General features: G+C 39.0%; 4 protein-coding genes and 2 pseudogenes across 4 annotated transcripts; 4 read left to right on the top strand and 2 right to left on the bottom strand.

The window, feature by feature from the left end:
* The first annotated feature begins 8,968 nt into the window (after window positions 1–8,968).
* On the top strand, window positions 8,969–10,015 carry LOC133254448 (trace amine-associated receptor 7a-like; annotated as a pseudogene).
* A 5,147-nt stretch (window positions 10,016–15,162) lies between these two features.
* Window positions 15,163–16,708, top strand: LOC133254447 (trace amine-associated receptor 6-like). The gene has a single exon (XM_061428695.1). It carries the CDS (start codon window positions 15,232–15,234, stop codon window positions 16,267–16,269), a length of 1,038 nt encoding a protein of 345 aa, XP_061284679.1. The 5' UTR covers window positions 15,163–15,231; the 3' UTR covers window positions 16,270–16,708.
* A 6,987-nt stretch (window positions 16,709–23,695) lies between these two features.
* LOC133254365 (trace amine-associated receptor 7a-like) lies at window positions 23,696–24,754 on the top strand. The gene has a single exon (XM_061428646.1). The coding sequence runs from the start codon at window positions 23,723–23,725 to the stop codon at window positions 24,752–24,754; it is 1,032 nt and encodes a 343-aa protein (XP_061284630.1). The 5' UTR covers window positions 23,696–23,722.
* Window positions 24,755–36,681: 11,927 nt separating this feature from the next.
* LOC133254364 (trace amine-associated receptor 6-like) lies at window positions 36,682–38,141 on the top strand. Its single transcript, XM_061428645.1, has 2 exons — window positions 36,682–36,766; window positions 36,977–38,141. The coding sequence occupies exons 1-2, from the start codon at window positions 36,682–36,684 to the stop codon at window positions 38,074–38,076; spliced, it is 1,185 nt and encodes a 394-aa protein (XP_061284629.1). The 3' UTR covers window positions 38,077–38,141.
* Window positions 38,142–39,248: 1,107 nt separating this feature from the next.
* LOC133254363 (trace amine-associated receptor 7a-like) lies at window positions 39,249–54,269 on the bottom strand. Its single transcript, XM_061428644.1, has 5 exons — window positions 53,204–54,269; window positions 45,507–45,663; window positions 42,286–42,412; window positions 41,707–41,816; window positions 39,249–39,332 (listed from the first exon to the last, which is right to left on the bottom strand). The coding sequence occupies exons 1-5, from the start codon at window positions 54,229–54,231 to the stop codon at window positions 39,249–39,251; spliced, it is 1,506 nt and encodes a 501-aa protein (XP_061284628.1). The 5' UTR covers window positions 54,232–54,269.
* A 6,490-nt stretch (window positions 54,270–60,759) lies between these two features.
* On the bottom strand, window positions 60,760–61,695 carry LOC133254446 (trace amine-associated receptor 8-like; annotated as a pseudogene).
* Between the last annotated feature and the right edge of the window lie 7,801 nt (window positions 61,696–69,496).

The raw sequence follows: 69,496 nt of genomic DNA, 5'->3' as shown, positions 1-69,496 counted from the left end.
TTGGGTAGTATACTCATTTTCACTATATTGATTCTTCCAATCCATGAACATGGTATATTTCTCCATCTATTAGTGTCCTCTTTGATTTCTTTCACCAGTGTTTTATAGTTTTCTATATATAGGTCTTTAGTTTCTTTAGGTAGATATATTCCTAAGTATTTTATTCTTTTCGTTGCAATGGTGAATGGAATTGTTTCCTTAATTTCTCTTTCTGTTTTCTCATTATTAGTTAATAGGAATGCAAGGGATTTCTGTGTGTTGATTTTATATCCTGCAACTTTACTATAGTCATTGATTAGTTCTAGTATTTTTCTGGTGGAGTCTTTAGGGTTTTCTATGTAGAGGATCATGTCATCTGCAAATAGTGAGAGTTTTACTTCTTCTTTTCCAATTTGGATTCCTTTTATTTCTTTTTCTGCTCTGATTGCTGTGGCCAAAACTTCCAAAACTATGTTGAATAGTAATGGTGAAAGTGGGCACCCTTGTCTTGTTCCTGACTTTACAGGAAATGCTTTCAATTTTTCACCATTGAGGATAATGTTTGCTGTGGGTTTGTCATATATAGCTTTTATTATGTTGAGGTATGTTCCTTCTATTCCTGCTTTCTGGAGAGTTTTTATCATAAATGGATGTTGAATTTTGTCAAAGGCTTTCTCTGCATCTATTGAGATAATCATATGGTTTTTGTTTTTCAATTTGTTAATGTGGTGTATTACATTGATTGATTTGCGGATATTGAAGAATCCTTGCATCCCTGGGATAAAGCCCACTTGGTCATGGTGTATGATCTTTTTAATGTGTTGTTGAATTCTGATTGCTAGAATTTTGTTTAGGATTTTTGCATCTATGTTCATCAGTGATATTGGCCTATAGTTTTCTTTTTTTGTGGGATCTTTGTCAGGTTTTGGTATTAGGGTGATGGTGGCCTCATAGAATGAGTTTGGAAGCTTACCTTCCTCTGCAATTTTCTGGAAGAGTTTGAGCAGGATAGGTGTTAGCTCTTCTCTAAATTTTTGGTAGAATTCAGCTGTGAAGCCGTCTGGACCTGGGCTTTTGTTTGCTGGAAGATTTTTGATTACAGTTTCAATTTCCGTGCTTGTGATGGGTCTGTTAAGGTTTTCTATTTCTTCCTGGTCGAGTTTTGGAAAGTTGTACTTTTCTAAGAATTTGTCCATTTCTTCCTCGTTGTCCATTTTATTGGCATATAATTGTTGATAATAGTCTCTTATGATCCTTTGTATTTCTGTGTTGTCTGTTGTGATCTCTCCATTTTTGTTTCTAATTTTATTGATTTGATTTTTCTCCCTTTGTTTCTTGATGAGTCTGGCTAATGGTTTATCAATTTTATTTATCCTTTCAAAGAACCAGCTTTTGGCTTTGTTGATTTTTGCTATGGTCTCTTTTGTTTCTTTTGCATTTATTTCTGCTCTAATTTTTAAGATTTCTTTCCTTCTACTAACCCTGGGGTTCTTCATTTCTTCCTTTTCTAGTTGCTTTAGGTGTAGAGTTAGGTTATTTATTTGACTTTTTTCTTGTTTCTTGAGGTGTGCCTGTATTGCTATGAACTTTCCCCTTAGGACTGCTTTTACTGTGTCCCACAGGTTTTGGGTTGTTATGTTTTCATTTTCATTCGTTTCTATGCAAATTTTGATTTCTTTTTTTATTTCTTCTGTGATTTGTTGGTTATTCAGCAGGGTGTTGTTCATCCTCCATATGTTGGAATTTTTAATAGTTTTTCTCCTGTAATTGAGATCTAATCTTACTGCATTGTGGTCAGAAAAGATGCTTGGAATGATTTCTATTTTTTTGAATTTACCAAGGCTAGCTTTATGGCCCAGGATGTGATCTATCCTGGAGAAGGTTCCATGTGCGCTTGAGAAAAAGGTAAAGTTCATTGTTTTGGGATGAAATGTCCTATAGATATCAATTAGGTCTAACTGGTCTATTGTATCGTTTAAAGTTTGTGTTTCCTTGTTAATTTTCTGTTTAGTTGATCTATCCATAGGTGTGAGTGGGGTATTAAAGTCTCCCACTATTATTGTGTTATTGTTAATTTCTCCTTTCATACTTGTTAGCATTTGTCTTACATACTGCGGTGCTCCCGTGTTGGGTGCATATATATTTATAATTTTTATATCTTCTTCTTGGATTGATCCTTTGATCATTATGTAGTGACCTTCTTTGTCTCTTTTCACAGCCTTTGTTTTAAAGTCTATTTTATCTGATATGAGTATTGCTTTCTTTTGGTCCCTACTTGCATGGAAAATCTTTTTCCAGCCCTTCACTTTCAGTCTGTATGTGTCCCCTGTTTTGAGGTGGGTCTCCTGTAGACAACATATGTAGGGGTCTTGTTTTTGTATCCATTCAGCCAGTCTTTGTCTTTTGGTTGGGGCATTCAACCCATTTACGTTTAAGGTAATTACTGATAAGTATGATCCCGTTGCCATTTACTTTATTGTTTGGGGTTCGAATTTATACACCATTTTTGTGTTTCCTGTCTAGAGAATATCCTTTAGTATTTGTTGGAGAGCTGGTTTGGTGGTGCAGAATTCTCTCAGCTTTTGCTTGTCTGAGAAGCTTTTGATTTCTCCTTCATACTTGAATGAAATCCTTGCTGGGTACAATAATCTGGGCTGTAGGTTATTTTCTTTCATCATTTTAAGTATGTCTTGCCATTCCCTCCTGGCTTGAAGAGTTTCTATTGAAAGATCAGCTGTTATCCTTATGGGAATTCCCTTGTGTGTTATTTGTTGTTTTTCCCTTGCTGCTTTTAATATTTGTTCTTTGTGTTTGATCTTTGTTAATTTGATTAATATGTGTCTTGGGGTGTTTTGCCTTGGGTTTATCCTGTTTGGGATTCTCTGGGTTTCTTGGACTTGGGTGATTATTTCCTTCCCCAGTTTAGGGAAGTTTTCAACTATTATCTCCTCAAGTATTTTCTCATGGTCTTTCTTTTTGTCTTCTTCTTCTGGAACCCCTATGATTCGAATGTTGTAGCGTTTAATATTGTCCTGGAGGTCTTTGAGATTGTCCTCATTTCTTTTAATTCGTTTTTATTTTATTCTCTCTGATTCATTTATTTCTACCATTCTATCTTCTAATTCACTAATCCTATCTTCTGCCTCTGTTATTCTACTATTTGTTGCCTCCAGAGTGTTTTTAATTTCATTTATTGCATTATTCATTATATGTTGACTCTTTTTTATTTCTTCTAGGTCCTTGTTAAACCTTTCTTGCATCTTCTCAATCCTTGTCTCCAAGCTATTTATCTGTGATTCCATTTTAATTTCAAGATTTTGGATCAATTTCACTATCATTATTCGGAATTCTTTATCAGGTAGATTCCCTATCTCTTCCTCTTTTGTTTGGTTTGGTGGGCATTTATCCTGTTCCTTTATCTGCTGGCTATTCCTCTGTCTCTTCATCTTGTTTAAATTGCTGAGTTTGGGGTGTCCTTTCTGTATTCTGGCAGTTTGTGGAGTTCTCTTTATTGTGGCTTTTCCTCGCTGTGTGTGGGTTTGTACAGGTGGCTTGTCAAGGTTTCCTGGTTAGGGAAGCTTGTGTCGGTGTTCTGATGGATGGAGCTGTATTTCTTCTCTTTGTTCAGTCGCGCTGTGGGGAGGGAGGGAAGGATGCTGCAAACAAATAACACTGGCGTGCGCTCGCAGTGCCTCAGCCACACTGGGTCTGCCCCCACTCACGGCACGTGTAGCCTCCCTGCCCACACTGCTCGGGCTCTAGGTTGTTCCGCCGGGAACAATCCGAGGCTGGCCCTGGGTTGCATGTACCTCCCAGGTCCAAGCCGCTCAGGTTCAGGCACTCGGGTAGTCCTCAGAGGCGCAGACTCAGTTGGGCCTGAGTTTTGTGCTCTTCCCAGGTCCGAGCAGCTCAAGTGATGAGGTGTTTGGCGAGCGCCAATGCTGCGACTTATCGCCTCCCCGCCACTCGGTTATCTGGGTGTAAAACTGGCGCACCTTCTCAGGCAGATGTTAACCGTCCAGACCCCCAAAAAGTTTTGGTTAGCAAAGAAGCCTGCTTACAGTTCTATAGATAATGTCTCTCTAGGGCTGCGATTGCCCCCTTCCAGCTCTGGCTGCCTGTCACCGGAGGGGGAAGGTCTGCAGCCGGCTATCTCTGTTCAATTCTTTGTTCCGTGTGCGGGCCTGGCGGTGTCTTAGGTTGGGGCTGGCTTTTCACGTGGTAGATATCCCACAGTCTGGTTTGCTAGCCCAAATTATTTCGCTCAGATAGTGCTCAGGGTATTCAGGCCAGATTCTTACTCTAAGCGATGCAGCCCGCGCTGCGCCTCCCTGCCCAGCCCCCGCTTGCTAATGGCGCGTGCAGGCGTCTGCGCTGCTTCTCCGCTGGGGGAGTTACCGTAGGACTCGCAATCTCCGAGTTTTAATTGTTTATTTATTTTTTCTTCCTGTTATGTTGCCCTCTGTGCTTCCAAAGGTCGGCACAGATTCGGCAGTGAGAAGGTTTCCTGGTGTTTGGAAACTTCTCTCTTTTTAAGACTCCCTTCCTGGGACGGAACTCCGTCCCTCCCTCTTTGTCTCTTTTTTTGTCTTTTATATTTTTTCCTACCTCCTTTCGAAGAGTTGGATTGCTTTTCTGGGTGCCTGATGTCCTCTGCCGGCATTCAGAAGTTGTTTTGTGGAATTTACTCGACGTTTAAATGCTCTTTTGATGAATTTGGGGGGGAGAAAGTGTTCTCCCCGTCCTACTCCTCCGCCATCTTGGCTCCTCCCCCATGCTCTTACTTTTTTGATGAGTGAACATTTTTAATCATTTGACAGAAATATATTCAATAAAAATGTTTGACACGAGTTGATATTTTCTAGTTTCCTCAAATCTGCATGCTTCCTTGCTTTGTTGTTAATGATTTTCCTTTTCTGGGCCTCTCTTTCAGGCTGATCTTTCCCTCACTTTCTTTTCTTTTTTTTTTTTTTTAATTAATTAATTAATTTATTTTTTACTTTACAATATTGTATTGGTTTTGCCATACATCAACATACATCCACCACAGGTGTACACATGTTCCCCATCCTGAACTCCCCTCCCACCTCCCTCCCCATACCATCCCTCTGGGTCATCCCAGGGCACCAGCCCCAAGCTTCCTGTATCCTGCATCGAACCTGGACTGGTGATTTGTTTCTTATATGATATTATAAATGTTTTAATGCCATTCTCCCAAATCATCCCCCCCTCCCTCTCCTACAGAGTCCAAAAGACTGTTCTATACATCTGTGTCTCTTTTGCTGTCTTGCATACAGGGTTGTCATTACCATCTTTCTAAATTCCACATATATGCGTTAGTATACTGTATTGGTATTTTTCTTCCTTCATTTTCAAAAGTTTCTTATTTCCTGTCCCATGAACGTCTTGTATTCCCTGTCTTTTTTTCTGAACTCAGTTAACTTCGTTCTCATTTGCAGAGGCTTGTATCTTAGAAAAAGATTTTGTGGTCCTTGAGTCAAGTCAGGGAACTGAAGAGCTCCCTGAGTCATATACATCAGCCATTTTGGACTCAGGGCTGGACTTATATAATTTTGGGATTTCTGTAAATGTGGGAATAGCCATGAACAGGTGGTGCTATTTCTGCAACAGTGATTATCTTTCCATATTTGACCTCTGATGTTTTTCCGTATTTGACCTGATTCTATTCTCTTGATACTTGTTTCTCGTTATATTTTGTTTCTCTATTGTTTCTTTCGTGTTTTTTTTTTTTTAATTTTGCTAAAATAATACTTTTAGTTTGGTTTTTTCCCTCTTTTAGCTTCTTAACCATGGAAAGACAAAATATGCATTTGGCTAGGTAGGCTCAATATTATTAAGATGTACAATCCTTCAATGTTATGAAACTATAGCAACTTAAAATTTAGAGGCTTTGCAGCTATTTTCAAAGCATCTAAATTCATAAATCATTGTGGTTGTTGTTGTTCAGTCACTAAGTCACATCCAACTCTTTGCAACCCCATGGACTCAGAACACCAGGCTTCCCTGTCCTTCACCATCTTCTGGAGTTTGCTCAAACCTATGATCCATGGAGTCAGTGATTCCATCCAACTATATCATCCTCTATCACCCCCTCTCCTCCTGCCCTCAATCTTTTCCAGCATCAGGATCTTTTCCAATGAGTTAGAAAACCATACATGATGTAATTAAATGGGGAAATGAGAAAATTTACTGTCCCGATCAAATATTCCAGTGCCCCTCTTCATAATTGTTTTAAAGACTCAATTTTATAACAATGAACACTGCTGGGTTTTGTTTTGTTTTTTTCTTTTTTGACAAGGTAGTTTTAAGTTTTATAAAAAATAAAGACATTAGATGGCCAAAACAATTTTGGAAAAGACAAAAAAGTAAAAGGTTTACACAACTTGGCTTTAAGACTTAAGGTAAAGTTTCAGTCAAGACAAAAGGGTATTGACCTAAATATAGAAATAGAGATCAACAGAATAGAAGAGAATCTAGAAATAAATCCACACACATATGATTGATTGATTTTTGATATGAACAAACATGGATCACTGGAGAAAGATAGTGATTTCAAGAAACGCTGCTGGAATTACTAAATATCCTTATAGTACTACTCATTCTCCTAATAAACCTCAGACCCCTCCTCATAACATATTTAAAATTAATATTATGTGAGTCATAAAACACTAGCAGTAAAGTTATAAAAATTCTAGAAGAAGCATAGAAGAAAATAGTTGTGACTGCATTAGATAATTTTCTTAGGCAAGGGAAAAAAAAACAAAACACTAGCCATTAGAAAAATAGTAAGTTGGACTTCATTAAAAATAAAACCTTTTATTCTTTAAAAGACATTCTCAGGAAACTATTCAGGAAACTAAAGTCAAATATTCAGTCAAATATTCAGAAGATATATGCCAAAGGAACTGGTACCCAGTAAACTCAATAATAAGAAATTTTAGAACTCAAGTAAAAAATGGGCAAAATTTTTAATGGACATGTCACCAAAAGTGGATACATTAGTGGTCAATAATAACATGAACAGGTTTTCAATACCACCATTCATTAGATTAAAAGCATGAGATGTGACTATACACCATCTAGAATGGTTAAATTTAAAAACATGTAAATAGCAAATGTTGAAGAAGACTTGAAGCATTTAGAACACTCATAAATTGCTGGTGGGAGTATAAAATGCTACAGTTACTTTAGAAGATAGTTTGTATTTTCTTGTACAGTTAAACATATATTTTCCATTAGGGCCAGCAATTTACCCAAAAGAAATGAAACACATGTCTATGCAGACAATTATATATGAGTGTTCTTAGCAACACCTAATAACAGCCCTAATGTGAACAAGAGTCCAAATGAATATCAAAATATATACGAATAAAACAATTGTGGTATGTTCCTACAGTAGATCACTCCTTAGCAAATAACTGGGAATGCATTCCTTATACACCAAATAAATGGATGAATATTGCACAGACACTGAACTGAGGTGTTGGAAACAGTCTATTCTATACCTTGATTGCAGGGGTGGTTACATGGGTGGAGACAGTTACCATAATTCCACAACCTGTTCACTTTAAAAGTGTGAAAATTTCAAATATAAACTACACCTCAGATTTAGAAAGCTGATTTTGTAAAATGACCAGAAGCCACTCATCAGAAGAAATTTTTTTCAAGTCTAAGTTGAGTTCTGTTCTAGAGCTCTAAGAGGAGAATTTGTCAATGGTAAAATTCATAGTATAATATAGGAATATTCACATTCCCAAAATACATTTTTAATATTATTTTCTTTAATATATCCCCAACAGTTCCCATTTAGAAACAACAAAATTCCTCCCTCTCCAAAATAAAAACCTTTGCATGAACTGCTTTTAAGATGTACTTACTCTTCCTTCATGTATTTCTATGAGGAAACGTTTTGGATTCTCCACGTTCAGTTTTCCAAATCAGGATTATTAAAACTAAACCTGAAACAGTCTAGATTTTAATATAATTCTGTATTTAATCTCTTCACCCAAACTAGAACTGTAAGAGCTTAACAACTTCTCTGAAAGACTTCTAGTGACAAACGGGAATCAACAACCAGTGGTCCTTACAAAATGAAAATTGAGTCACCATAATTAGTAAGAATAAACAATATGGCTTTCAAATCTTGAGCAAGTTTTTAAGGAGACTATTCCCATTTCTATTTCATGAGAAGGTCAAATGTCATCAGAAAATTAGTAGGGCATAAAATTATTTTTAGCATAAACACAATCATGATTTAAAATTTCCTTTCTTTCTACACCTTCCACTATGGGGATACAATCTTAAGTGTTTTGGGTATTGGAATCATTTGGCTCCTTTCCTGAGGGGATAGAGTGTTTGGGGCATTATCATTGCTCTGATAAATTAGGAAAAGGGTCCTATAAAATGTAGCACTTGAACAAGCATCATATAACAGCTTCTTGAAGACCAGCACTTCTCAGACATGAAGTACCAGGTAGTGCAAAAGAATACATTTTTTTAACTTAAATAATTTAATGATTTAAGTTAACTGTTAATGCATTTGTAAGTGAATTATTTTACAAGATATGAATCACTTTCTAAACACGAAAGTAAGGATTTGGGGACTTCCCTAGTGGTCCAGTGTTTAAAAATCTGCCTTGCAATGCAGGCAATACGGGTTTGATCCCTGGTGGGAGAATTAAGATCCCACATGCTGCAGGGCAACTAAACCCACACACTGTAAGTACTGAGTCCACAAGCAGCAACTAGAGAGTCCCTGCCATGCAACGAAAGATCCCACATGATGCAACTAAGATGCAACACAGCAAACAAATATATTTTTAAAAAAGAAAATAAAGATTGGCACTTACAAAGAAATGGAGACAGAATATGCTGGAAATTACTAACATATTGTATGTATTTATTTTTTTTAAGGACTTTGAAAACTGGAGTGACATCCTGAGCCACAGAGGGTGACAGGTTTCCAAGTATCAAATCAAAGAATCATGAGCAGTGCGTCTCCTTCTGCTGCAGTTGTGCAGCTCTGCTACGAGCACCTGAACGGATCCTGTGTGAAAACCCCCTACTCACCAGGTCCCCGCCTCATTCTGCACACAGTGTTCATCTTTGGAGCTGTGCGGACTGTATTTGGAAACCTCTTGGTAATGATTTCCATTCTCCACTTCAAGCAGCTGCATTCTCCAGCCAATTTCTTGATCACCTCCCTGGCCTGTGCAGACTTCTTGGTGGGAGTGACTGTGACACCCTTCAGCACAGTGAGGTCCATGGAGAGCTGCTGGTACTCTGGGGAAAGTTACTGTAAATTTCACACTTGTTTTGAAGGTTCATTCTGTTACGCTTCCATCTACCACTTGTGCTTTATCTCTCTGGACAGGTACATTGCCGTCACTGATCCCCTGGTTTATCCAACAAAGTTCACTGTATCTGTTTCTGGCATGTGTATTGTCTTCTCTTGGCTCTTTCCCATTATTTATACTTTTTCCCTTCTTGGCACAGGAGCAAATGCAGCTGGACTGGAGGATCTAGTAAGTGCTCTCACCTGTGTGGGAGGCTGTCAAATTGCAGTGAATCAGAGTTGGGTATTGGTGAATTTTCTATTATTTTTCATCCCCACCCTTGCGATGATAGTTCTTTACTCCAAAATTTCCTCATTGCTAAACAACAGGCTAGAAAAATTGAGAGTCTGAGCAATAAGCCTGGGCGATGCTCAGAAAGCTACCAAGACAGAGTGGCCAAGAGGGAGAGAAAGGCAGCGAGAACACTGGGCGTGGCAGTGCTAGCGTTTCTGGTCTCCTGGCTGCCTTACTTCCTGGATTCCATCATTGATGCCTTCCTGGGTTTCATCACTCCCACATATGTTTATGAAATACTGGTTTGGATTGCTTATTATAACTCAGCTATGAACCCCTTGATTTATGCTTTCTTTTATCCTTGGTTTCGAAAAGCCATCAAACTCATTGTCACAGGCAAAGTCTTGAGAGAGAATTCCTCAACAATACATTTGTTTTCTGAGTAGGTTCTGGTCTTAGTTTGGGAAAACTGAAAATAGACTCACATTAGACAGATAATGAGGAGAAAAAGTTGATTGTAAAAGTGCAATTTTTGTTATGTAAAATAACTTAACTGTAGTTCAACCCTGACCCAAATGCTTAAATTTAAGTTCATAATTCTTTGGTAAATATAACATCAAAACCTATTTGTAATGGGGACAGCACAGCTTTGGAGCCAGAAATGCCTGGATGGCAATTTTCATTCTGCTGTTGAACACTTGGGTGATCTTAGGTGATCTTGGGTGGCTTGGCTCTTTCTGAAATTCATGGTATTTCTCTGGAGAATAACCTCTCCGTTGTAGTAGTCATGACCAAATTTAGGAGAATACAAGTGAAGGACCTAATATACATTTGTTAATATAAATCCTTCTTTCAATTACCTTGTATTAGTTCAATCTCTGCCTAAATCTTCTGTTTCTTCCTTTGTATAGTTTTTCTATTAAAATGTAAATACAACCACTTAGTGACGGGGCGCCTCCTTGCTCAGGGAGGGCAAAGCAGTGTGTTTGCACTGTTCGGTGTTGAGATTTGTGATTCCCACACTGTGGTTTCAGATCAGGGAATACAAATCAAGTGATCACTCTGTTAACTATAACATCAACTCAGTTGTGCACAATGGGAAAGATAATTTGCATCATAGCATTTATTTATTCAGTGAGCTTCTTCCTTATTATTAAGTCTGCTCATAAAATTATATTAGAGTTTAGAGCCAGTTAGCAGATGTTTAAAGCAGGGTTTTAAGACTGTCATTCATTATGTTATTTTATTTTTGGATTAATTTATTCCATATTCATTTAGTTGTACAGTGTTCTAAAAGTAATTTACAGTGGATTTTGAGGATACACTTGAAAGCATAGCTTAAAAGTGTGCTCAAAAGAAGAAAGAAAACTGAAGTGAAGGGCATAGAATGAAGCCAAGACAGAGGCTGTGAAAGGCATTTTCTTATGTCCCACAAACTCAGTTCTAAGGCAAAAAAAAAAAAAAAGAAATGAATTAGTTCTGCAATTAACAGTGGATAAATCAAGCCAATTATTTCAGAGAATTATTCTTGATACTAAGACTGGAGGGTTCTGTGTGTCAATTAGACATCAAGACTTTAAAATCAGATTATGATATCTTTGGGGCAGGAGAGAATATACATCAAAGTATTCTTGCTCTATTTTAAAAATTTCTAGCTTGATGTAAATCAACATTACCTATTAGCACATTATTTCTGACTACCATTACACAAATACTTTGAATTGGTAAACATTTCTAGAAATAGTGTATTATTCCTAATTATACTGTTTCTGGAGAAGGAGATGGCAACCCACTCCAGTATTCTTGCCTAGGAAATACCATGGACAGAGAACCCTGGCGGGCTCCTTGGGGTCACAAAGGGTTGGACACGACTTAGTGACTGAGCATACCATTTCTATCTGATTTTACAGATAATTAAAGGCACCCTAGCCTGCATGGTATCAGTTTATACACAATTTTTCAGTTCTAACACAGTGTAATGAATTTATTTTGATTTCTGTGGTTTCAATATAGTAATTTTCCTATGTAATCTTGTTTTGCAAGCTACTGATGGAATGCAGTTTATGTTTCAAGGCAGGAGAAGAAAATTTAAGCGTAACATACTCTCTGCCCGTTTTGTTGTTCAGTCACATTGGCAGGCAGATTCTTTACCACTGAGCCATCTGGGAAGTCCATTTTATATATAGAAATTGTGTGTGTGTCAATCTCAGTTTATCCCTCCACCACTTATATCCTGGTATTATAAGTTGTTTTCTGTGTCTGTAACTTTATAAAATACCACTTTTACTATTAAAAAGTAATGTATCAGGATGGTGGTTCTTAGAAACATGGGGTTCAGAAATAATAAAGATGGTGAAAAATTCAAGGAACCCCCAGATAATTTCTGAGTGTTAACCCTGCCAACCAAGGACATCGCAAAAAGCCACAACAGCAGCAAGGACAATCATATATACTTTGCAATAATTTCATAAAAGAAAAGTACGCTTTACTTTGGGAGGAATCTAGCTCCTCACTTTATGGAGATCTAGGGGTCTGTCCAGGTTTTACACAGAAGAAGCTTCAGGTCTCCCACCCCATCCTGCTTCTGACCACAGCCAGACTTCTCTCTCTCCCTCTTTCCCTCTTTCTATACTTTGGGTGTAATATTTCTTTCTCATTAAGTTTCTCTATGCTAAAAAAAGGTCTGAAATCTCCAACTATAGTTTCACTCATTTCCTATTTTCTTTCTCTGAGTATATATTCTACTTGCTGTTGTTGTTTTTAGTTGTAAGTCATGTCTGATACTTTTACAACTGCATGCACTATAGCCCACCAGGCTCCTCTGTCTAAGGGATTTCTCAGGTAAGAACACTGGAGTGGGTTGCCAATTCTTTCTCCAGGGGATCTTCCTATCCCAGAGATAGAACCCGCATCTCCTGCATTAGCAGGCAGATTCTTTTCCACTGAGCCACCAAGGAAGCCCATATATTACATTAAAAGTCTATAATATTGCAGCAGCATTTTGGGTTTACTCTGTTGGTAGGAACTTTACTGTCTCCACCTGCCTGTCTAGGTGGTCACTACTCTCTCACACAATACTGTCTTTCACCTTTGTAATACTTCTCACAATTTTTATTCATACATCCATTTATCTGCTTACTTGTTGAAGGTTTATCCTCCTTTTAAGACAGAAAGTGTCATAAAGAAAGGGGTCATATTTGTTTTGTTCATTTCTTTGTACACAGCTCTTGGCACTCAGTAAATATGCCTTGGATTAAAGAATTAATTATTGAATAAATTTAAAATAATTGAGGGAGATAAAGTTATTTCTGGACCCCAAATGACAAATGATACTTGTAATACCTGTGATCATATGATACTTTTTTTTTTTCTAGAATCATGGTTCTAAGTAAGGCAGATCCACTGATATATTGGGTTCAGACAGTAAAGAATCCATCTGCAATGAGGAAGAACTGGGTTCAATCCCAGGGTTGGGAAGATCCCCTGGAGAAGGAAACGGCTACCCACTCCAGTATTCTGGCCTGGAGAATTCCATGGATAGAGGAGCCTGGCATGGACAGAGGTGTCCATGGTGTTGCCAAGAGTCAGACATGACTGTGCTCATTTCACTCATTCCCTCTCTGATACATTTGCCCCTCAGAGGACACTTCTCAGTGTCTGGAGATATTTTTGGCTTTCACAATTAAGGGGATTTTACTGGCATCTAGTAACAGGGATGCTGCTAGATGTCCTTCGATGTACAGGACAGATCCCACATCAAAACTTATCAGAACTCAAATGTCAATAGTGCTGAAGCTGAGAAAGCCCGCTGCTGCTGCTGCTGCTGCTGCTAAGTCACTTCAGTCGTGGCTGACTCTGTGCGACCCCAGAGACAGCAGCCCACCAGGCTCCGCTGTCCTTGGCATTTTCCAAGTAAGAGAACTGGAGTGGGTTGCCATTGCCTTCTCCAATGCATGAAGGTTAAAAGTGAAAGTGAAGTCACTCAGTCATGTCCGACTCTTTGCGACCCCATGGACTACAGCCTACCAGGCTCCTCCGTCCGTGGTATTTCCAGGCAAGAGTACTGGAGTGGGTTGCCATTGCCTTCTCCGTGAGAAAGCCTAGCCTACACCCTTGTCAATTTAAGTAGTTGATTATTTTACAAAATCAAACTCTCAGAATACATTAGGAAGAATCTAAGAGATCATTAAGAATATTTTGTGTGTGTGTGTGATTAGGAGTCAGATGGCCAGATGAATTAATAATAATTTCTATGGCACAATTCAAAAGAACAAGTCCAGATATATATTCAAAATCAGTGGCCCTACAGTCCAGATATATCTTCAAAATCAGTGGCTCCTCTGTCCATGGAATTCTCCAGGCCAGAATACTGGAGTGGATAGCCATTTCCTTCTCCAGGGGATCTTCCCAACCCTGGGACTGAACCCGGGTCTCCCACATTGCGTATGGATTCTTTACTGTCTGAACCAAATATATCAGTGGATCTGCCTTACTTAGAACCATGATTCTAGGGGAAAAAAAAAGTATCATATGATCCAGTCTGGAATCCTGCTTGAAGAAGGCTGGATAATACTTTCTTTTGCTCTGCTCTGTCCCGACATTCCAAGGGTGGGAAATTACCAAGAAATGTATTGCTATGTTTCCGTTTTCTGTTCATTATTCCTTAGTTGACATTTTTTAGCACAAGGGACAGAAATCACTTGGATTCACAAACGAATGTGAATCATTCGGAGGGTTCATGGGTGGACTTCTTACGTGGATGAGGAGACATTACAGATCCACTTCCAATGATGTCTTGAGAAGAGAACACATCTTTTCTCTAAGAGCACTGACAGTCGTAGTAGTTCAGAAATGTGGATATGTCTAAATACCCTGGTGTGTTTTTTAATGTTTTCCCGAAATGTAATTCATCCAAGTCAAGTTGCTCACGCTGTATGCTACCTTTTCTGTTTGTTAGTAGCCAGTGCACAGGCAAAAATTAATCCTTATTGGGAGAGCAAGGCTAAGTCGACTCGCAGTGCCTGTGCCTTATGATACCTCTGTAACAAAAATCCAATAAGGTGCTCACAGCAGGACTAAAAATAGGGGAAAAGTCCCAAGGGTGAGAAGAAAAAAAATCTTGAGTTCAAGAAACATAATGACCTAATTAAAACAGTTGTTTGTACAATAGCTTTCTTAACACTCACTACTGAAAATAAACTTCTAAGTTCACACCTTGCACTACAGGGATTCCAGCTAGGGATTTTCCTATTGATGGCATTTATATATCTGGAAGGGCTGTATGCTTTAGGCGGTAAGGCAGATAAACCTAACAGGAGGTAATGTTATAATTACTTCCCATATCAGTGCCTGTTGCAAAGAGGAACTCTGAAGGTAAAAAATTTTTTAAGATATTTAGGACCAAAAGGGAGTTTCATCAAATTCAAGGATCTAAGCTTTAGTTAGTTGAAATTCATTCCCAGTGACTTTGTCCAATGTAAATTTTTTTGCATTTTATTCTGTTACTGAACTTATTTAAGATTTATGATAAAAAAGGAAAATTGAAAAAATAATACTACTAATGTCTGATAATAATCCTACTGTATGTATGATTTCCTCCAGAAGCATTGAAAGTCCGTGGAAATCAAGAAGGACAGAATTCTCTGAATGTAAAGGACAGATCATGAGCAGCAACTCATCCCCCAATGCAGCTGTGCAGCTCTGCTATGAGCACCTGAATGGATCCTGTGTGAAAACCCCCTTCTCGCCCACATCCCAGGTGATTCTGTACACGGTGTATGGCTTTGGGGCTGTCCTGGCCGTGTTAGGAAACCTCCTGGTGATGACTGCCATCCTTCATTTCAAGCAGCTGCACTCACCAACCAATTTTCTCATCGCCTCTCTGGCCTGTACAGACTTTCTAGTAGGAGTGACTGTGATGCCCTTCAGCATGGTCAGGTCTGTGGAGAGCTGCTGGTACTTTGGGCAAAGTTTCTGTGCTTTGCACACATGCTGTGATGTGGCATTTTGTTACTCTTCTCTCTTCCACCTGTCCTTCATCTCCATCGACAGGTACATTGCTGTTACTGACCCTCTGGTCTATCCCACCAAGTTCACAGTGTCTGTGTCATGCATATGCATCAGCATCTCCTGGATCCTACCCATTACTTACAGTGGTGCCGTGTTCTACACAGGTGCCAATGAGAATGGGCTAGAGGAATTGTCTAGTGCCCTCAACTGTGTAGGAGGCTGTCAGATAGTTATAAATCAAAACTGGGTGTTGGTACATTTTCTATCCTTCTTTATACCTACCTTTGTTATGCTAATTCTCTATTGTAATATTTTCCTAGTGGCCAGACAACAGGCTAAAAAGATTGAAAATATCAGTAGTAAAAGAGAGTCATCATCAGACAGTTATAAATCCAGAGTAGCCAAGAGAGAGAGGAAAGCAGCTAAAACCCTGAGTATCACGGTCATAGCATTTATGATTTCGTGGTTACCATACAGTATTGACTCATTAATTGATGCCTTTATGGGCTTCATAACCCCGGCCTATATTTATGAGATTTGCTGTTGGTGTACTTATTATAACTCAGCCATGAACCCCTTGATCTATGCTTTATTTTACCCTTGGTTTAGGAAAGCCATCAAAGTCATTGTGAGTGGTGGGGTTTTCAAGAATGGTTCTGCAAGCATGAATTTATTCTCTGAACAAATGTAAGCCATTGGGTCGAGGAAGTTGAAGGTATCTTCACATTTTAAAAATGAATGAATTTTAAAAAATCAAGTAAGATTGTTACTACAGAGAAAACAAATTGCTTTTCCAGTTTAATTGGATAAATCAATGTCTCAGTCTATTAGGATGTGCATTTCCCTTTTGCTTCTTCAAAATTATTTATTTGACTAATAAATGTTAAGCCCATTATTGTTAACTGCTGTAGAACGCACCATTTCCTGTTCCCTGCAGTCATTCCCCACCTTTTCTCTCTTATTCCATTGACTCTTCCCTTTGTAACCTGTAAACACGTCTGTTGCCTTTTATTTTCTTTCTTTTTTTCCTTACAAACTGATCTACTCTTTCCCAATTTATCAAAAATTTCTCTGTGATTAACTTTCTCCAGTTTGTTGCTTTTCTTGCTTTGATTATTTTCCCAGGGAATTTTTTTGGGGATGCAGTTAAAAGTATTATGTTTAAGTCTGCATGGTGTCTGTGTCAGGAATTGGCTTCAGCATCTTCTCCATCCTGCCCCTGGCGTACAGTGGTGCCAAGCTGTACACAGATGTCAGAGATGATGGGATGGAGGGATTAGTAAGTGCTCTCTGCATAATAAGTGATTTTCAACCTGTTTAAATCAGTTTTGGATATTGATAGGATTTCTATTATTTTTCACACCTAGCTTTGTTAAGATGCTACTGTACAGAAATATTATTGTTACGGTTAGAATGCAGACTAAAAAGATGGAAAATATTACTAGAAAATAAATTTATTACCAGGGACTCGCGAGATCAGAGTGGCTAAGAGACAGAGAAAAGCAGTTAAAACCCTGGGCTTCACAATGTAACACTTTTGGTCTCATGATTACTCGATGTATCTGATTCATTCATTCATTGATTCTTCTTTAAGTTTTATCACACTTCATATGCTTATGAGATACTTTGTTGGTTCAGTTATTGCAAATTGCCCTAAATCATTCGATTTATGCTTCATTTACCATCGGTTTATTAAACTGGCAATATTAAAAGACAGTTTATGAATTATAAAACTAACTTCTAAAGCCTAAATTATGTATCTATGATTTGAAAAATTTTAAGTTGATCTGGTGATATATTGGAAATTTCTGTAGTGATTATTGCATGAAATATAGACTTGACAATGATCATTCAGTTGAGGAGGAGACATGGCACCTCGACTTTGGCAGCTTCACTTTTATACGTTTACATATTTTGAAAAGTTAGCATCCTTTGAGCATTTGATAGAACCCTGTTATCTAGTAGTGGTCAACACAGTGGCCATAATTTCTAGTTTCCTCAAATCTTTACACCATCCTGCTCTGTCAGTTGTTATTTTCTTCTTTCAAACCTGTTGCTGTTTTACCTTTCCTACCACCTAACTTTTTTTCATTTTCACATTTCTTCCTTCTCTGTTCCCTGTTAATGTCAGGTTGTTCTGTGGACTCCGTTTGCATTTATTTTGAGCAAATTGATTCTTGGGGTCCAGTCTTCTAGAGCTCCTAAAGGTCTCTGAGACGTATCCATCAGCCATTTCAGACTCAGGATGAGATTCATGTTTTATTTTTTTAGGAGACATTTTGTAAATGTAGGAATAACTGTTAGCCAAATGGAAGCCCAGTTTCTATCATAGTTGCATCCCTTTATGTAACCGTTTTCTCATTTCATGAAGTTTGTTGTTTTACCTTCCAGCTGATGATGGAGAGCAATTGTTGGTTATTTTTCCTTCTATAGGTACTATTTGGAGCTTATATACTGTTTATGATAAAAAAAATACCAGTATTATATATGTTATTGGAAAAATGTGTAATTTAGAAATGTTGCTGTATAAAACTTTTTGAAAGATTCTTAAGGATCTTGCTTCATGTATTTCACAAAATCAAAACTGATTTCTTCCCGATGTTAAAAAACCAGAAGAAAACATATATATTTTTTTAACTTTATTGGTGGAATCATGACAGAAAATCCATATGGATTCAGGCACTTAATTTTTAAACTTCAAAGAAAAACAACACCATGTTAAGGAAAACAGACAAACTTAGAAAAACTATTGGTAGCATGCAGGATGAAGAATTAGTAGATTTTAAAATGTAAAAGCAATGTACACAATAGAAAGACAGAGACAAATGTCCCACTAAACAAATAAACAGGAAATTTTACAGAGATATGGTAATAAATACATTAAAATGTCCAATGTACAAATAATTTTAAAAGTTAGTTAAAATGTAATAAAGTTTCATATCTCAAATTGGAAGGACAGCATTGAAAGGATCATTAATATCAGATTAATTAGATTCTGAGAAGTTGAGCACACTGCTGAGAGTTGGGCATGTTCATATAGGAAAAACACAATTTAATATCTCTTGTCTTAGAGGAAAATGAAGACATTTATATAAAATTTCAAATCACATATCACTTGACTCTGTAGTTCCATTTCTGCCAAGCAAGCCTAAGAAGATAGAGTCAGGCAAGGAAGGAAACATGACAAGGACATTCATTGTATATCTCTCAATTATAGATGGAAATAAACTAGGATTGATATGGTGTAAATTAAATCAATTATGTTCTACTTTTGAAATGGAACATTATAAAACCATTTAAAAGAACAAATGCCTTGTAACAGTTAACAAGGTAAGACAACCACAATATTTTTTTTCACTAAAATCAAAAGAAAACAGAAGCAAAAAAATCTGACCTAGATTGTAAAACAATATATGGACTAGGTCCCCATATTACACTTTTACAAAATGTAATTTTATGTATAACAGACTGTGTCTGTGTTTGGGGAGGGGGACTTACTTTGTAATTTAGCTTTACCATTTTAATGTTTGTGATTGAAATACATAGGTTAAAATTGATATTAATAATACCACCTTTATTTTTATCTAAGCATCATTAGCTTTATCTGTGTGCTTGCTTGTTTTATTTGGCAGGGGAAGAATATCTTTTAAGAATATATCTTTGGTATATTTTTGTCTTATCTAATGGAACTATGACATAGGTACATTAGTATATTTTAGAAACTGCACCTTATATAGATAAATATCTAAGGAATTATATCTTAATATTTTTAAGTATTTTTATGGTTTTCTTTCAGCAGATCTTTAACATGCTCCAACTCTTCTGGTCTATATTAATTATGTGCTGTCTTTAGGAGCGATGGAAGCTATCAAGAGTCATGGTTAAACGTTCCACTTGTGCTTTATTTCTACTCTTCAGGTCATTTCTTGAAAAGTGATAAACAGTAGATGTGTTGAGTAGACGCACATATTCTGAGAAGAGACTTCACCTCCCAGCGAGGCTGGAAGGAGCATTTCCCCTCTAGAAGGGGAATGTTGCCCGGTCTGCCCCTTGTTGTTAGTCACCAAGTCTTGTCTTTTCTTTTGTGACCCCGTGGACAGAGGAGCATGGCGGGCTAGAGTACCTGGGATTTCCCAGGCAAGAATACTGGCGTGGGTTACCATTTCCTTCTCCAAGGAATCTTCCTGACCCAGGGATCAACCCGCATCCCTTGTATTGGCAGGCGAATTCTTTGGTAAAGCGTCTGCCTGCAATGCGGGAGACCCGGGTTCGATCCCTGGGTCAGGAAGATCCCCTGGAGAAGGAAATGGCAACCCACTCCAGTACTCTGGCCTGGAAAATTCCATGGACAGAGCCACCAGGAAAGATTATAAGTCTGTCCCTTAGGTCAGGAAAATGCATTCCTCAGAAGACAGACCTCAAAGAACACCCACAGATACTAATGTGAGACCAAGCTCTCTGAAGACGGATGACACTGTGGGGATAAAGGTCACAATCCCTATACTTACTGAGGTATTATTCTTGTATCTGGTGCAATGTGAGACTCTAAGTAGATTTAAGAGTACTGCAGAAAAATAAATCCTATCTAGCATCCCTGAGCAGGTGAAACGAAGATTTGTATCTGTTACCACAGGTATTTCATGTCCTCTCCCCTCCTAACCTCTGACCTCCACAGAAATCCAAACAACTTGGCAAAATGAGGGGGGTGGGGTCAGGTTATGCGCAGGTCTCCTTGAGCTCATGCCGCTCCCCACACTGCGCCTGCGCTACAGCCGCTCTGAGCCCTGCGAATGCGTCCAACCCCCATCTCGGAGCCTCAAAACACACTGCCCTCTTGCCCTGGGAAACCCTTCTCTGTTTTTACCTTAAATATCTCCTTGACCCTCTCAACCTATCTTTATAGTTACCTGCTTGGTAACTTTGCCTGTGGATACGGTTCCCTTGCTTCATTGCGGTGACCTCCACTGCACTCTGTGTATCCGAGCCGTCACCACATTGAGTTGTCATTACTTGTTCACAGGTTGGCCTCTCACGTGGAGTTAGAGAAGTAAGATAAAATATGATGGATAAGCTTTGATTTATTCCAACATCTTTTAAGTCGATAGACAATCCACCAGGAGGAAAGAAAGATTTGGAGCAAACTGGAACACTCATAGGTTGCTGGTGGGAGTATAAAATGGTCCAGTTACTTTAGAAGAAAGTGTATACTTTCTTGCAGAGTTAAACCTACACTTCCCAATATGACAACCCCAAGCTGAACAGTCTGAATATTTATTAACTGATCAGACATGACTGAGCAACTGGACAACAACAAAATATGGATAAAATAATTGTGGTATATTCAGACAATGGAATTACATTTAGCAACGATAAGGAATGACCTGAAAATGTACTCAGACATGGATGAAACTCACAGACATTGACCTGAGTGAAATAAGCCAGACATCAAAGAGGACAAACATTGTGACGCTTTTCATAAAAGATTTTTAGGCCTTGAAAATTAATCTCTAGCCATAGAATGGAGATCAGCGTTTTCCCTAGGAAATGTGGGGTGAGATTAACTATAAAAGGGCCTGAGAAGAATTGCCAGGGTGTTGCTTTCTACCTTGGTTGTGGTGCTGAATATAAGGGTGGATACATTTATCATGTCATCAGTCTGTGTGTGCTGAAAATGTAAACTTTTCAAATTTATTTTATGCCTCAATATGAAAAAAATGATTTTTAAACATAGAAGTCATTCCTCAGAAAACACTTTTTAAATACCGCTGGGCATACACACCAAGGAAACCAGAATTGAAAGAAACACGTGTACCCCAATGTTCATCGCAGCACTGTTTATAATAGATAGGACATGGAAGCAACCTAGATGCCCATCAGCAGATGAATGGATAAGAAAGCTGTGGTACACATACACAATGGAGTATTACTCAGCCATTAAAAGAATACATTTGAATCAGTTCTAATGAGGTGGATGAAACTGGAGCCTATTATACAGAGTGAAGTAAGCCAGAAAGAAAAACACCAATACAGTATACTAACGCATATATATGGAATTTAGAAAGATGGTAACAATAACCCTGTATGTGAGACAGCAAAAGAGATACAGATGTATAGAACAGTCTTTTGGACTCTATGGGAGAGGGAGAGGGTGGGACGATTTGGGGGAATGGCACAGAAACATGTATAATATCATATAAGAAACAAATCACCAGTCCAGGTTCAATACAAGATGCTTGGGGCTGGTGAACTGGGATGACTTGGAAGGATGGTACAGGGAGCGAGGTGGGAGGGGGTTCAGGATGGGGAACATGTGTACACCCGTGGCGGATTCATATTGATGTTTGGCAGAACCAATACAATATTGTAAAGTAAAAAAAAAATTAAAAAATTAAAAATGGTACCCACAAAAAAATAATTTTATTTGTTCAGTTTATGGCTGTGCTGGGTCTTCGTTGCTGCGCAGGCTTTTCTCCAGTTGCTGCTGCTGCCGCCTAGTCGCTTCAGTCGTGTCCGACTCTGTGTGACTCATAGATGGCAGCCCACGACTGAAGTGACTTGGCAGCAGCAGCAGCAGGGGCTGTTCTCTAGCTGCAGTGCACAGCCTTCTCATTACCGCGGCTTCTCTTGCTGTGAGCACGTGGTGCGTGCGCTGCAGTAGCTGCAGCACATGGCCTCAGTGGTTGCGGCTCCCGGGCTCTAGAGCACAGGCTCAGTAGTTGTGGTGCAGGGACTCAGTTGCTCCATGGCGTATGAGATCTTCCCCGATCAGGGATTGAACCTGTGTCTCCTGCACTGGTAGGCAAATTGTTTACCAGGGAACCATCAGGGAAGCCGCAAAAAACACTTTTTGAAAAACTAAGGTGAGATCTGTTCTAGAATGCTGAGAGAAAAAGGAAATTTGTCAGTGGTATAATCCAGCATATATAATAGGAATATCCACATTCCAAAAGTCCTTTCATTTTATTTTATTTTTTATGTATCTTCCACGCTGCTCCCACTACAACTCCAACAACAGGAGCAGAAACGATGTTTTATTTGTACTTACACTTCCTTTGTTGTTCCCTGAGGAACAAACAAAAGTATTCTGCTACCCCACTTTCCCAGGTCAGAATTTTTAAAAGCAAACCTGAAGCATTCAAGTATTTAACATATGATTCTTTAACTTCTTTGAGCTTTTCAGTGTGTGGTGTGGTAAAGAATCCAACTGCCAATACAGGAGACATAAAACACACATTTAGATCCCTGGGTTGGGAAGATCCCCTGGTGAAGGAATTGACAACCCACTCCAGTGTTCTGGCCTGGAAAAGGCGAGACAGAGGAGCTTGGTGGGCTATAACCCATGTGGTCACAAAGAGTCAGACAAGACTGAGTGACTGAGCAACTGAGCCCACACATTTACTTTTTTAACACAAATCAACACTGGTAGGGATAAAGAGTTTATTTGAAAGAGTTCTAGTGACATTCAACACAGAAATCATATACATAAAAGGTTCTAAAAAAAGTGAAAAGGCAGTATTTAATAATAGCAAATAATATGACTTTCAAATTCCACTCAAAGGTTTTAAAGGATAGGCACTATTCGATTCCGTGCAAAGCTAAAGTGTCATCAGGAAATTAGTAGGGCATAAACTTATTTTAGCATAAACATAATTGTTATTTAGTTTTTTCTTTCTAAGCACCTTGAACTTATGGGGATTCAATCTTAAGGGCTTTGGGGATTGAAATTGTTTAGTTACATTCCTGAGGGGAGGGAGTGTTTGGGTCATTATCATTGCTCTGATAAATTAGGAAAATAATGCTAATAAAATGTGGCATTCGAACATGTATCCTATAAAAGCTTCTTGAAGACAACCTCTCCTTTAATATGAAAAACTAGGGAAGATTTTTCAAAATTTAAATCAACAGCATTTTATGTAATGTTGAAAATTAACTTCTTATTCATTTGGAAGTGATCATTTTACATGAGGATATGAATCACTTTCTAAACATGCAAGTGAAGATTTGCACTTACAAGGAATTAAAGACAGAATACACTGGCAAGTGCTGACATTGTATTTATCTTCTCTTTAAGGACATTTTGAAAACTGGAATGACATCCTGGGCCACAGAGGGTGACAGGTTTCCAGGTATCAAATCAAAGAATCATGAGCAGTGCGTCTCCTTCTGCTGCAGCTGTGCAGCTCTGCTACGAGCACCTGAACGGATCCTGTGTGAAAACCCCCTACTCACCAGGTCCCCGCCTCATCCTGTACACAGTGTTCAGCTTTGGAGCTGTGCTGACTGTATTTGGAAACCTCTTGGTAATGATTTCCATTCTCCACTTCAAGCAGCTGCATTCTCCAGCCAATTTCTTGATCACCTCCCTGGCCTGTGCAGACTTCTTGGTGGGAGTGACTGTGATGCCCTTCAGCACAGTGAGGTCCGTGGAGAGCTGCTGGTACTTTGGGGAGAGTTACTGTCAACTCCACTCTTGTTTTAATGGGTCATTCTGTTACGCTTCCATCTACCACTTGTGCTTTATCTCTCTGGACAGGTACATTGCCGTCACTGACCCCCTGGTCTATCCAACAAAGTTCACTGTGTCTGTTTCTGGCATGTGTATTGTCTTCTCTTGGCTCTTTCCCATTATTTATACTTTTTCCCTTCTTGGCACAGGAGCAAATGCAGCTGGACTGGAGGATCTAGTAAGTGCTCTCACCTGTGTGGGAGGCTGTCAAATTGCAGTGAATCAGAGTTGGGTATTGGTGAATTTTCTATTATTTTTCATCCCCACCCTTGCGATGATAGTTCTTTACTCCAAAATTTTCCTCATTGCTAAACAGCAGGCTAGAAAAATTGAGAATCTGAGGAGTAAGACTGGGCGATGCTCAAACAGCTACCAAGACAGAGTGGCCAAGAGGGAGAGAAAGGCAGCCAGAACACTGGGCGTGGCAGTCATAGCGTTTCTGGTCTCCTGGCTGCCTTACTTCCTGGATTCCATCATTGATGCCTTCCTGGGTTTCATCACTCCCACATATGTTTATGAAATATTGGTTTGGATTGCTTATTATAACTCAGCTATGAACCCCTTGATTTATGCTTTCTTTTATCCTTGGTTTCGAAAAGCCATCAAACTCATTGTCACAGGCAAAGTCTTGAGAGAGAATTCCTCAACAGTAAATTTATTTTCTGGGTAAGCCCACATTTTAGATGGAGGAATTGAATATAGATTCACAGTAAACACATCATTGGGTAGAAAATGTAATCATATACATGCAAGATCTTATAAAGTAAAAGAATAAATTATGCTTCATAATAAATTATGACCTGAAGACTTAAATTCAGTTTCATCATTCTTTGGTCAATATAACATAAAAACCTGGTTGTTATGGAAACAGCATGACCTTGGAGCCAGAAACGTGACATTTTAACATTGATCTTGGGTTGCTACTTGTCTCTGATCTTCACTGTACATCTCTAGTTATTAATCCCTTCCTTGTAACATTCTTGAGAAAATGTAAAAGAATGTATAGACAGAAACTGCAATGTTTTGTTATTCTAAATCCTCCCTTTTATTACTTTATAATAGTTTAATCCCTGGTTATAGTTTCTCTTTATTCCTTTGAAATGTTTTTTAAATTACTATTACAGTGTAAATGTAGCTGGGGAATACTTAGAGATATTCTGGCTCAGGGAGGGCAAAGTAGTGACTCTGCCTTGTCAGGTGTTCAGATTTGTGAGTCCAGAAATATGATCTCAGAGTCAGGTAAAATAAACCCAGAGATAAAAGTATTGACTATAATATCTGTCGAATTATTTGCCCTGGGAAAGGTAATTGATGTTATAAATAGCATTCATTTGTTGAGTGGGCTATTTCCTGGTGATTGTCTGCTCATAAAATTTTGGCTGACTTTATAAATTTTGCCGATTAACATGTTTAGAGCACGCATGAGTTTTTAACATTGTCATTTTTTATTGTACTTTATGTCAAATTAGCTTTCTGTTTTGTTCACTTTTGCAGTGCTCCAAAGATTAGTTATAAGGATTTTCAATGATATACATGAAAGCTCAAATTACAGATATGTTCTAAAAAATACAGAACTGAAATGAAGGATATAAAAAGATGACAGAGGCTGATAAATGCATTTTATATAACCCACAAATTTGAAACTGAACAAGTTAAGCAATTCACATTGTATAGAAGCCGGTCAACTTTTCAGACATGGAGACTTGTTTTTGGTACCAAGACTAGAGAATGTATATTTCTGTATTTTTAAATAATTTTTAAAATAAATTTCTTGATTCTATTCTAATTTTATTTTGTAGCAATCAGATATCAAGTTTGAAAAATCAGAGCATCATATCATTGGGACAGGGATGAATATATATCAAAATGCCCTTGTTTATTTCTCTAATTTCTCATTTAATGTAAATCAATCATATATTAGGGATATCATTTCTGATTATTATTAAACAAATGCTATCAGTTGGTAAACCTTTCCTGAGATTGTGTATTATTTCTGATTTAATGTACTTATGAGAAACTCTCTCATCTTTACTTGATGGTTAAAGATGAAACAAATGATTTAAAGGCACCCTAGACTGCTTAGCATTAGTTTACCTTCAACTCTTTAGTTCTGACAGTGAAAATCATCATTTTGATTTACTGCTTTCAAAAATACAATCTTTATTGTTACTCAGTCACTAAGTCATGTTTGATTTGTCGCAACCCCATGGACTGCAGCATACCAGTCTTTTCTGTCCTTCACTATCTTCCAGAGTTTGCTCAAATTCATGTTCATTGAGTCTATGATGCTATCTAACCATCTCATCCTCTGTCTCTGTCACCCCCTTCTCCTCCTGCCCTTAATCTCTCCTAGCATCCAGGTTTTTTCTGATGAATTGGCTCTTGTCATCAGGTGTGGCTCAGCTGGATAAGAATCTGCCTGCAATGTGGGAGATCTGGGTTCGATCCCTGGTTTGGGAAGATCCCCTGAAGAAGGGAAAGTCTACCCACTCCAGTATTCTGACCTAGAGAATTCCTCGACTCTATAGTCCATGAGGTTGCAAAGAGTCAGACACTACTGAGCGACTTTCACTTCACATCAAGTGACCAGAGTATTGGTGCTTCAGCTTTGACATCAGTTCCTTCCAATGAATATTCAGGGTTGATTTCCTTTAGGATTGACTGGTTTAATCTCCTTGCTGTCCAAGGAACTCTCAAGAGTCTTCTCCAGCACCACAGTTGGAAAGCATCAGTTCTTTGGTGCTCAACCTTCTTTATGGTCCAGCTGTCACATCCATACATGACTACTGGAAAACCATAGCTTTGACCCTATGAACCTTTGTCAGCAAAATGATGTCTTTGCTTTTTATTATGCTGTCTAGGTTTATCATAGCTTTCCTTCCAAGGAGCAAGCGTCTTTGTATTTCATGGCTGCAGTTACTGTCAGCAGTGATTTTGGAGCACCCCCCCTCCGACCCCCGCCGCCAGAAATAAAATCTGTCACTGCTTCGGCTTTTTTCCTATTCTATTTGCCATGAAATGATGGAACCAGATGCCATGATTTTAGTTTTCTGAATGCTGAGTTGTAAGCCAGCTTTTCACTCTTCTCTTTCACCCTCATTCACAGGCTCTGTAGTTCCTCTTTACTTTCTGCCATTAGAGTGGTATTATTGCATATCTGAGGTTATTGACATTTTTCTTGGCAATCTTGATTCCAGTTTGCAATTCATCCATTCTGGCATTTTACATGCCAGGTTTACATATGCCAGATGTACACATGCCAGGACATTCAGATGTACTCTGATTATAAGTTTAATAAGCAGAGTAACAATATACAGCTTTGTCTTTCTGCTTTCCCAGTTTTGAACCAGTCCTTTGTTCCATGTCCGGTTCTAACTGTTGCTTCTTGTCCTGCACACAGGTTTTTCAGGAGACAGGTAAGGTGGTAAGGTATTACCATCTCTTGAATAATTTCCCACAATTTGTTGAACCATACAGTCAAAGGCTTTCATGAAATCAATGAAGGAGAAGTAGATATTTTTCTGGACTCTCCTTGCTTTCTCTGTGATCCAAAAAATTTTGGCAATTTGATCTCTGGTTCTTCTGCCTTTTCTAAACCCAGTTTTTATATCCAGAAGTTCTCGGTTCACTGTTGAAGCCTAGCTTGAAGGATTTTGAGCATAACCTTACTAGCATGTTAAATGAACACAATTGTATGGTAGTACAATTTCGGGTGAACATTCTCTGGCATTGCCCTTTTTTGGAATTGGTTTGAAAACTGACCTTTTCCAGTCCTGTGGCCACTGCTAAGTTTTCCAAATTTGCTGGCATATTGAGTGCAGCACATTCACAGCATCAGATTTAAGGATTTAAAATAGCTCAGCTGGAATTCCATTGCCTCCACTAGCTTTGTTCCTTGTAATGCTTCCTAAGGCCCAGTTGACTTCTCACTGCAGGATGTCTAGCTCTAGGTGACTGACCACACTATCGTGGTTAATCCGAGTCATTAAGACCTTTTATATATAGTTATTCTGTGTATTCTTGCCACCTCTTCTTAATATCTTCTGCTTCTGTTAGGTCCTTACCATTTCTGTCCATTATCATGCCCATCCTTGGGTGAAATGTTCCCTCGATATCTCCTGTTTTCTTGAAGAGAACTCTAGTCTTTCCCAGTCTGTTGTTTTCCTCTATTTCTTTGCATTGTTCATTTTAAAAGGTCTTCTTATCTCTCTTTGCTATTCCTGGAAGTCTTCATTCAGTTGGGTATATCCTTCCTTTCCTCCTTTGCTCTTCACTCCTCTTCTTTCATCAGCTATTTGTGAAACCTCCTCAGACAACCACTTTGCCTTCTTCAGTGCAGTAACTTTCTCTAATCCTGTGCCACAAGATATAGAGAAATCATTCTTCCTCGTTTTAAAAATGAAAAAGCTAAAATCAAAGTTTAAAAGTCTGCTGAATGTCATAAAGCTTCTGGATTCAAATAAGCACTCTAACATCTAGTTTAATGCATTTATACTTGTCTTCCTTTTGTTTTAGTAGACTTGCACATATATTAGACAAAACATTTAGTTTTACCACTTCCTTTCCTAGGTCAACATTCAATTCTGTCTATAATTATAAATATTTTAGAACTTTCTTATTAAGAAAACAACAAGCACTTGCCCTCATTTCTCTTCTTAATTTACTCTGGCTGTATGCGAGCTAGTCTACTGGCCTTTGTGTCAGTGAACACTGATTAAGTGTTTCTGGTATGTAACACATGAGCTTTGGAACTGGCAGGGTACAACGATAAAAACCATCTAACCCTAAGAGTGCTGTCTAAATTATGGATCTTTCATTCAGCACTTGGGACCACCTTACCTCCCCCACTCAGTCTTCACAACAACTCCATGTACAAGGGAATATTGTTACTATATTATTATTACTTTACATCATAAATGAGGAACCTGGGGCATAAAGAAGTGAGTCTCATGCCCAAGGTGGCATATCCGCTAAAGAATAGAGCCAGTATTCTGGCTTTCCAGGTGGTGCTAGTGGTAAAAAATCTGCCTGCCAGTGCAGGAGACACGAGAGATGCAGGTTCGATCCCTGGGTTAGGAAGCTCCCCTGGAGTAAGGACTGACAACCCAGTCAGGTATTCTGGAAAATTTCGTGAACAGAGGAACCTGCCAGCCTACATTCCATGGGGCCGCAAAGAGTGAGATGTGGCTGAGTGTTCACACACACACACACACACACACACACAGCCAGTATTCACATCCAGGAAGTCAGAAATTAAGTGAAATAACCAGTAAGTAAATTTTATCCCCCATTGTGGCCCAGCCACTGCCATCAAGTTTCTGGGAGCAATATGAAAACACGCTTTGTACTAATTATTTCAAAGGAAAAATCCTGTCATCATAAAGGAAAGGTTAGACAAAATTCTTTGGAGATATGGGGACACTGGTGGGAATAATTGATTTCCTGTGACATATCATTTCAACCTAGACCTCTTCATTATATATTTTACTGTATAAGGTTTCCCCCTCTAAGGGTGAAGGGAGCATCATTTAGATAAATTACATTGTAATTTCTATAGCAGGATTGGTCAGCACATCAAGCAAATACAAACAATCTTATTGTTTCTATTAATAACTATTTGGTTCCTTTGAGCTGCTTCTCCACAGCAAGACTTCTACTTTCAAAACATTTCAAGGCACCTGAGTGTTATGAATTTGCAAATTGCATACAATTTTTTCATGAATATCATATATTATTATGATAAAGAATGATTGTATTTGCAAATCATGTGCTCCTTTAATAGCTCATATATTAACAGTACTTTATAATTTTATTTTTATTTTATTTTATTTTATTTGACTGTACCGGGTCTTAGTTGCAGCATGTGGGATCTAATTCCCCAACCAGGAACTGAAAGCAGGCTCCCTGAATTGGGAATGGAGAGTCTTAGCCACTGGACAACTAGGGAAGTCCCAGCAGTACCTGGTAACGTGTGTCTTCATTTTTTCATGAATGAAAAGCGAGAACAATAGAGGTTGTAAATGTATATCTACATAGCCCCTGCCTTCTCAGGAACCACTTTGTTCATTTGTCTGTTACACTGCTTTCTGCTTTCTGATGACCTGTTTGGTATATTGTGTGCCCCTCTCTCCCCAAATGTGTGCTCCTCAGAGGAAGATAACCAGCTCTTCATATGAATACCTCTAAGATGGACCTCCCACTATATGTGTAATATAGGAGAGAGTCAAACACTAGAGTAGCAAATAGCATAGATTCCTCTAATAAGTTTTGATGAGTAGCAAAAACAATATAGAAAGACTCAGCACAACTCTTTTCATAGTCGACGTTAGATATTGCTTTTTCTTTTTTTTTTTTGCATTTTATTTATTTATTTTTAATATATGTGGTTGATTTCTCAGATATCCGCTTCTATTGGAAGAGATTTCACTGTCTCAAAAGTTTGGAATTGACCAGAGGCTGCCCTGGTTTATTTTTAGGGTTATTCTATGCAAAAATACAACCTTTGTTATTAAAAAGACTAATGTCTCAGGATGGTAGTTCTTAGAAACTTGGGTTTCAGAAATAAGAAAATTTGTAAAAAAAAAAAAAAAAAAAATTCAAGGAACCAACAGATAGTTGCCAAATATAAACTTTGCCAACTCAGGACATCATAGACAGCAGCAGCAACAGTAGCAGGGACAGCTTTATGTTTTGGCTGAATTTCACAGAAGAAAGTAGAAGGCAATGGCACCCCACTCCAATACTCTTGCCTGGAAAGTCCCATGGACGGAGGAGCCTGATAGGCTGCAGTCCATGGGGTCGCTAGGAGTTGGACACGACTGAACGACTTCACTTTCACTTTTCACTTTCGTGCATTGGAGAAGGAAATGGCAACCCACTCCATTATTCTTGCCTGGAGAATCCTGGGGACGGCGGAGCCTGGTGGGCTGCTGTCTATGGGGTCGCACAGAATCAGACATGACTGAAGTGACTTAGCAGCAGCAGCATCAGAGAAAAAAAGTATGTTTTAATATCAATATATAAGAAATAGATTATTTAAGAATAAAGGGCAGTTCTGTAAATTGAACAAACAATATGAGACATGCATTTTATTGTTATCATTCTCCTCTGACCCCCAGACTGGTACTGATCCCCAGACTGGCATTTCAACATAAATGAATTAAGATTGAAAGACATTACAAAGAATAAATACTGAGATTTAACTTTACAAACATGTTTTCTTCTGTGTCAGTTCTGTGCACCTTTTAGGAACCTGGTCTTCATCTGAAGTCTCTGCTCTTTCACAGCAGAGCAATGAGGGGGCATCCTTTGCATTCTTCTTCATGGTGGTGGAGCATTCACCTTGCAACCTCCCAGAAACCCCTAAGGTCATCAGACTGTACCAGTCTTGCCTCTCTCCAATATTGTCAACATGGGCACAGGGTCCTTCTTCCTTTTTGCATCTTTATGTTAATTCTGAGCACTCCATCATCCTCTCCACAACTAAAATACATATATCTATACATATACATATATGTATATAAAACATTTAAAGTTATGAACACTTGCTCTGTTAAATACTCAAGATGTGCTTTAGCAATCAGATTAGATCATATCTGTCGCTCAGTTGTGTCCGACTCTTTGCGACCCCATGAATCGCAGGACGCCAGGCCTCCCTGTGCATCACCAACTCCCGGAGTTCACTGACACTCATGTCCATCGAGTCAGTGATGCCATCCAGCCATCTCATCCTGTCGTCCCCTTCTCCTCCTGCCCCCAATCCCTCCCAGCATCAGAGTCTTTTCCAATGAGTCAACTCTTCCACTGAGGTGGCCAAAGTACTGGAGTTTCAGCTTCAGCATCATTCCTTCCAAAGAAATCCCAGGGCTGATCTCCTTCAGAATGGACTGCTTGGATCTCCTTGCAGTCCAAGGGATTCTCAAGAGTCTTCTCCAACACCATAGTTCAAAAGAATCAATTCTTTGGTGCTAAGCGTTCTTCACAGTCCAACTCTCACATCCATACATGACCACAGGATAAACCATAGCCTTGACTAGACGGACCTTTGTTGGCAAAGTAATGTCTCTGCTTTTGAATATGCTATCTAGGTTGGTCATAACTTTCCTTCCAAGGAGTAAGCGTCTTTTAATTTCATGGCTGCAGTCACCATCTGTAGTGATTTTGGAGCCCAGAAAAATAAAGTCTGACACTGTTTCCACTGTTTCCCTATCTATTTCCCATGAAGTGGTGGGACCGGATGCCATGATCTTCGTTTTCTGAATGTTGAGCTTTAAGCCAACTTTTTCACTCTCCACTTTCACTTTCATCAAGAGGCTTTTGAGTTCCTCTTCACTTTCTGCCATAAGGGTGGTGTCATCTGCATATCTGAGGTTATTGAGATTTCTCCCGGCAATCTTGATTCCAGCTTGTGTTTCTTCCAGTCCAGCGTTTCTCATGATGTACTCTGCACATAAATTAAATAAGCAGAGTGGCAATATACAGCCTTGACGAACTGCTTTTCCTATTTGGAACCAGTCTGTTGTTCCATGTCCAGTTCTAACTGTTGCTTCCTGACCTGCATACAAATTTCTCAAGAGGCAGATCAGGTGGTCTGATATTTCCATCTCTTGAAGAATTTTCCACAGTTTATTGTGATCCACACAGTCAAAGGCTTTGGCATAGTCAATAAAGCAGAAATAGATGTTTTTCTGGAACTCTCTTGCTTTTTCCATGATCCAGAGGATGTTGGCAATTTGATCTCTGGTTCCTCTGCCTTTTCTAAAACCAGCTTGAACATCAGGAAGTTCACAGTTCACATTGCAGAAGCCTGGCTTGGAGAATTTTGAGCATTACTTTACTAGCATGTGAGATGAGTGCAATTGTGTGGTAGTTTGAGCATTCTTTGGCATTGCCTTTCTTAGGGATTGGAATGAAAACTGACCTTTTGCAATCCTGTAGCCACTGCTGAGTTTTCCAAATTTGCTGGCATGTTGAGTGCAACACTTTCACAGCATCATCTTTCAGGATTTGAAATAGCTCAACTGGAATTCCATCACCTCCACTAGCTTTGTTCGTAGTGATGCTTTCTAAGGCCCACTTGACTTCACATTCCAGGATGTCTGGCTCTATGTCAGTGATCACACCATTGTAATTATATGGGTCGTGAAGATCTTTTTTGTACAGTTCTTCTGTGTATTCTTGCCATCTCTTCTTAATATCTTCTGCTATTGTTAGGTCCGTACCATTTCTGTCCTTTATCGAGCTCATCTTTGCATGAAATGTTCCTTTGGTATCTCTGATTTTCTTGAAGAGATCCCTAGTCTTTCCCATTCTGTTGTTTTCCTCTATTTCTTTGCATTGATCACTAAAGAAGGCTTTCTTATCTCTTCTTGCTATTCTTTGGAACTCTGCATTCAGATGTTTATATCTTTCCTTTTCTCCTTTGCTTTTCCCTTCTCTTCTTTTCACAGCTATTTGTAAGGCCTCCCCAGACAGCCATTTTGCTTTTTTTGCATTTCTTTTCTATGGGAATGGTCTTGATCCCTGTCCTGTACAATGTCACGAACCTCATTCCATAGTTCATCAGGCACTCTGTCTATCAGATCTAGGCCCTTAAATCTATTTCTCACTTCCACTGTGTAATCATAAGGGATTTGATTTAGGTCATACCTGAATGGTCTAGTGGTTTTCCCTACTTTCTTCAATTTAATAATAATCATCGTACTAACTCTTTGTTGAAGGTAAAATTATCGTCCCCATTTCACAGCTGAAAATACTGAGACCTGGGCCAGTTATGAAGTTGGGGAAAGCCTGAATTCAATCCTAGGACAACTGGATCTAGAGTCTGTGCTCTTGACCATGCACTAATGTGCCTCATAGTTTCTAGAAATTCTCTCCTTCTAGAATATCACCTCCACCCTGCCTCTGTCCTTACTTAGGACTTGTAGTTTACTAGACACAATCTTTTATCTGAAACCCCTAAACTTGTAAAATTCAGACTCTTTTACTTTTTCATTTAAAAGGCCTATCCATTAAATATTTGGAATATACCAGTGGATATTGTGAAGCACTTGTCATCAATACATTATTTCCGCATCAATACTCAGATAGTCAAAAGAATATTAATGTATCTGCATGAATATTCAGATAGACTGATAAGAAATTAACACTAGAAATAGCCTCATGCAAGTGTTTGTCAACAAATTAATTAGAAACAACCTTTCAATGTTATAGATTTTAGAATTTTAGAATATGGACCTGTACTTGAAATCCCTCCAATTTGGGTATCTAATCACTGATACCAGTCTTTCCAGCTCACTTGCTCTAGGAAGCCAACTGCATTCTACCTTCACCTCTTGCTTACAGGCATTCATCACTTACCCACCTTCAGTGTCAGCACCATCATTCTACTCAGTCCTTAGAAGTGAAGTTATAAACTGGAAGGAAAGATCCTGTACTTGTTTTATTATTTTTACTAATGGTTATTATATCTCTAACTCTACTATGCTATACTAACCTGTACTATTCTATATTATTGGTAATGTAATATAGTAATTAATTGGACTTAAGCATAAGTTGAGTCTTTTCCTACCTTACCTCTATTTCGACAGCCCTTTATGGTGGGTATTATTACTCCCAAATCAGAGCTGAGCAATCTGATGCCAGGAGAGTTCAAGTAAGCTGTCCAAGATTACATATCCAGGATTTACCCTTGGTACTTTCTGAATCAAACCCCTGTACAATCATTCTCCAGGGACATTGCCTTCCCAGCTTAGAAGGTAGGCTCCCCCTATAGCTTATGCCAAACTCGTGTATTGTAGCTCATCACTTTTTCAGAAATGGCATAAAGAGTAGAAATCAAACTCAATGACAGTTGGCAGAATAACAAAAGATCTCTTCAAAATAATAGTGCAGTTGATAATAAAGCTCTCCAAAGTACCAGCAGCTCTACTCACTGGCCTCATTCCAAACAGCTGTCCTTTCCAGCTCAGTTCCTCATCACCTCTCTGACCTTGACTGACTTTTTGGTGGGTGGTGGTTCTGACACTCAGCACAGTGAGGAGAATGAAAGGAGACCCTGGTGGTCCAATGGTTAATACTCCATGCTTCCAATGCCAGGACATGGAAGCAACATTACTGTCTATCTATAGATGAATGGATAAGGAAGATGTGGTACATATACACAAATTCACTAATTTCACATGCTATAAAGGTAAAGCTCAAAATCCTTCAAGCTAGGCTTCAACAGTACATGAATCGAAAACTTCCAGACGTACAAGCTGGATTTAAACTTTTCTGTACCTTTCACACAATTTTGTTTTGAACCTAAAACTCCTCTAAAAATATTTTGTTTAAAATGAACATAATTATACCTACAGTATCAGGTTATGACTGCTAATTGTCTGACAACAGACACTCTCATTGTTTGCAACTTGCCTTCAAAGCTGTGAAATCCAGCTTGTTGAATGACTTGTGTTGATTTTCACCCTTTGATACTTTGCTAAATTTTCTTCCTTGCCAACCATCTAATGGAAACCATCCAAGAGATCTCTTAGTTTCCCAGGGCTGCCATACAAACAACCACAATCTTGCTGGCTCTATTCCCTCCCAGAAATGTATTCTCTCCCAGTCCTGTAACCAAAGTCTGAAATCAAGGCATTGACAGGCCATGCTTCCCTCCCACGGCTCTGGGGAGAGTCATTCTCTACCTCTTCCAGCTTCTGATCCTCCAAGCATTCCTTGGTTTCTGGTGGCACCATTCCATTCTCTGCCTCCATTTTCACAGGGCCATCTTCTCTCCTCTCCCTGTTTCTCAAGTTCTGTTCCTTAGAAGGACACTGCTCTTAGATTTAATGCCCTTCTTCATAGTACAGGGTGATCTCTTTATTAAATTCGTGAAGACCTCTTCCCCAAAGAAGATCTGATTTGGGGGGTTAGAACAAGGACGTATCTTTTGCAAAGGTTGGGGCAGGGATAGCATGGAACCCACTGCAGAGGGGAATGGGAAGTCTTCTGTTTGTGAGTATCTCACAGAAGCAGGACTTGGGGGGTTTACACCCATTTCTCACATGGATGGAGAGACATTGCAATCTGCTTTCAGTGACAATACCCTAAGAACACAATGATCTTCTCTCTACCAGCGCTAACTGTAACAGAAGCTCAGAAAGCAAGATGTGTCTAAATACAACAAATGGAGCTTTCAGTGCTTTCATTGCAAGTTTCTCACAGTGTGTGTTCCTTTTTCTGTTTGTTGGTGTCCAGTGAAGATGCAAAGCTGATTCTTAACTGGAGAAAAAAGCCAAGTATTCACTGTCACTGCTCATACCCTCTTTTATCTTTGTAATAAAAACGCAAGAAAGTGTCCACAACGGAAGTGAGAATAGGGGAAATTTTCAAGTCTAAGAAGGAAAAAAAGTCTTTGGCTTTTTTTTTTTTTTTGTAGAAATGTAATGAGTAACCTAACTTAATGCGAGGAGTCATTTTGTAGAATAACCATCTTAATAATCACTCTTGAAAACAATCTTCCAATTTCACACGTTGCTCTACAGGGATTCCATCTAGGGATTTTCCTATAGATGGCATTCATTTATCTGCAAGGACTGTGTGCTTTAGGCAGTAATGCAGATAAACCTAACAGGAGATGGTGCTTTCCGTCTACAATTACTTCTCATCTCACACCCTGTTGAAAAGAGGAAATCTGGAGGTAAAACATCTAAAAATATTTAGGACTTTACCAAATCAAGGAAACTAAGCATTAGTCAAAACTAACTCCTAGTGATCTTGGCCAATGTAATTTTTTGTATTTTATTTTGCTATTGAACACAATTGAGATTTATAGTAAAAAAAAAAAAAAAGGAAAATTGAAAAACAATAGTACTAATATGTGATCATTTCCTCAGGCATCCTACTGTAGGTTTTTCCCTCAGAAGCATTGAAAGTCTGTGGAAATCAAGGACAGAATTCTTTGAGTGTAAAGGGCAGATCATGAGCAACTTGTCCCCCACTGCAGCTGTGCAGCTCTGCTATGAGCACCTGAACGGATCCTGTGTGAAAACCCCCTACTCACCCGCATCCCGCGTGATTCTGTACATGGTGTATGGCTTTGGGGCTGTCCTGGCTGTGTTTGGAAACCTCCTGGTGATGACTGCCATCCTTCATTTCAAGCAGCTGCACTCACCAACCAATTTTCTCATCGCCTCTCTGGCCTGTGCAGACTTTCTAGTGGGAGTGACTGTGATGCCCTTCAGTATGGTCAAGTCTGTGGAGAGCTGCTGGTACTTTGGGCAAACTTTCTGCACTTTTCACACATGTTTTGACACAGCATTTTGTTACTCTTCTCTCTTCCACTTGTGCTTCATCTCCATCGACAGGTACATTGCTGTTACTGACCCTCTGGTCTATCCCACCAAGTTCACGGTGTCTGTATCATGCATATGCATCAGCATCTCCTGGATCCTGCCCCTTACTTACAGTGGCGCCGTGTTCTACACGGGTGCCAATGAGAAAGGGCTAGAGGAATTGTCTCATGCCCTCAACTGTGCAGGAGGCTGTCAGACAGTTGTAAATCAAAACTGGGTATTGATAGATTTTCTGTCCTTCTTTATACCTACCCTTGTCATGATCATTCTCTATAGTAATATTTTTCTTGTGGCCAGACAACAGGCTAAAAAGATTGAAAATACTGGTAGCAAAACAGATTCATCATCAGACAGTTACAAATCCAGAGTAGCCAAGAGAGAGAGAAAAGCAGCTAAAACCCTGGGTATCACGGTCATAGCATTCATGATCTCGTGGTTACCATACAGTATTGACTCATTAATTGATGCCTTTATGGGCTTCATAACCCCGGCCTATATTTATGAGATTTGCTGTTGGTGTGCTTATTACAACTCAGCCATGAACCCCTTGATCTATGCTTTATTTTACCCTTGGTTTAGGAAAGCCATCAAAGTCATTGTGAGTGGTCGGGTTTTCAAGAATAGTTCAGCAAGCATGAATTTGTCCTCTGAATAAATGTAAGCCATTGGATTGAGGAAGTTGAAGATATCTTTACATTTTCCAAATGAAATGAATTTTTAAAAATCAAATAAGACTGTTACTGAAGAGAAAGCAAATTGCTTTTCCAATTTAATTGGATAAGTCAATATGTTTCAGTCTTGCTAGGATGCTCACTTCCTGTTGCTTCTCCAAAATATTTATTTGACTCACAAATGTTAAATCCCTATTTGTTATCTACAGTGGAGCTCACTCTGTACACCAATAATGTAGAATAGTATAGGTTAGTATAGCATATTACAGTTAAAGATATAATAACCACTAGCAAAAACAATAAAACAAGTACAGGATCTTTCCTTCCAGTTTATAACTTCACTTCTAAGGCCTGAGTAGGATGGTGCTGACACTGAAGGTGAGTGAGTAATGAATGCCTGCAAGCAAGAGGTGAAAGGTGGAATGTAGTTGACACATTCCTCTTTTTGTTTTCTTTTTATTCCATTGACTCTTTCCTTTGTAACCTGAAAATGTCTTTTTCTTGATTTCCTCTTTTCTTTACAAAGACTTTCACTCACGTCCAACTTGTCAAAAACTTCTCTATGATGACTTTCACTGGGCTATTGTGGGGTGTTTTTTTTTGCAATATAACTTATCAAATTGGCCAATATTAAAGAAGAGTTCATCAAACATAAAAATTAATATCAAAATAATCATAAATTTCATATTGATAATTTGAAAAATTTGAAATTAATTTGGTGATATATTGGGAGTTTGCCAATAACTGTGACATGAAATGCAGTGTTTGAAAGTGGCCTATTAAACTGGGGAAGAGAAACGGTACCGCAGTTTCAGTAGCATCACCTTTATACTTTACTTTCTTGCTGATGTGAACATCCTTGAGCATCTGAGAGAAATATATTTCTTAACTAATGGTTGACATGGTGGTCATATTTTCTAGTGTCCTAAAATCTGAGTACCACCCTGTTCTGTCAGTTAATTATTTCTCTCTTCAGGCCTTGATTACCTGTCCTGCCTTTTCTAACAAGCTTACCTTTTCTTCGCTTTCAAAAGTTTCCTTGTTCCATGTTCCCTGTTAACGCCGTGTATCCCTTGTCTTTCTCTGGACTCAGTTTACTTTCACTGTGAGCAGCTTTTTCCTTGAACTCTGGTATTTCTGGACGTCCTAAAGGCCTCTAGCCCCGCACATCAGCCATCTCAAACTCAATGCGACGCTCGTATGTTACATTTAGTAGCATATTTTGTAACTGTGGGAAAAACTACGAACAAATGGTGAAATTACCGTAATAGTAGTTCTCATTTTGTGTAATAGTTTTCTTATTCCGTGAGGTTTTTTGTTTTAACTTCCAGTGTTGACAGAGGGCAATTTCCGGTCATTTCTTTCCTATAAACTCTTTCGAGTTTGTACATTGTCCATGATTAAAATGACACTGTCGTTTATGTTATTAGGAAAAATAGATAATTTAGAAATGTTGATTTGGTATAAAATTTATTGGAAAAGTCTTAAGTATTTTGCCTCATGTAGTTCACAAAACCAAAACTGTTTTCTTCCAGATGTTAAAAGTCTAGAAGATAACATAGTTTTTATAGTTTGGATTAGTGGACTCAGAACAGAAAATATGTTCTATATTTTTAAACTTAAAAAAAAAATAAAGCCATGACAAAGAAAAAAAGACAAACTTAGAAGCCATTGGTGCACACATGATGAAGAAAGTGTTAGTAACTTGAAAATGTAAAAGCTTGGATTTCTCTGGTGGTCCAGAGAAAACTCCATGCTTCCAATGTAGGGGATCAATTTCTGGCCTGGGAAGTTAAAAAAAATGTAAAAGCCCTTTACAAAACAGACAGACAGAGAGAGACAAACATCCCACTAAACAAATAAATATGCAATTTTACAGAGATGTGGCTAAGGAATACATTAAAAGGTCAAGTGTGCAAATAATCAAATAATGCTAAAAAATGTAATAGAGTTTCAGATTGCAAAATGGCAAACTTTATATGACTCAGTAATATCTATTAATAATTAGAGTGTGGGAAATGAGCACTCTCATGAGAGCTGAGCATGCTTATATACATTTAAGGGAAATATAATTCAGTATTTTCTTTCTGAGAAGGATTAAGATGTTTATGTAAAATTTCAAATTGTGTATGTCACTTGACTCTATAATTCTGTTCCTGGCAAGTAATCCTAAGAAAAGAGTCAGGCAAGTAACCAAACATGATAAGGATATTCATTGTATACCTCTCAATTACTAACTGGAGAAAAATGTAAATCAATGTGGGATAAATTAAGTAAATATGGTCCACCTATGCAATAGAATGTTGCAAAGCCAATAAAAAGCACTAAGAAGTTCTGTATCAGTTCACATAAAAAGGCAACCACAATCTATTTTTTGACTCAAAACCAGAAAACTGTGACCCAGATTATAAAACAGCATATGCAATATGCCCCCCATATATATCTTACATATACCTCTATATGCTTGTACAAGGTCTAACTTTATGTATAATGGACAGTGTGTGTGTACAGGGAATCTAATTTATAATTTATCTCTATAGTTTCAATATTTGTGATGAAATAAATATATGAAAATTGATATTACCATACACTTCTCTATTCTTATCTATGCATTTGGGTTGGGTTTATGTGTTCATTTCTTTCATTTTAGGTGACTATCTTTTCAGTATGAATCTCTGATATACTATCTTCTTACCAAATGAAATTAAATAGTAGCTGCATGGGAAGAGTTAAGAGACCATATTTTAAAGTGATGTAAATATTTTAGGAGTTATATCCCAGTGTTGTTGAAGTGCTTAAAACACTTTTTTTTGTAGTGGTACTTTAAGATCCTCCCACTCTTCCTCTTTAACATTAATCAGAAGCTGTATTCAGAAGCTGTGGACTCTACCAAGAGTCATACTTCTAACTTCTATTTGTGTTTCGCTTCTGCGCTATATGTCAATTCTTGAAAAGTGATAAACAGTAATAGTAGATGTGTTGGGTATAAGATGGGAGAGATCTCATTTTCTAATACAGGAAGGCAGAGTCTCTAGAGAATCATTGCACAGGAGTTTGAATCAGAAAGTGCTGAGGACAAATCCTGGCTTTGTGACCTTGGACAACCTCCATAACCTCTTCCAGCTGCAGATTTTTCACCTCTAATATAAGAATAATATTGCCTCCATATAGAGCTATATGAGTTAGATAAGGTGGGAAAAGGACTCAACTTATAGTTGGAGCTGAGTTACTATATAGTAACCCATAACATGGTATGGTAAAGTACTTGATAGATAATCATTAACAAAATAAGACAAGTTCAGAATCTTCTCTTCCAACTACAAATTTTAAGGAATGATTAGAATGATGGTTGCTGATATTTAAGGTGGGTGAGGAAGCAAGTGATGAAAGTAAAGTGAGAGGAAGTGAGAGGTAAAGTGACTAGTAGCTGGCTTTCTAGAGCTAGTGAGACTGAAAGGCAGGTGTCGCGGATCATATACCCAAACTGGAGAGATTTCAAGTTTTGGCACAAGTCCACATCCTGAAATTCGAAAAGTAAAAATATTGGAAGTTAGTGTCTGATTAATTTGGTGACAAACACTGACATGAAGTTATTTCTAATGTTTATTTCTGACCAGCCCTTCTGAAGGTTCATGCTTTGGTGCAGAGATAATAGCGCTGATGTCAAATGCTTCACATACTTCACTAATACATTCAAAATATTTAACAGAAGTGCCTTTTTCACCTAAAAAAAAAATCCAATTTCCAGAAGTCCCAAGGGTTTCAGATAAGATTGTAGCTTGTAGATTACAAGTCCTAGGTTACAACTGTGGTAGGGTGGTGGTGATATCCTGAAAGGAAAGGATTTTATGGAGGCAGGTTTAGCATATGGACAGAACACAGAGTCCACTCAGTCTGCCTAAGACTGTCTCCAGACTCTCCCCAACTTTGTAACCTCCTAGGCCTTAGTATTCTCAGCTGTGAAATGGGGATAATAATACTAGCTTCATTGGAGGCTTACTGTGATGACTATTGAGGTAAACACTTCTAAAGCACATGGTATAGTACTTAATATAGCAAGTGTTTATGTTTAAAATATAATAAATACTGAGAGTAGAACTAGAGAGAATGACAGAGTGCTGGGGATTAAAATTAAGGAGCAAAAATAGAAAGAAGGATGTGTTGACAGTATTGGAGAGAGGCGAGACTGGTACGGTGTAATGACCTTGGGGGGACTGGGGTGATGGAGGGCGAATGCTCCACCACCATGAGGAATACAGAGGATGCCACTTCATTTGCTCTGACACCAGACAGCAGAGTCCTCAGGTGAAGACCAGGTTCCTAAAAGTTACAGAGAACCTGCACAGAAGGAAATATGTTTGTAAAGTTATATCTCGGTATTTACTCTTTGTAATACTGTCTTTTAATCTTAATTCAGTTATGTTGAAAGGCCAGTCTGGGAATCAGTGCTGAACTACGGCAAACTTTTCATTGGTCAGAAGGAAAAAATGAGAAAAAAAAAAGAACAATGAGGCATGTGTCTCATAATGGAAAATTTATTCAATTTACAAGACTGTTGTTTCTTCTTAGATTATGTTGTTCCTAATTTTTGGTGTTAAAACACTTTTATAAAATTATGGGAAAGGGCATGAACATTGTTCCCACAGTTATTATTATTGCTATTTATCTTTATTTGGCAAGTTAAACTTGGATAATTATCTATTGGTTCCCTGAATTTTTATCAATTTTTTTAAATTTCTGAAGCCCAAGTTTCCAGCAACCAGTTTCATAACATTAGTATTTTTAATATCAAAGGTGGTATTTTCAGCAGGTAAGTCTTTTATTATGCCCCTCTGACAAACCAGGGCAACACTGGTCAATTCCAAACATTACACTCAGTGAAGTAACAATGAGTGGTAATAAACTTGACATGCTCCAAGGGAAGGAGAAGTCCAAGAAACCAGCTGCATAGAAGAAGCAATGTGAAACATCTACTATAAAAAGGGAAGAATTGTCCTGCATTTTTCCGCCTTTTTTTTTTTTTTGCTACAACTCTGAAAGTGCGAGTGAAAAAGCTGGCTTAAAGCTCAACATTCAGAAAACTAAGATCATGGCATCAGGTCCCATCACTTCATGGCAAATAGATGGGGAAACAGTGGCTGACTTTATTTTTCTGGGCTCCAAAATCACTGCGGATGGTTATTGTAGCCATGAAACTAAAAGACGCTTACTCCTTGGAAGGAAAGTTATGACCAACCTAGACAGCATATTAAAAAACAGACATTACTTTGCCAGCAAATGTCTGTCTAGTCAAGGCTATGGTTTTTCCAGTAGTCATGTATGGATGTCAGAGTTGGACTATAAAGAAAGCTGAGTGCAGAAGAATTGATGCTTTGAACTGTGGTTGTTGGAGAAGACTCTTGAGTATCCCTTGGACTGCAAGGATATCCAACCAGTCCATCCTAAAGGTGATCAGTCCTGGGTGTTCATTGGAAGGACTGATGTTGAAGCTGAAACTCCGATACTTTGGCCACCTCATGTGGAGAGCTGACTCATTTGAAGACCCTGATGCTGGGAAAGACTGAGGGCAGGAGGACAAGGGGATGATAGAGGATGAGATGGTTGGATGGCATCACCGACACAATGGACATGGGTTTGGGTGGACTCTGGGAGTTGGTGATGGACAGGGAGGCCTGGCGTGCTGCGGTTCATGGGGTCACAGAGTCAGACATGACTGAGCGACTGAACTGAAGTATATTACAGGAATCTAGGTTCTTTTAGGTTAGTCCCAAAAGAGAACTCGTGTCATGTTGAGATGAAATGTAAATTGGAGGCTCTAAGCAACCTAGATGTCCATCAGCAGACGAATGGATAAGAAAGCTGTGGTACATACACACAATGGAGTATTACTCAGCCATTAAAAAGAATACATTCGAATCAGTTCTAATGAGGTGGATGAAACTGGAGCCTATTATACAGAGTGAAGTAAGCCAGAAAGAAAAACACCAATACAGTGTACTAACGCATATATATGGAATTTAGAAAGATAGTAACAATAACCCTGTATGTGAGACAGCAAAAGAGACACAGATGTATATAACAGTCTTTTAGACTCTGTGGGAGAGGGAGAGAGTGGGATGATTTGGGAGAATGGCATTGAAACATGTATATCATATATGAAACGAATAGCCAGTCCAGGTTCCATGTATGACACAGGATGCTTAGGGCTGGTGCACTGGTATGACCCAGAGGGATGGTATGGGGAGGGAGGTGGGAGGGGGGTTCAGGATGGGGAACATGTGTACACCCATGGCAGATTGTTGTTGATATATGGCAAAACCAATACAATATTGTAAAGTAATTAACCTCCAATTAAAATAAATAAATTTATATTTAAAAAATAAATAAATAAATTGGAGGCTCTTCCTAAGGCCTTCATAAGACCATCTTAAGTAAATGCATTTGCATCAGATAAAGATCAAGATTAGGCAGCAGTCACGTTTCTCAAAGGTTTAGAGAACACTAGGCAGCATTTGGAATCAAACTTTGGTTGTCTTGCATCATCTACAGTTTTCAGTCTCATATCTACATTGGACATTTGTTTACAGGCTTTGAACTTCTCTAAGACATTCCTCAAATTAAAGTCTGTTTAATAAATTCCCCAATGGCTAAGAATGTGAGGTATTCCTCAGTTATGATGAAAGTGGGAGAAAGATGCGTTAATGATGCTCTGTGGTTTTTCCAGTGCCCAAACTCAGAAGCTTGCTAATGAGAAGGGGAGAGACATATTCTGTACTCTTGTCTCTTTGGATTAGAGTCAAGAGGTAACCAAACACAAAGCAGGGTCAGAGTGTTAAACTATAAACAAACAGCCCTTGGCATTGGCCACTTTGATCAAAGTATCTAATTTACAGTCTAAGCATTCTTCAAGTTGGTGCCTAACTGAATCAGTTCTTACCTAGATTCACCATACAATCCATTTGTATTTAACAAGTATTTCTTAGGAATGTGTATAACTGTTTATGGAATATTTTGGGGGTGAGAAATAGTACAAAATTACATTCTCTCCCATCACAGCCCAGACATATCTTCCTTTTTATCCCTTCATTAGATTTCAGGCAGACCCCAGAGCTGTCCAGTCACTCTGAGTGTTAAAAATTTCCATTTTGATCTACACTAATTTAAAACCATAATCTCTATCAAATTGAGTATCTGCATTCTCACTGAACCCAGACTAGCCAAGCCTAAGTTTAAAACTGGATTTTAGGGAAACAGCATGTCTGATCATTTATTCCTTATCCCACCCTCCTTTTCTGCTCTATCCCATAAAGAGAAGAAGAGAGTAGAAGAAAAAGAGCACAATCATTCTGTACCCAATTTGGTTCCTTGTAACCTTCATTTAGTGGTCACAACTTCTGTGTATGAGCCTTCTAACAGCATCCCACTCCTGCATCGCATATCTGGGGGCTGCAGGCATCCCCACAGGAGGCATTCCCACCCCAGGTCCCTCGTCCTTGTGATCAGTGCTGGTTTGGCCTTTTTCAGCATCCTCCTCAAGTCCTGCGGGAAGTGTCACAGTTGCCTGACACACCCTGAAGTGGGAGGGCTGAGGAAGGGCCAAACCAGACTGACTTCCACTGGCCTCCAGACCTCATGAAACTAATGCATCTCTGGCACCAGAATCATTAACAGTATGGCCTTCTCTCCCCACTGGCCCATTTCTCCTCCCAGCCATCTCTCTCCATTTCTACTTTCCTCTGCTTAACGTGGCTTCCCAGGTGATGCTAGTGGTAAAGAATCCACCTGCCAATGCAGGAGATGTAAGAGACTCAGGTTCAATCCCTGGGTGGGAAAGAATCCTTGGAGGAGGGCATGGCAACCCACTCTAGTATTCTTGCCTGGAGAATCCCACGGACAGACGAGACTGGTGGGCTACAGTCTATAAGGTCGCAAAGAGTTGGACACGACTGAGGCGACTTAGCGTGCACGCACTGCTTAACACAAACACAGAGCAGGTCAGCAAGCAATTGAAGAAGCAGATTTAAAGAGGCAATTAAGATTGAATCATCTTGCCAGTACCTTCTTCATTGGAGTAGTTTTCTGAACAAAGGACCCCAGAAGAAAAGTCTGTCTGGAGAGATTCTAAGGAGAAGTCAAGAGAGGTCAGTTGGGTGGGGAGTTCACCCCATATTAGGGAATTGAACAGTGGGTGGATTCCCCCCAAAGAAGTTACATGTATACCTCATCACTGAGCCTACAGTTGGGCTTCTGCCACAATCAAGACATAGGTCATTATTACTATGACACTACAAGGCATGAGAATACAGCTTTCATCTCTTTATTAATACTCTTTTTATTCTTGTTCCATCCTGAAGGGTGGTTGGGGCTCCAAGCAGAAACTGGGAGTGAAAGGAAGAGGCCTAAGCCTGGATGGCACTGACTGGAGTAGGAAAGATAAGATTACTTAACTGGATGTGATTTTAAAGCTTTACTCTGAATTATAAAGACCTTATCATGACTTCATAAATATTGGAAATTGAATGGAAAAGAGTAATACCTTCCCAGAATGTTCTTAAAATGTGGGGAAGGGAGAATCAATAGAGTAGATTTGCCTGCTCTAGGAGATAAATGGTAAAGCTGTTTTATGTTTGAGATGCACCAAGTTCAGACTGTCCCAAATCTAGTGACATATTCGATGGGCCAGACTTCCTAATCAGACTAGAAGGAAGGATGAAGCTAATGACTAGAGTTCTGTTCTTTTATGCTTTTCCTGAATAATTTGAAAACTTCTTCCCATCATCTCATTATAGATTTTCAGAAATCTCATTTATTTCTTAGAAAGTGAATAATAATTATTTAAACAATCACTTGGTACTTCTGAGTACATTCTTAATTTCCCCCTATTTAAGTTTTCATCATCAGAAGTAAAGTTACTGTTGATGAAGTGCTCGTCAAAAAGTGACCATTTGATTTCTGGGTCAGTATTTAGGGCTGACATTTCAAAACGTGAAAAAATCCATCTGCTAAGACATGAGCAATGACTGGTCAGAAAGGATGCTCTTTTGAGAGATAGTTAATCTGTGGAGGTGCCCACCTTTGCTTTCCATTGATCTTTCCTTGTTGGATCATGTCAAGGCTTGAGAGGTTTAGGAGGCTCAGGTTGACAGATATTTACCAACCAGCAGTTAAGCATTTCATCATTTTCACAATGGAATGGTTGAATTGGTACATACCATCTGAAGATTAGCCCTGTCAAGATAAGTGAGCCGATAATTTACTTACTTCTGAAATTCCAGTTAGATGCCCTAAAGTGTATCTCTGAAAGATAAAAATGAGATAGGGTCAAACAGATGGAAAACCCTAGGTACAGAAAATAACCCACATTAAACACAGTGAAAGTTTCTCAGATGGGTAAGAGAAATATTCTTTCCATAGGACCTGGGAGAAATTCTTAATCCCAGAAAAAATCAGCTGAAGAATGAGCACAAGAAAATAATAAAAATGATCCTAGAGAAAGCTTTCTCTGGGCTAAAGAATCTAAACTCCAAATGTAAATACCTACCAACTACAAAGAGACAAAACAAAACAAAAAATAGAGGCGCTAAATATAAACAAATATAAAGAGAAGTTCTTAAAAGTTCCTAGGAACAAAGGCCAGAGAGAATTAGTCTATGAAAATGGAATGAACACCATACTGGGACCAAGCTTCTCATCAGTACACTAGGTCCAAGAAGACAATGGAGTTATGTTTTTGAAGTTGCAAGATAATTTATTTTTGGAAATATAACTCTTGTGAAAATTAAAACTATAATTGAAATCCTATAAAATTTTAAAAAACTTTTTGGAATTGTTGCTGTTCAATTGCCAAGTCGTGCCCGACTCTTCATGACCCCAGGGACTGGAGCATGCCAGACTTCTCTGTCCCTCATTGTTTCCCAGAGTTTGCCCAAGTTCATGTCCAATGAATTGGTGATGCCATCCAACCATCTCATCTTCTGTCACCCTCTTCTCCTTCTGCCTCAAATAAGAAGTAATATATAATGGATAATTATATATAGTATACATTTCTATATACTATAATATACAATATGGTGGCTCAGATGGTAAAGAATCTACTATCAATGCAGGAGACCCAGGTTCAATCCCTGGGTCAGGAATATCCCCTGGAGATGGAAATGGCTACCCACTCCTGTATTCTTGCCTGTAGAATTGCATGGGCAGAGGAGCCTGGTGGGTTACAGTCATTGGGGTTGTGTAGTCAGACAAAACTGACTGACTAACATTCTCACTTTTCACAATATAACAAATATTTTATTATATTAAATTATAATTAATAAACATGATTATATAACATAAATTTATAAATAAAATTTGCATTAATATAAAATACAGCAAGAAACAGATGGTCATGGATCATTAGAACCAGGCAAGCCACATCTAAGTGAGTAGAGGTGAGGCAATTCTTAGAAAGGAGACCTTGTGCCAAGACTAGGGGGAGGAGAGGATGAAAGTAGATTTCTACACTTCTCAGCAAGGCCCAATCCAGCCAGACACCTCCTGGAGGGTGGCCAAGCCCCCTTCTGTGAATTCATGAGACTCTGGCTATCTTGCTGAAGTACTTATGTTGTGACCTGCATCTAGAAAGGGTTGGTTCAAACCAAACATCAGTCAACAGGTGAGATGAATAAACAAATTGTGCTCAATTCATATAGTGAAATGCTGCTGCTGCTGCTGCTAAGTCGCTTCAGTCGTGTCCAACTCTGTGCGACCCCATAGACGGCAGCCCACCAGGCTCCCCCATCTCTGGGATTCTCCAGGCAAGAATACTGGAGTGGGTTGTCATCTCCTTCTCCAATGCATGAATGTGAAAACTGAAAGTGAAGTCGCTCAGTCGTGTCCGACTCTTAGCGACCTCATGGACTTCAGCCTACCAGGCTTCTCGGTCCATGGGATTTTCCAGGCAAGAGTACTGAAGTGGGCTGCCATTGCCTTCTCCACAGTGAAATGCTACTCCATCACAAAGAAAAAAGACTAAAATATATATTTTTAACTTTATTATTATTATTATTATATTTTTTATTTTACAATATTGTATTGGTTTTGTCATACATCAACATGCATCTGCCATGGGTGTACGTGTGTTCCCCATCCTGAACCCCCCTCCCACCTCCCTCCCCATACCATCCCTCTGGGTCACCCCAGTGCATCAGCCCCAAGCTTCCTGTATCCTGCATTGAACCTGGACTGGTGATTCATTTCTTATATGATATTATACATGTTTTAATGCCATTCTCCCAAATCATCCCCCCACCCCCGATTCATGCTTTGACATGGATTATTCTCCAAATTACTATACAGAGTGAAATAATTCAGACAGAAATGAGTATGTATAACATATAGCTGTATTTATATAAAATGCTAGAGGTACAACCTAGTATAGAGTGACATAAAGCTGATCAGTGGCTGCGTGGGGATGGAAGAGGGTTGAGTGTGTAGGGATGAGCAGGAAGGACATTACAAAGAACATGAAGAAACTTTGAGGAGATAGGTATGTTCAGTCTTGATTTTGGTGATGATTTTACAGGTATCTACAAATGTCAAAACTTATCAAATCGTATAGTTTAAATATGTTCAATTTATATGTCCATTATGAAAACTATTTAATTATGAGCTTCTCTGTTAAAAAATTTAAATATGGGGAGTTCCCTGGTGGTCCAGTGGTTAGGATTCAATGCTTTCACTTCCATGGCTTGGGTTCAAAACCGGATGGGCTAACTGAGATTCTGTAAGCCATGCAGTGCAGCCAAGAAAAATTTTAAATTACTTAATTAATTATTTTAAAGGGATGGTTCAGAATAGATCATCTCAAAGTCACCTTCAGTTTTATTATTTTGTACATTTATCACAGAAAACTAACAACTGAATGGCCAAGAAACTGTGACCAGCTTGCTTTTCTTGGTGTGTGAATTTTTCTGTCTCTGATTTCATCTCCAAATGTGTGACAGAGAGGGATACTCTTTCCAGAGGTACATCCCAATAACCACAAAATAAGTGTGAAGTGTCTGTAATTTGCATATCACATAACCACTATGATGCATAAAGAATTATTTCTTTTATATACTCATACACATAAATGCGAAGCTTGTGCTTTTAGAAAGAAAGATATGAAATATTCACCAAAATACAATGATATGTTGATCTGGGGAAGATAGGAGCAAAATTAAATCATTTGTTAAATATATGTGAAAACGGACTTAAAAAACAGAAAGACAAGTGTAAAAGTACTAAAGTAGACGTTAGAAGTGCTTATTTGAATCCAGAAGCTTAGATATGAATCCAAAATCTGCTAAGATATTCATCAGATTTTGTAAGCACTTTGTAGCTTTTTCTATTTTTAAAATGGTCAGTATGATTTCTCTATAGCTTGTGGCACAGGATTAGAGAAAGTTACTACATTGAAAGCACTAAATCAAAATAAATTGATGATTGTCAGCATTGGAAGAGTTGTGTATAAACTAATACTAAGCAGTCTAGGGTGCCTTTAAATTATCTGCATCATCTTTACTCATAAAATGAAGATGAGAGAGTTTCATTCAAGCATAGTATATTCAGAGATGTGTGAAATGAGATACCATTTCACACCAGTCAGAATGGCTGCGATCCAAAAGTCTACAAATAATAAATGCTGGAGAGGGTGTGGAGAAAAGGGAACCCTCTTACACTGTTGGTGGGAATGCAAACTAGTACAGCCACTATGGAGAACAGTGTGGAGACTCCTTAAAAAACTGGGAATAGAACTGCCTTATGATCTAGCAATCCCACTGCTGGGCATACACACTGAGGAAACCAGAAGGGAAAGAGACACGTGTACCCCAATGTTCATCGCAGCACTGTTTATAATAGCCAGGACATGGAAACAACCTAGATGTCCATCAGCAGATGAATGGATAAGAAAGCTGTGGTACATATACACAATGGAGTATTACTCAGCCATTAAAAAGAATACATTTGAATCAGTTCTAATGAGGTGGATGAAACTGGAGCCTATTATACAGAGTGAAGTAAGCCAGAAGGACAAACACCAATACAGTATACTAACGCATATATATGGAATTTAGAAAGATGGTAACGATAACCCTGTATACGAGACAGCAAAAGAGACACTGATGTATAGAACAGTCTTATGGACTCTGTGGGAGAGGGAAGATTTGGGAGAATGGCATTGAAACATGTGAAATGTCATGTATGAAACGAGATGCCAGTCCAGGTTCAATGCACGATGCTGGATGCTTGAGGCTGGTCCACTGGGACGACCCAGAGGGATGGTATGAGGAGGGAGGAGGGAGGAGGGTTCAGGATGGGGAACACATGTATAATTTTTTTAAATTAAAATTGAAAAAAAAAAAAAAAGCATAGTATATTCAGAAAAAGTTCACTGTCTCAGGAAAGGTTACCAGCTTAAAGCATTTCTTTAATAATAGAAATGATGTGCTAATATATTTCTGATTTATATCAATCAAGAAATTAAAGAAAAATAACAAGAATATTTTTAATATGTATTCACTCTTGCCCCAAAGATATGATGCTCTGATTTTTAATTTTGATGTCTGATTACAACAAACTATAAGTTATAAGAGAATCAATCAGTTAACTCACTCAGTGCATGGGATGCACAGCACCCTCCAATCTTAAGACCCAGAACAAGTCTTCATGTCTGAAAAGCTGGTGAATGTTATACAAAGTAAGTAGCTTAACTTACCCAATGTGAGTTGCTTAAATTAATTCAGTTTCAAATCTGTGGGTCACACAATGTGTTTACCAGCCTGTCTATCATCATTTATCTCCTTTACTTCACTTTTCTATTCTTTTGGGTGTTTTTTAATTTGGACATTTTATGTGTATCATTGAAAGCCCTTATAAATAATTTTGGTACATTTAATCACTATATTTTAATAAAATAAATGTTTAAAAAATAATATTTTTGGTACAATGCAAAAGTGAACAAATATTAAATTAATTTAAGATAGAGCACAGTAATGAGTGACAGTCTTAAAACCCATGTTCTAAACATATGTTAACTGGTAAAATTTCTGAACCAAAATGAAATTGTAGGAGTACACTTAATCAGTACAAAGAAGCTTACTGAATAATCAAATACTATTAATGACACCAATCACCTTTCCATAGTAAAGACTTAAATGGATGTTATAGTCACTCTTTCTCTCTGGGTTGATCTTACCCGACTCTGAGATCATATTTCTGGACCACAAATCTGAACACCTGACAGTGTGGAGTCACTACTTTGCCCTCCCTGAGCCAGGATGTCTCTGAGCATTCCCCAGCTGCATGTACATTTTAATAGAGAAATATTACAATCACGAAAATATAAAGAGAAGTAATAACCAAGGCTGAACTATTATAAAGCAATACAAAGGGGAGATTTAGAATAATAAAAACATAGTTTGTTTTTTTTTTTTTTTCTACACATACTTTTCGGCTTCTCTGATAGCTCAGGTGGTAAAGAATCTGCAATGCAGGAGACCCTGGTTCGATTCCTGGGTAGGGAAGATCCACTGGAGAAGGGATAGGCTAGCCATTCCAGTACTTGGGCTTCCCTCATGGCTCAGTTGGTAAAGAATCCACGGGCAATGCAGGACACCTGGGTTCAATCCCTAGGTTGGGAAGATCCCCTGGAGAAGGGAAAGGCTACCCACTCCAGTATTTTGACCTGGAGAGTTCCATGGACTGTATAGTCCATGGGGGTGGCAAAGAGTCAGACATGACCAAACAACTTTCACTTTCTTTATACATTCTTTTAAATTTTCTCAAGAATGCTACAAAGGAGAGGTTATTAACTAGAGTCATACAGTGAAGTTCAGGGAGTGGAAGCAGCCCAAGTTTGGTGTTAAATTGCCATGTTCCTGGCTCCAAGGTCATGTTGTTTCCATTACATACAGGGTTTTATGTTATATTTACCAAAGAATGATGAATCTGAATTTAAGTGTTTGGGTCAAATTTGAAGCATAATTTATTTTACATTAGAAGACCCTGACACGTATGACTAAATTTTCTACCCATCGTGTGTTCACTGTGAATCTACTGTCAATTCCTCTATCTAAAATGTAGACTTACCCAGAAAATAAATTTACTGTTGAGGAATTCTCTCTGAAGACTTTGCCAGTGACAATGAGTCTGATGGCTTTTCGAAACCAAGGATAAAAGAATGCATAAATCAAGGGGTTCATAGCTGAGTTATAATAAGCAATCCAAAGCAGTATTTCATAAACATATGTGGGAGTGATGAAACCTAGGAAGGCATCAATGATGGAATCGAGGAAGTAAGGCAGCCAGGAGATCAGAAACGCTAGCACTGCAATGCCCAGCGTTTTTGCAGCCTTTCTCTCCCTCTTGGCCACTCTGTCTTGGTAGCTGTTTGAGCATCGCCCAGTCTTACTCCTCAGATTCTCAATTTTTCTAGCCTGCTGTTTAGCAATGAGGAAAACATTGGAGTAAAGAACTATCATCACAAGGGTGGGAATGAAGAATAAAATGAAATTCACTAATACCCAACTTTGATTCACTGCAACTTGACAGCCTCCCACACAGGTGAGAGCACTTATTAGATCCTCCAGTCCAGCTGCATTCGCTCCTGAGCCAAGAAGGGAAAAAGAATAAATAATCGAAAAGAGCCAGGAGAAGGCAACACACATGCCAGAAACAGACATAGTGAACCTAGTTGGATAGACCAGGGGGTCAGTGATCGCAATGTACCTGTCCAGAGAGATAAAGCACAAGTGGTAGATGGAAGCGTAACAGAATGACCCATCAAAACAAGTGTGAAATTTACAGTAACTTTCCCCAAAGTACCAGCAGCTCTCCACGGACCTCACTGTGCTGAAGGGCATCACAGTCACTCCTATCAAGAAGTCTGCACAGGCCAGGGAGGCAATCAAGCAATTGGTTGGAGAATGCAGCTGCTTGAAGTGAAGAATGGAAATCATTACCAAGAGGTTTCCAAATACAGCCAGCACAGCTCCAAAGCTGAACACTGTGTACAGGATGAGGCGGGGACCTGGTGAGTAGGGGGTTTTCACACAGGATCCATTCAGGTGCTCGTAGCAGAGCTGCACAGCTGCAACAGTGGATGAGCTGCTGTTCATGGTGCTGCTGTAGATAGCACGTAAACATCCAGAGAAGGTCCTCCCTCTTTCAATCAAATAAAATAGAACAAAGATCTTTGAACCACTTATTTCTGTTATAATTACCAAACATTATCGTGTGACCTGTCATGTATTTATGTTAGTTTTAATCTCTGAACATATTAAATAACTGTATATTGAATTTGAATTTATTTTAATTTTAGAATATAAGGTATAATTTTTATACTTAAAATGTACTCTGAAATAATATTCTAAATTGAATAATAATTTAACTTCAAATAAATCTGTTGCAAATTTTCTTTTCCCACAAAAGATGTCTTACCTTACAATTTAACAAAAATCTCTTATTACCTGGCTGATGTTTGGCTGGGTATTCCTCTTTGTCAAAGTTAGCATGATGCGTATTGATTTGTTATTCATTCATTACATTTTAGGGAAGCCCATATAATGCCCGTGGTAAAACTCCTGCCTGCCAATGCAGGAGATGCAAAAGATGCAGATTACCTTTTACTACTCACCTCCAAACTATCTAACAAGTTAATGCCAAACCCCCCCAGGAAGTACAGCCAAATACCATATCCAAAATCATCTACAGTGGAGTCCCTATGGTGCAAGGTGTGAAGAAGAAGAAATTCACACTTTTAATCTCCAATTAAAATTTATTGTTTGATGTAGAATAGCATGGATACAAAACCCAAGGAAAAAGAATGAACACTCTCACTCATAATGAAGCAGAAAATAAAATTAACAGCATATAAAGAGATGATACATCTTGATTAGAGTCTATGCCAAGAATGGAAGTTTGCTTTAACAATTGAAAATCTATTACTATAATTCACCATTTTAACAAATTTAAATTGTATGATCATACAATGAAATACAAAATTCCATCTATTTCAAAATTTATTCATTGCTAAAGGGAAAAAGTCTTAGCTAAGTAAAATATGAGATATTTTTATCTGAAGAGGTCTACACAAAAAGGACCTATTGCACAGGATATACTGCAGAGAGATATTTAAGAAATTCTCTTTAAGATTAATAAAAACTCAGAAACACTTCAGTAGGAGAAAATTTATGAGCTGTAAGGCATGCAAGATATCTGTAAATTCAAATGCATTTCAGTCATTCATGTATATTACATTTATATTTGCTTATTTATTGTTTAGACCTTGTCAAGAAAATGAGAGTTATCAAGGGAATAGTTCATGCAAAGATGGACACAATAAAGGACAGAAATGGTAATGACCTAATAGAAGCAAAAGAAATTAAGAAGAGGTGGCAAGAATACACAGAACTACACAAAAAAGGTCTTAGAGGCAAAGAGAACCATGATGGTGTGGTCATTCATCTAGAGCCACACATCCTGGAGTGTGAAGTCAGATGGGCCTTAGGAAGCATTACTATGAACAAAGCTAGTGGAGGTATGGAATTCTAGCTGAGCTATTTCATATCTTAAAAGATAATGCTGTGAAAGTGCTATACTCAATAGGCCAGGAAATTTGGAAAACTCAACAGTGGCCACAGGACTGGAAAAGGTCAGTTTACATTCCAGTCCCAAAGAAAGACAACCCAAAAAGGTTTAAACTACTTCACAATTGTGCTTATTTCACATGCTAGTAAGGTAATGCTCAAAGCTCTCCAAGCTAGGCTTCAACGTGAACTGAGAGCTTCCAGAAGCACAAGCGGGATTTAGAAAAGGCAGAGGAACTAGAGATCAAATTGCCATAATCCATTGGATCAGAGAAAAAGCAAAAGAATTCCAGAAAAACATCTGCTTCATTGACTTTGCTAAAGTATTTGATTGTGTGGATCACAACAAACTGTGGGAAATTGTTGAAGAGATGGAAATACCAGATCACCTTACCCACCTCCTGAGAAGTGCTGTATGAGAAGCCCTCCTTCAAGAAGCAACAATTACAACTAGGCATTAAACAATGGACTGGTGCAAAACTGGGAAAACATTACATTAAGGCTGTATATTGTCACCCTGCTTACTTAACTTCTATGCAGAATATATCATGCAAAATGCTGGGCTGGATAAAGCGCAAGCTGGAATCAAGATTGCCAGGAGAAATAGCAATAACTTCAGATATGCAGATGACACCACCCTAGGGGCAGAAAGTGAAGAGGAGGTGAAAGGTGAAAGACTAGAGTAAAATATCTGGCTTACAATTCAACATTCAAAAGACTAAGTTCATGGCCTCTAGTCCCATCACTTCATGGCAAATAGAGGGGAAAAAATGGAAACAGTGACAGACTTGATTTTCTTTGGCTTCAGAATCACTATGGATGATGTCTGCAGCCATGAAATTTAAAAATGCTTATTCCTAGGAAGAAAAGCTATGACAAACTTAGCATATTAAAAGCAGAGATGTTACTTGCCAACAAAGGTCCATATAGTCAAAGCTATGGTTTTTCCAGTAGTCATGTATGGATGTGAGAGTTGGACCATAAAGAAAGCTGAGCCTGAAGAATTTATGTTTTCAAATTGTGGTGCTGGAGAAAAATCTTGAGAATCCCTTGCACAGCAAGAAGATCAAACCAGTATATCCTAAAGGAAATCAATCCTGAATATTCATTGAAAGGACTAATGCTAAAGCTCCAATATTTTGGCTCCTGATGCAAAGAGCTGACTCATTGGAAAAGACCCTGATGCTGGGAAAGATTGAGGGCAGGAGGAGAAGGGGGCGATAAGAGGATGAGACGGTTAGATAAGACCACCAACTCAATGGACAAGAGTTTGAGCAAACTCAGGGAGACAGTGAGGGACAGGGAAGCCTGGTGAACCACTCTCCATGGGGGTCACAAACAGTTGGACATGACTTAGTGACTGAATTACAACAGCAATAAAACAATGTTTATAAAATGTGATAATATTGGACCATTTTGTCTTTTACTGGACTCCAAAGAGATTGCTTCTAAATTTTCATCTCTCAGTGTGTGCTGAATTTCAGTGATAGATATATTTTTATCACTTTAAAGAAGGAAACAATGAGCAATCAAAACTTTGAATAGAACTCAGGCAAAATCAAAGAGCTTCATTCTCATACTTAGTATTAACATGACCTGGTGTCTTTGTTACTTTTTTCTTGAGTAATAATATGATAGATTCACTCCTACCTACTTATGGAGAAGGAAATGGCAACCCACTCCAGTGTTCTTACCTGGAGAATCCCAGGGACGGGGGAGCCTGGTGGGCTGCCGTCTCTGGGGTCGCACAGAGTCGGACACGACTGAAGCGACTTAGCAGCCTACCTACTAATGAGTTTTCCTGGAATCATTTTGCCAACTCTAATTCAGTCATCTAAGGCTAAGGAGGTTATAATACAGTACCAAGAAAAGCATTACATGCTTGTGTAATTGGAAAGCCTTGATCAGCCAACCTGGGCAGTCATATTTAGGAAAGACTCTCCTGGAGTGATCTTCCCTGTGGCTCAGTTGGTAAAGAATCTGCCTACAATGCAGGAGACCTGGGTTCGATCCCCAGGTCAGGAAGATGGTCTGGAGAAGGGAATAGCAATCCACTTCAGTGTTCTTGCCTGGAGAATCCCATGGACAGAGGAGCCTGGCAGGCTACAGTTCATGGGGTTGCAAAGAGTCAGACATGACTGAGCAAATAACACTGCTACTGCTATCCTGGAGTGAATGTAAGAATCTGCTCTTTTGTTTTCTTTTTCTTTTGTTGAGTTCCACATACTCACTACATGCTCAAAAGAAATTTCATATTCAGAATTGCACTAGAGATTTTGGTATCATACATAATAATAGAATATTTTTCCTACCCGGAAGTATTTTAAAAATCTTTAATTTTCCTTTGATCTGACTATCTATAATTTAATTTAGTAACAGTGTAATTCTGTGTGACATTTATTGAATGGAACTATTATCTGACTCTTTCATTAATTTTTTCAATGTTCTCTATGCTCTAAAAATAGGAAGATGTCCTTTTTTAAAATCTGCTTCAGTTAATCTGATGTATTGAGGATAGTAAGTGATAACATGAAAATGTACTTATTCTTATCATGCTACTGCTCTACTTGATTCCCTCTTTTCCAAGCCCAGTCTTCCATTTATGGAAATTAATCCAACAGTCCCAAACTAATCTACCCTTCTATTTGCCTACTTTTGCCTACACAAGTCCAAACATGCTTGGGGATTCCTCAAAAGTCCTTCCTACTGAAAAATAAGGTTGTTTTAACAACTTTTAAATACGCAGGCCATGGGACCATATGTGGGTGAGAAGACAATATTGTAGGAATGACCAAATACCATGTGCCAGCCTTGTGATGGCAACTCATCCTCTGCTCACAGGAGTTAGATCTGCGATATCCTTCTGAATCTCAAAAAATATATTTTAAAATGAATTGTCCATACTACCCACAAAATTATTTCCCTTGAGGAAAATACTAGATAAAATACATTTTTAATCCTTAGCTATCCTTGTACAGGTACTTAGTGAAGTGAAGTCGCTCAGTCGTGTCCTACTCTTTGTGACCCCATGGACTGCAGCCTACCAGGCTCCTCTGTCCATGGGATTTTCCAGGCAATAGTCCTGGAGTGGATTGCCATTTCCTTCTCCAGGGGATCTTCTCAACACGGGGATTGAACCCGGGTCTACCGCATTATAGACAGATGCTTTACCATCTGAGCCACTTACTTGTATATAATTAAAGTTCAGTATTTGTTTGAAAACAGTGAAAAGACTCAATGAAAACCAATGAGAAAAAATTACTTCAAATGAATGACAAGACAGAAAAATCCAAAAGAAAAAGACCTACATACCACTACTTATACTATAATGGTTTCATTATACAAAATACACTGGACTTCCGCAATGGCTCAGCAGATAAAGACTCTGCCTGCAATACAGGAGACACAGGAGACATGGGTCGGAGATTTATACATTGTTTATGCTTTTTCTAATATTAGGTTTTTTGCAGCAAAAGCAAACAATTTTTGATCCTACAACATCCTGGAGAAGTAAATACAGAGTACACTTAGGTGAGGAAACTGCTGAGGAAAAAATGAGAATGTGAATTACACATCATTTTCAAGTGAGAGAAATTGATGCAGAAATGGTCCCTGCTAGAGATAATAGATAATTTTTTCACATGCAGACTTTATATTAGCTAACAATCATTGTATCAGCTTTTTTGGTAAATTTTTTCCACAATTTCTACTTCTTTATAATGTCTGTAGCTAACACCTGATTTCAAAGCAGAATTACTGTTTCCACAATACTACAAGTGAACATTCTAAGATTCTTCCCAGCTGTTAAGCAGGAGGGGCTTACCTGCTGCTCCAAAAGCTCCAGGAAGATACAGAGGAGATAGAGTCTCAAGACAGCAGTAAATACACAGACCCTTAGATAATGTCCTGAAGCCTGGACTGTCTGATATGGGCTGAATCAGGTCCTCTCATTCCCAATTCATATGCTGAATTCCTAACTCTCAGTATTTGCAATATAACTATATTTGGAGACAAGATCTTTAAAAAGTTAATTAAGCTAAAATGAGTTTTTAGTCCTATATGACTGGTATTCTTAGAAGAGTAGATTAGGATGCAGACTCACATGTAAAAAGGACCATAAGAGGACACAGAGAGAAGACAGGCATCTGCAATCCAAGGAGAGCGGTCCTCTGAGCAAACAAACTCTTGCTGACACATTGATCTTGGAAGTCTAACCTCTACATTTCTAAGTAGGAGAAATGATTTCTGTCGACTGAGCCACCCCACCTGTGATACTTTGCTATGACAGCCCTAGAAAATGAAATAATGTTGCAGAAGACTGAGAAAGAAGGACCATTGAAAGATAAATGAAAGTTGAGCCTAAATGAGAATATGATTACAGATTTGAGAACGAAAAATGAGATTCAGGATTCACAGAAATGGATATATGGTACATATAGTATACATATACATATAGTATAACAAGTACGTATAGTAAGGATGTGTACGGAGCATCAAGACAGATGATACAAGTAAACCACTTAATCATTTGTTACTTTGTTAAATCGCTTCAGTTGTGTCCAACTCTTGCTGAGCCTATAAACTATAGCCCCCCAGGCTCCTCTGTCCATGGAATTCTCCAGGCAAGAATACTGGAGTGGGCTGCCAGGCCCTCCTCAAGGCCATGCCTTTATTACTTAGTGCAATAAATATCTTTATTATATGATGAAGGTACCTGTCTGTGACTTTGCTCCTGGCTAATTTGAAATATATATATATTTCCCCAATTTTGAAAGGCTTTATTCATTTTTTGTATCTAATTTCACCATAAATTCATAATATTAAAACCAGTCCAGGTTCGATGCACGATGCTGGATGCTTGGGGCTGGTGCACTGGGACGGCCCAGAGGGATGGTATGGGGAGGGAGGAGGGAGGAGGGTTCGGGATGGGGAACACATGTATACCTGTGGCGGATTCATTTTGATATTTGGCAAAACTAATACAATTATGTAAAGTTTAAAAATAAAATAAAATTAGAAAAAAAAATAGTCCTAAATTTTTCAACTTAGTGCTTTAATTTACTCTGAAAATAAGCTAGTGGTTGATGAACTATCCTTAAAAAGTCCCCCACTTAAAATAGCTTTCAAGGTTTTCCTAAACCAAGAGTAAAATAAAGTATAAATCAAAGTGTTCATGGCTGAGTTATAATAGGAACCCCAACAGCAAATCTCATAAATATAGGGAGGGTTTATGAAACCCATAAAGGCACCAATTAATATATCAACTGTACATGGTAACCATGAAATCATAAATGCTACTACTGTGATCCCCAATGTTTTAGCTGCTTTTCTCTCTCTCTTGGGCACTCTGGATTTGTAACTCTCTGATTCTGCTTTGCTACCAGTATTTTCAATTTTTAGAGCTTGTTGTTTAGCTATTTAAAGAATCTTGCCATAAAGAATCATAACAATGGTAGGTATAAAAAATAACAAAACACTTATCAAAACCCATACACAGTTGAGAGCACTTACTAATTCCTCCATCCCATCATCACTGACACCTGTGTAGGACACAGCTCCGCTGTACACAAGGGGCAGAATCCAGGAGATGCTGATGCATACCCCTGACACAGACACCTTGAACTTGGTGGGATAGACCAGGGGGTCAGTAACAGCAATGTACTGTCAATGAAGATGAAGGACAGGTGGAAGAGAGAAGAGTAACAAAATACCACTTCACAGGAATTGTGAAGCACACAAAATCTGGCTCCAAAGTACCAGCACCTCTCCACGGACCTGACCATGCTGAAGGGCATCACGGTCACTCTGCACAGGCCAGAGAGGTGATCAAGAAATTGGCTAGAGAATGCAGCTGCTTGAAGTGAAGAACTGAAGTAATCACCAACAAGTTTCCAAAGGTAGCCAATAAAGACCCAAAGGAGATTTAATACAAGATCTGTTCACATTCTCATGGCAGAGCTGCACGGTTTCAGGTTGGGAAAGATTGCTGGCCATGGTTCTGCAGTTGGATGCTTGCTTTGTTTCTGCTTTTCAGAAAAATGGTCTTCAATTCTGAAAATTTTAAGATAAAATAAAATAAAACTGCATACTTGAGTACTACTTTTAAAAACTGTCTCATATTTCATCCTTTTCCCATTTTGTTATGAAGAGAAACTAAAAGAATTTTTAAAACTCAGAAATACATTCTTTCTATGTTTACATAATACTTCTATATCTAAATCTCCTAGATAGTTAACCCTAAGCAAATCTACTATGATTTTTCATCAGTCCAGAAAACACATTGCCTCATAATTGAAGAAATTTAATTACTTGGTCCTTTATACCTGTGGATTTCTTCCTTACAAAGGATATGTGTGCATGCTTAGTTGCTCAGTCAATCAATTGTGTCAACTCTTAATGACCTCATGTCCTGTAGCCCACCAGGCTCCTCCAACCATGGCATTTTTCAGGCAAAAATACTGGAATGAGTTGCAATTTCCTACTCCAAGGGATCTTCTTGACCCGGGGAATGAACTCATGTCTCCTTCATCTCCAGCATTGGCAGGCAGATTCTTCACCACTGAGCCACCTGGGAAGCCCCCTTATAAAGGATAATCACATGCAACAATTGCATGTTTAGAAAGTCACATCTTGATAGACTTCCACCTTCACATCTGAGAAGTTAACACCCAGGATGCTTTAAGAAGCCAGCCAATAAACTTGGTCCATGATAAATTCCTCACAAGCAACCCCTGTAGTGTAAGGTACGACTCATGAAAGGAAACTTACTTTAGATCATTATAATTAAAAAGTTCTACAGAACACATTTCTCTAAGCCCTGTTACCTTATCAAAATCCTTACAATTTTCACAACAGAGAAATTTCTTTTAATTCAACTGTTCTGAAATAGCCTTATCCTGTATTTGACAATAATGTTACCTATTCACTATTTATAAGACTGGTTGTGCAATTTGCAGGGTTGGGCAAAAGAAAAATGTGGAGACCTTTATTCAAAAACATGAAAAATAGTGCCCTCAAAGTATCAAGCTTTTCCCCTTCTCTGCAGTTTCTCTCACCTACCAAGATGTTTGATTTTTGCTATGGAATGCCTCTCTCTCAGACATGCAGATATTAGCAGGGCAAGTGCAGTTCCTCAAAGGTGCCTGGAGATCCTGCCCTGTGACTCAGTGATCCAACCACTACCAGGCTCCCCCTCTCACCAACCGCTGAAATAATAGTCCAGGCTCAGGTTGGAGTGAGGAAGCTGAGCCAGGTATCTGCCCTTCTCCTGGGCCTGCCACCTCAACCAAAGGCAGATAGACAACCCCCTGAGATGGCAGCCTCCACATCAGGAACCACACAGTACCTAAACTGGTGAAGGAGGGGCTTGGACTCCCCGAATCTCTTAAGTAACATGCTGTGCCCTACCAGCCTGAGATGGGATGACACTTGTCATGCTTGCCCTGAGATTGCTCAATGCACACCAAACCACAACCTTCCCCGCATCATATCCAGTCCTCATATAGGACGGAGAGGGGAGTGGCAGTGCTAGTAAGTCTGGGTGAGGAAGGAGAGGCTGAACTGGGCCCAAAGAGCCAGGGGTAGGGGATCAGGTGGATGAGAATCCTTCCCATGAAAACAATTATTCAGTTAATCATCTACCAAATTCTTCTGGGGAGTACTATCATTTCTTTTCTTTCAATTCTCAAATATAACTTGATTTCTTCCCACTTTTATTTAGTAACCTTGCCTCCCCCTTTTTTGATAATATAACATACAGAATTTAAAGACTGAGAGGGTGGAGAGGTTTGGGGTGCATAATGGAAGCAAGAATCAAGGATGGTTCCAGGCTTTTAGCTTGCCAACAAGAAAGATGCGATAGGAGAAAGAGTACACTAGGGAGAAAGATGATGGGTTAAGTTGGGAGTGGTCAGAGGGACATAAAACTGAGGTTCTTTAGTGAGTGGTTTAGTCTGTAAATTTTTAGCTCAGAAAAGAAACTGCCTGATATGATCACATGAAATTCTTCAGCATCCTCGTGTTTTGAGAAGTAAATCTGATTGCCTGCTATACACCTGTCATAAAGCCTAGAATATATATCTGATACTCAATAAACATTTGTTGACCAGTTTGGAAGGTATATAGTGAAAGCAGAAGAAACTGGATGTGCACCAACTTCAAAGTTATGCCTACAAACAAATACAGATGAGAGAAGATGAAAAAGTGGTCCCACAGACTCCCATGGGATGAAAGTGGTTCGTGAAGGAGAGAATACCAGGAGTGTCAAAGGTTAGTGACGGGTCAGGTTAAATAAAAACTGAGAATTGTTTGTTGTCATTAAAAACTGGATCACTGCTGAACATGATTCTACCTCTTCTGGTGGAATATTAGAGATAGACTCCAAATTGCAGTGGATTGAGAATTAACGGGAATGAATAGGGAAGACAAAGACACCATGAGCAACGGCTGATATTTTCATGTTAATTATAAAGAAGAAAAGAGACATGAATTTCTATTGGGAAACATAGGTTCAGAGAATGCCATGTTGCTATTTAGATTCTGTTTTGATTTGATTCATGTTTATTTTGTTTGGGGATGCTAAAGTAGCTAATGAGGAATACGAGACCAAAGACTGAGCTCTGATCAGAAAAGTTTTACTGCCAAGCCGGGCGCAAACAAGCACAGATCTAGTCCCTGGGAGACTAGAGTCAAGGGAGCAGAAATAGAGTTTTCTGAAAGCCAAGGGGCCATGAACTACCAATAATTAAGAAAGCAAAGTTTCTGAGTGCTGCTGATAGGGTAATGGAACATGGGTTCACTTGTTAGATAAGCACCAGCCTGGTTGGACCAGTACTCTTGCCTGGAAAATCCCATGGACGGAGGAGCCTGGTAGGCTGTAGTCCATGGGGTCACTAAGAGTCAGACACGACTGAGCAACTTCACTTTCACTTTTCACTTTCATGCATCAGACAAGGAAATGGCAACCCGCTCCAGTGTTCTTGCCTGGAGAATCTTGGGGATGGTGGAGCCTGGTGGGCTGCCGTCTATGGGGTCGCACAGAGTCAGACATGAATGAAGCAACCTAGCAGCAACAGCAGCAGCAGCAGCAGAAGCCTGGTTGGAAATGTCTGCAAACCTACAAGGAGTGCTTGACTCAGGATTTGGGCCTTGTACTAGATTCCTATTGTTGCTATAAGAAATCACCACAAATTTAGTGGTTTACAGCAACACAAGTTTATTATCTTATAGTTTCAGAGGCTAGAAATTTAATGGGTCTCATTGGACTAAAACCAGGCATTGACAGTGCTGTCATCCAACTGGAAGCTCTACAGGAGAATCTGTCTCTTGTCTTTCCTGACTTCTAGAGGTCAATTGAGGAGCTTCCGTGGTGGCTCAGATGGGAAAGAATCTGCCTGCAATGCAGGAAGCCTGGGTTCAATCCCTGGGTCAAGAAGATCCGCTGGAGAAGGGAATGGCAACCCACTCTAGTATTCTTGCTTTGAGAATTCCATGGATAGAGGAACTTCGGAGCTACATACAGTCCAGTCCATGGAGTCAAAAACAATTGGACACGACTAACTGTTGTGGCCTCTAGAGGTCACCTGCATTCCTTAGCCTGTAGTCCCTTTCACCAAACAGGATGTTACTGCTGCTGCTGCTGCTAAGTCGCTTCAGTCATGTCCGACTCTGTGCGACCCCATAGACGGCAGCCCACCAGGCTCCTCCCTTCCCTGGGATTCTCCAGGCAAGAACACTGGAGTGGGTTGCCATTTCCTTCTCCAATGCATGAAAGTGAAAAGTGAAAGTGAAGTCACTCAGTCATGTCGGAGTCTTTGCAACCCCATGGACTGCAGCCTACCAGGCTCCTCCGTCCATGGGATTTTCCAGGAAAGAGGACTGGAGTGGGGTGCCATTGCCTTCTCTACCAAACAGGTTAGCATCTTCAAATCTCTGACTCTGACACTTCCCTCATCTCCCTTTTTCATTTTTAATGACCCTTGTGATTACATTGAGCTCATCTGGATAGTCAAAAATAATCTTGCCATCTCAAAATCCTTAACCACATCTACAAAGTCCACTTATCCACACAAGGGCCTTGTCCAGTTCACTTCAGAGATTAAGCTATCACTTTGCAACAGCAAATAAGTGATTAAGTCAAGTCAAGTGGAGGCAACTGCAAAAGCCGACATCCACAGGTTCTGAGGATTAGTATTAATACATTAAAAATCCCTTGATGGAATTGAGAGAGTCATTTCCTAGGCAGGTTGATAGGAAATCTAGGGGTCCCCAAGGAGAGAGGGGTCTGGAATTCTCAAGGAGGAAGAAAGGACAAACTTTTCACAGTCTTTGTAGACCAGGACCTGGGGACTGGAGTCGATGAAAATGAGAGGGTAACAGGCAGGAAGGCCAGGGGTCTCCAAATGGAGGAAATAGCCTGCAAGTGTCAGACATTTTTATCTCTCTTAAGCCGCAGGAGGAAACAAACTAGCAATATTTGTTCCTTCTCTATACAAATTTAAAGGGAGGTTTCTCTTAAAATACTGTGTTGCCATAATGACAGCTGGTTTATTCTTGAGCCTAGAGATATCCAATGCCTTTTTCTTATGTAAATGTCCATCTTAAGCTATGCTAATGTACTATGCCTTTACCCCAAACTCTGTCTCCAAGTCGGTTCCGCCTCTTGGCCCAGAACCTACTTGACAAACCAGTATGTTATACTCAGATATTGTTCCCCTAATCTATGTAAATGAAACCATTTGTATGGTGGTCTGCCCTTCTTCAAGATTCAAATTAATCATTTTATGGCCCAGGATAAACCATTTGGTGCCAAGATTATCCCAAAATGCATCTTATGGGTGAGGGGCCTGGTGCCATTCTGAATTTTAAGACATTCCTTTCTTTCATTAACAGACTGCTAGTGACTATATAACATCCAGCTAAAGACTAGCAGGGGGGTACTCTTCTGCCCCCTTCTGATGCCTATGTCAGAAGCTTTCTCTATCTCCTTTATACTTTAATAAAACTTTATTACACAAAAGCTCTGAGCGATCAAGCCTCGTCTCTGGCCCCAGATTGAATTCTTCTCCTCTGGGGGCCAAGAATCCCGGTGTATTCACGTGATTCAACAACAACCTTTCAGAATCCCTGTAGTGCAAGGTGTGAACTTGGAAGGTTATTTTCAGGAGTGATTATTAAGAGAGTTATTCTACAAAACAGTCTTCACATTAAGTTAGATTATCATTATGTTTATTTGGCCAAAGACTTTTTTTTCTTCTTAGACTTGAGCTTTTTCTCTATTCACAGTCCTGCTGTGGCCACATTACTGGATTTTTTGTTACAAAGATATGACAGGTTACAAGCAGTGAGAATCAATCCTTGGCTTTTTTTTCTCCAGTTAAGAATCATTTTTGTATCTGAACTGGATACCAACAAACAGAAAATGAAACACACATTGAGAGCAACTTGAGAAGGATGAATTACATTACAGGAAAGCATTAAAAATGCCATGGTATTTAGACACACCCTCCTTTCTGAGCTTCTACAACTATCACTACTGGTAGAGAAAAGATCATTCTCTGTTCAGGATGTTGTCACTGGGAGAAGATTGCAGTGTCTCTCCATCCACGTGAGAAATGTGTGTAAATCCTCTGAATACTGCTGCTGTGAGATTCTGAATACTGCTTCTGTGAGACAAAAGACTTCACATTCCCATCTGTAGTGGGCTCAATGCTGTACCTCACCCCCACAAAGAATATGTCCACGTTCTAACCCCCAGAGCCAGATCTTCTTTGGAAAAGATGCCTTCATGAGTTTAATAAGATGAGATCATCCTGTACTACATGGATGGGCACTAAATCCAAGAGCAGTGTTCTCAGACAAAATTTGAGAAATAGAAGAGAGAAGATGGCTTTGTGAAGATGGAGCCAGAGATTGGAACGATGCTGCTACAAGCCAAGGAATGCTTGGAGCCGTCACAAGCGGGAAGAGACAGAGAATGACTCTACCCAGAGCCGTGGGAGGGGAGCATGGTCCTGTCAGTGTTCTGTCAAGACCTGTAAAATCAGAGGTTTGGATTTCAGACCTCTAGTCTACAGGACTATGAGAGAATACATTTCTGGAGAGAATAAAGCCAGTAAGATTGTGGTCATTTGTTACAGCAGTCCTAGAAAAGAAAACACTCTCCTGGGTACTTTCCATTTCAGTGGTAGAATGGTTGGTGAAGAAATTTCAGCAAAAAATCAAGGAATGAAAATCAACACAATCGTTAAAAAAACCAGATTTCAGAGCTTTGAAAGCAAATTGTAAATAATGTGAGCTTCTATCGTCAGCCATTTAGCAGTCATCAGCCTTATATTGTAGGTATAATTCAACTCATTTTAAAAATAAAGTACACTAATAACCCTGTATTCGAGACAGCAAAAGAGACACTGATGTATAGAACAGTCTTTTGGACTCTGTGGGAGAGGGAGAGGGTGGCATGATTTGGGAGAATGGCATTGTAATATGTATAACATCATATTTGAAACGAGTCGCCAGTCCAGGTTTGATGCAGGATACTGGATGCTTGGGGCTGGTGCACTGGGATGACCCAGAGGGATGGTATGGGGAGGGAGGAGGAAGGAGGGTTCCGGATGGGGAACACATGTGTACCTGTGGCAGATTCATTTTGATATGTGGCAAAACCAATACAATATTGTAAAATAAAATAAAATAAAATTGTTTTAAAAATTAAAAAAAAGTTGATCGCCATAGTTGTTTTAACAGAGAATTTAATAAAAGGAATTAATTAAACTAGTAAAAAAAAAAAAAAAAGAAGAGTTCTAGGTTCAATCCATGGGGCTTCCCTGGTAGCTCAGCTGGTAAAGAACCTGCCTGCATGCAGGAGACCATGATTCTATCCCTGGGTCAGGAAGATCTCTTGGAGAAGGGATAGGCTTACTCCAGTATTCTTGGGCTTTCCCTGGTGGCTCAGATGGTAAAGAATCTGCCTGCAATGTGGGAGACCTGGGTTTGATCCCTGGATTGGGAAGATCCCCTGGAGAATGGAACGGCTACTCATGCCAGTATTCTTGCTTGGAGAATTCCATGGACAGAGGAGCCTGGCAGGCTACAGTCCATGGGGATGCAGAGTCTGACACGACTGAGCGAATTTCCCTTTCACTTCAGTTTCAGGTTCAAAACAAAATTGTGTGGAAGGTACAGAAATTTCCCCTGTGCAGCCTACCCCCATGGAAGCACGTCCTCCCCCACTTCAATATCCAGCCAAGTTTGAAACTAGACAAGTTAATTTTAGTGACAGAGACGAAAGAGGAATTCAGGTTCAGTCCAAACCCCATGCTCGTTTCATTCTCCTCACTATGCTGAATGTCAGAACCACCTCCACCAATAAGTCAGTCAAGGCCAGAGAGGTGATGAGGAACTTAGTTAGAGTGTACAGCTGTTTGAGATGAGACCAGTGAGTACAGCTCCTTATACTGTGGAGAGCTTTATTATCAATTGCATTATTATTGGAAGAGAACTTCTGTAATTTTTCTCTCATTGTGTGTGATTTCTATTCTTTTTGTCATTTCTAAAAAGTAAGAGCTACAATACATGTGTTTGGTATAAGCTATATGGGGAAACCATCTTCTAAGCCAGAAAGACAGTGTCCCTAGAGAATGATTGTAAAGAGCTTTGAATCAGAAAATGCCTGAATATGCGATCTTGGAAAACTTACCTGAACTTTCCTGGCATCAGATTGCTCAGCTCTGACTTGGGAGTAATAATATCCACCATAAAGAGTTGTGTGACTAGAGGTAAGGTAGGAAAGTATTTA

This window comes from Bos javanicus, chromosome 9 (assembly GCF_032452875.1).
Source record: "Bos javanicus breed banteng chromosome 9, ARS-OSU_banteng_1.0, whole genome shotgun sequence".
Lineage (NCBI taxonomy): Eukaryota > Metazoa > Chordata > Mammalia > Artiodactyla > Bovidae > Bos > Bos javanicus.
This window is presented reverse-complemented; position numbering and strand designations above follow the sequence as displayed.

What these genes read in the sequence shown, in the direction of transcription:
- LOC133254447 (XM_061428695.1), top strand. Translation starts at nt 15,232, where the DNA reads ATGAGCAGCAACTCATCCCCCAATGCAGCTGTGCAGCTCTGCTATGAG.
- LOC133254365 (XM_061428646.1), top strand. Translation starts at nt 23,723, where the DNA reads ATGAGCAGTGCGTCTCCTTCTGCTGCAGCTGTGCAGCTCTGCTACGAG.
- LOC133254364 (XM_061428645.1), top strand. Translation starts at nt 36,682, where the DNA reads ATGCAGATAAACCTAACAGGAGATGGTGCTTTCCGTCTACAATTACTT. An exon ending in TGAAAAGAGGAAATCTGGAG is followed by an intron (nt 36,767 to 36,976) that starts GTAAAACATCTA and finishes ATCCTACTGTAG; the next exon opens with GTTTTTCCCTCAGAAGCATT.
- LOC133254363 (XM_061428644.1), bottom strand. Translation starts at nt 54,231, where the DNA reads ATGAACAGCAGCTCATCCACTGTTGCAGCTGTGCAGCTCTGCTACGAG. An exon ending in CGATGCAGGAGTGGGATGCT is followed by an intron (nt 42,413 to 45,506) that starts GTTAGAAGGCTC and finishes TGTAACTTTTAG; the next exon opens with GAACCTGGTCTTCACCTGAG. An exon ending in ATGAACCTTCAGAAGGGCTG is followed by an intron (nt 39,333 to 41,706) that starts GTCAGAAATAAA and finishes ATTTGTTCGTAG; the next exon opens with TTTTTCCCACAGTTACAAAA.